The 59,389-nt window shown below is 53.2% G+C and overlaps 5 protein-coding genes across 5 annotated transcripts; 3 read left to right on the top strand and 2 right to left on the bottom strand.

Moving 5' to 3' along the window:
• Positions 1-1,143: 1,143 nt before the first annotated feature.
• Positions 1,144-2,087, top strand: IUM83_13201 (M96 mating-specific protein family; the record flags this gene model as incomplete). Its single annotated transcript, XM_067937862.1, has 3 exons — positions 1,144-1,167; positions 1,236-1,580; positions 1,656-2,087. 3 exons carry the CDS (start codon positions 1,144-1,146, stop codon positions 2,085-2,087), a joined length of 801 nt encoding a protein of 266 aa, XP_067786813.1.
• Positions 2,088-37,460: 35,373 nt separating this feature from the next.
• Positions 37,461-38,367, top strand: IUM83_13200 (Mannose-P-dolichol utilization defect 1 protein; the record flags this gene model as incomplete). The annotated part of the gene is made up of 2 exons (XM_067937861.1): positions 37,461-38,039; positions 38,128-38,367. 2 exons carry the CDS (start codon positions 37,461-37,463, stop codon positions 38,365-38,367), a joined length of 819 nt encoding a protein of 272 aa, XP_067786812.1.
• A 32-nt stretch (positions 38,368-38,399) lies between these two features.
• On the bottom strand, positions 38,400-39,442 carry IUM83_13199 (Vacuolar protein sorting-associated protein 72; the record flags this gene model as incomplete). Its single annotated transcript, XM_067937860.1, has 2 exons — positions 38,400-39,169; positions 39,244-39,442. 2 exons carry the CDS (start codon positions 39,440-39,442, stop codon positions 38,400-38,402), a joined length of 969 nt encoding a protein of 322 aa, XP_067787004.1.
• A 1,871-nt stretch (positions 39,443-41,313) lies between these two features.
• IUM83_13198 (TKL protein kinase) lies at positions 41,314-43,843 on the top strand (the record flags this gene model as incomplete). The annotated part of the gene is made up of 4 exons (XM_067937859.1): positions 41,314-41,732; positions 41,808-42,062; positions 42,130-42,195; positions 42,271-43,843. The coding sequence occupies 4 exons, from the start codon at positions 41,314-41,316 to the stop codon at positions 43,841-43,843; spliced, it is 2,313 nt and encodes a 770-aa protein (XP_067787003.1).
• Positions 43,844-44,173: 330 nt separating this feature from the next.
• On the bottom strand, positions 44,174-46,613 carry IUM83_13197 (TKL protein kinase; the record flags this gene model as incomplete). Its single annotated transcript, XM_067937858.1, has 5 exons — positions 44,174-45,488; positions 45,552-45,677; positions 45,756-45,896; positions 45,966-46,067; positions 46,141-46,613. The coding sequence occupies 5 exons, from the start codon at positions 46,611-46,613 to the stop codon at positions 44,174-44,176; spliced, it is 2,157 nt and encodes a 718-aa protein (XP_067787002.1).
• Positions 46,614-59,389: the final 12,776 nt, after the last annotated feature.

Here is a 59,389-nt window from a genome sequence, read left to right as displayed (position 1 = left end):
CTACAAGGACGATGTTCGTCAGCTTGGGGAGTTAGCATCAGGCAAGATAATGTTCTTTCGGTTCGGAACGTACCCTCATCAGGATCCTGCGCTGTACTGAAAGCGCTTCGGCAGCTGCATCGCGAAGGAAGCCTGAACGTTCTCATCGGAGACTATCGGAAGCGCCTTGCCATCGGAAGAGTTGTAGATCCTGCACCAGTACACCATCAAAACACACTCAAACAAGTCCCATAGTCCAACACAACAGCACAGTCAATGTTCCTCGTGTTAGTTGTTCTTGCTTCCGTTGATGCCGCTTGCGTGGAGGTCTGCATCGTTCATTCAATCATAGAAATTTTACCGATGGGTGGAATCGAACCGCCTTCATCCCTTTTGGGAGCTCTTCCATTGAGCTACATCGGTGGGGGTTAGACAACAATATCGCAGGGTACTTTACACTGGAGTGCTCGACGGGGAATTAATGACCACAGTTCTTCGTGGAAGCGACAACCCTCTTAGGTGCACCGATGCGCGGCACAACCCCCTCAATTCACCCTCCCGGGTGGTCAATCGAGCACTGAGTGCGCAGGGCAAACGGCGCAGTCAAACTTACGCGTGCACCACTCATTTGTTAGGTTATTTACGCGCGTAATTACCTGCTGTCATCCTATTTACGAAAACCTTCCCAAATTAGTTCGATATAAAGTTCTGTGATATGGTCGGATTCTGGTCGGAGTTGCATTCACGGTCGGAGACGTGATGATATGGACGGGAAACGCCTTGATGTTTGTTACGCTAGAAGTTGAAGTTGCAGACAGTCACCGCTCAATCGAAAAGGCAAGTGACATCGAAATGGCAATGGGGCACCCTGTGTTTCCAGAGTACTCCTGTGACCGACCCAGCTCCGTCAACTTGGAATTCGATGCTGGGTCATCGATGTGCCAGCAGTACGCGGTCTTGCCGTCGCGCGCGTAATCTATCACAATACCATCAACACGTTAGATTTTACATTAGGTCCTTTTAAGGCACAGCAGAATCGACGTACTAGTTCCAAGTACCAGTACGACAGACAGCAGCAATTGCGCTGTGATCACAGTGAATAAGACAGGAGTGTGGGAGAGAGGGGATCGCCACCAAAAGTTGGCGAGAGCTCTACGGAACTTGATGCAGAAGCGTGCAAGGCAACTTGTAAGAACTCGGAGGACTTATTGCAATGAGTGAGAAAATGTGCTAGCTAAACTGTGCGATGTGTGCAGGCAAACGAGTGCGCGTCTTTCGTGGATCTGGACTGCCTAAAGGACTACACGATCCGAGCGCTAGACTATCGCGAGGGCAATTGCGAATTCATACGGCTGTTCCAGCATCTTGATGCGACGTATCGAGAAATCGACACGGTCTTTGAGGCAAACGGACTGGCGCGTATGACGGTTGCGCCCAGCAACGTTCACATGCGTGAAGGCGCCAACGGCAAGTTCCTCGAGTTTTTCAGCTATAAAGATCTTCCATTCCGATTACGAGATACCTCTGAGGTCACGTGGGAGCACTTCAGAGGTGTGGAAAAATACCTCGGCTATGGTAACCTATACGAGAAGGCAGCAAAGGTACGTCTAGAAAACGACGCTGTAACAATCACGAGCCGCGACTTGACTAACTGAGCATGTCCATTGGTGCAACAGGACCTTGACCAGCCGTTTACAATCGTAGAAGACTTCACGAAGGAGTTGTACTCCGACACTTCTCGGGCAGACATTCGAGTGAAACAAGTTCTCCGCCGTTATCAAGAATCCGACCGAGACGTCATAGTCTTTACCTATCGCGCTGTACCTGCTCAAATCAAGCACAAGATTTTAAGTGGGTTGACGTACCACTTGCGAGGTTATGCTGTTACGAAGAAGTCCCCAGTCTCAACACCCGGGCAAGAGCAGACTTTGTTGCAGCTCTGCACGCTCGTTTCTCTTGACCCGGACGGAGTTCCGTTCCGGCTCGATGCATGCAGCTTTCGCGCACTCACTAACTTTCTGATTGTGCACACAGCTCAAAATATGCAGGCGCACCGCGAGCTGATTGAAAACGCTCTTATTGACCAGGTAACTCGTCGCTTGCAATGAGATTATGAGAAAGCAAGCTTCAGAAACTACTACGTAGTAATCTGAAAGCTACAGCAGTGTTTCTTGTGAGTTTTCGTTTTCAAATCAGAGCTGTGGGTATTTATTGCTTTATCGCTTCAGACTGAAGCAGTCGATTACGGTATTGTAATCTCAGCAATCCTACAGACAAAAATTGCTACCTGTGCTCGATTTCATGCCTCTACATTTTTACGAGTTTTTGCTTGGTACCACATACCTCCTAGTGGTAAGTATATTCCCACTTTAGTTTCAAGAACATGACACATGACACCTAGGAAGCAATGCCATCATTTATTCGCGTTCAGAAGGAACATGAAGCCTAAAAGCGTCCTAGGTAATAACTGTAGTCCCTTAAAGTCAAGTGGAACATCGGTAGTTCTTGTGAGGCTTCTGTTATCGTTATGAGATTGTCTGATTTAACGGTCAAAATGAGGCATCGGCATCTGAGCTTCGGGGGGTGGGGGGTGGGGGGGGTGGGGGGGGTGGAGGGCAAGCCGACAAACTTGGTGAGTTAATCCGCCGTGCGCGCAGCCTTCACAACATCGACCATTTCTGGACGTTTCGAAAGCAGTTTTTCCGCGTCGTCGTAGGAAACCTGCACAATATATGAGCAGGTCGATGAGCTACTCCATGCATATGCACAAATAAAAAAACTGTCCGCGCGTACCCAGATACGGTAGCGCATGCTCTCGGCCCACTGGTCATACACAGTCGTGGCGTGCATCTTGAAAGGATAGTAGATGTAACCATCTTCACCCTTCCAAAACTGAAATGGCTGCAACGGCGACTTAATGTTTCCTTTAACCTGCAGAACCCCAGGTTAATACTAAACAATCAAATGATAAAAGGGACTGCAATAGCAACGCACCCCTCCCTCTTCCATGAGCTCGCGCTTCGCAGCAGCACGAATGCTTTCGCCTTCGTCCCAGCCTCCCTTTGGTAGCAGCCAGTCTTGCTTCTTCGGGTTTGAGCTGGAAATGAGAAGAACATCACCACCACCTTCCTCGGCGGACCTCGAGGCCACGATGCACGACAACAGACGGCTGCCGTCCTCAGCGTAGCGTTGGTTCGCGCGACCCGTGTTGGATTCCAGCACAGGAGCATATTTCATTCCATCGACATGTTCCATTTGCCTGAACATTCCACCGGCAGCGCCCTTATTTATTTCAGCGATATCCGCCTTCCTCAGTCGCTCCACCTCCACGAGCTGTTGTAGCGTCTCCACGCTCAAGCCTTGCGGGTACTTTTGGGCGACAGCTTCCATTCTTGCAGCTAATTTGTTCGCCTGCGCTACTGCTCTGGCATTGGAAACCTCTGAAAAGCCCAGATGCGCGAAGTTCTCCGCCAAACCATAGAAATTCTCACTTGGACTAGCCCTCTCTTCGTCAGCAGCAGCCAAGTCGCCTTCACCATACCGACGCAGGGATCGCTTGGTTTGGTGCTCGACAGTCAGAGCACGAGGCAAGAAAGCGATATCCGAATCGGTGGTCTTCACCACGCTAGTCTTCTCCAAGATAGCTGCTTCACATCTTGAGACGAGAGCGATTGTAGCCAGTAGTGACAAGACACGCATAGTAAGTCGGTCGTGAAGTTTGTTGGTCGCTTGGGACGTCGTTGGCAAATTGCAAAGTGAGAGTCGAATCGGCTTCGTTGGAACTTTGGCTGGTTGGGGATGGCTGGCCCTAGTGTTTCCAGCTAAATGACACCCTTCGAGGTGAGTTTCGCAGGGTCGAGACCCAATGCAAGATTACTAGCTCCAGCATCAACAAGAAGTGAAGCGCTATCACGCTAACAGGCTCTAAAAACGCCTATCGAGGGCTAAGTCACTATACCCCGACGTATCGCAGCATATTCGGTGTACCATCTCAATAAAGTACATTTCGTATTGACGGGATGAAGCCTGAAGAATTAGAGGGGTGGCCTTGTGTTATTTTTGAGTTCGTCAAATGAGTTCGATGGCGATAATGTGATTTTGCCTTTTGCATTATATGGTAACGCGCTCCTGTGAACTGAGAAACATCCTTGAGGTTCGAGTCGAATTGATACGTTTGGATATCGCCGCCATCTACTACGACAGTTCCTAGCACTACTGAACACTACCTGTGGATTAATGCTTCGACGCAACTAGTAAAGTTGCAGAAATCAATCAATACTGTGCAACTACTGTACCACAAACCTATCCCAAGATATCTTGGGTCATTGTCGTTCCTATGTGTGTGTCTGTATTTTGTTTTTCTCTGTCTCTTTGGTGCACAGTTCACTCTGAGAATACCAATTATTAAGGCTCGCAAGCAATACCGTGCGTACCTACGGACGACTCGGCCTGCCGTGCCAAGCACGCATTGAATAAATAAATGAACGGTAAAAGGTGGCTATGCGCAGCATATTCCATGAGGACATGTTGCGATTGACGAATTAGAGTCTCGAGCAGCGCATTCGTCACCTAATTGGTAGTTTGACTGGGTGGAAGCAAGAGTCTGCGAACATGCTTGCGAATTTTGCCATAAATAAAGTGCTGCTTGCAGACGAGTTTGTCTTTTTTTGTTTCCATAGAGGTCGACCAGATAATTCCTAGTGCACTCCGCAGACATGTTAGTGAGTTTTACTCACGCTAACTATTTGTAAGCGCTATTTGCTCGGGTGTGTGTATGTTTGTACCTCCGACACCACTAATTCGTCAATCGAAATCAGTTCTTAAGGAGGACGCTGGAGGCAGTCATCGTAGCGAACTTGATGAAACATACCTTTTAATATACACTCAATCAACTCTCGTAGCCTAGAAAGAGCTCCAGGGTAGCTCCGTCTAACTCCACCAACACGTTAGTACTTTTGTGACACATTCACAAACAGTTTGCAAACGCTGGTGTTTGTAATACAGCTAGTGTTTGTGCGAACACTAATAATTCCATATTTTAAGTTTATACTCACGATAATTCATTATTTTATGGAGGTATGCGTTCAACGCGGCAGCGCCATACCTCACGATGCACTTGCTATATCAGTATACCTAATGAATTGTTTCGAAGTACCTAAGTTTTAGCAAATGAAAATCGGACTTGAACCCCACCAGCAAAATGACTGAAAGGCAACATATACATCGTAGATCCGTTACTAAAAGGCACGTTCCATGTAAACTTGTTTATTATTGCCAGAGTAAACATCCCCGCCATCTGGAGGGACAGGTTCGATGTATACTATACATCGTATAGCACTGTACTGCTGTTTTGATGAAGGGCAGAATGCATAAAAGTGTGCATCAAGGAAAGGTAAATTATAATCTGAATCCATCTCTAGCGCATAATTAAGCGACAACAATGAACCTCGGTTCAAAATCAAGATGTTTCCATTTCGACAGCACATGAGGGTATATTTGGACGTATTTAATCGTGCCGCGGTGCACCCTTTTCTGATACAAGTACACGATTTGGATGCATTTTGATACATGTATCACATCATGCTTCAGACAACAGCTTAGTTATTTTCAAAGTCTGCCTTATCTAAGATAGCGCTCTAGTTCTTCATGGTAAAAAAGTGAAAGGGACGTTTCACGCAGTGGAGTTGATTATTACTTGCAGAGTAAACGGCTCCGCCATCTGCGCTGGCGAAAAAAAAACTTGAGGACACTCATAGCGCTCCAGTGACTTCTCTTTACCGTTATGCTTGAGCTTATCATTCCCATACTTGTATTAATACTGTACCCCCCAATTGACAGCGTTGTTCAAGTACCAAAATGATAGTTCTGTAGCGGTTACCAATATTTGCGACGATAAGCATATTTTCGCTTATCTTATCTTCATCATTGTAATATTCGGAAATCCATATTTTACAGCATCGGCAGATGGCACAAGACCACTGCGCATCGCGTACCATCATCACGGTGATCACGGTACTATAAATCCATATTTTACAGCATCGGCAGATGGCACAAGACCACTGCGCATCGCGTACCGTCATCACGGTAATCACCATACAATAAATCCATATTTTACAGCATCGGCAGATGGCACAAGACCACTGCGAATCGCGTACCGTCATCAAGGTAATCACGGTACTATAATATAGTGACATGATCATGGTGTGACAGGACGTTGCTACAAAAGGGATGGACTGTTGCTAAGGGATGGGACTTCTGCGGTACTGTACAGCCCGTACTACAGGATACCGTATTTGTCGGATCGAGTGAGACATCAGCAACATACCGGTGACACGCCATCCGATGCGCATATAACATCTATAAAATAATGGATGCAGAACAAAATATATATTATGAAGTAACTCGGGAACCCCTCCGCCCGAGTTTTGATCGGCTCCCACAGCATCCTGCGGAGGAGCCAGCAAGTGCGTCTTGAATCTACCGTTCATGTAGCGATGGCTCACCGGAATATGGTTTGCCTTTCTGAAGCCGCTAATGATGGTGTCACTTCCCACCATTTCCCACGCCTTACCAATAATGTGAGACAGTAGCACACGTCGCTCGCTCGCGTAGCTAGAAATATCGTGATCCATGTGCCACTCACGATACGTACCTACGCACGTACAGTAGTTGCAACTGTATGTTGGTCGTGTTGTTATGCAGGAGGGGCGCCATTGGCGGGTAAATCGCCGCCGAACTAAAAAAAAAACAAGGTTTTATTTTTGACTTGGTTTCAAGCAATATTTTTTGACTCACTCGATACGACAAATGCGGTATCTTCGACTGCGATTGTTCTCCTTGAGAGCCTGCACTGCAGGCTTCGCTCGATCGCGCCTCATGTTGATGTTGGGACTAGTAATGTTGCATCGAGCTTGGAACTGCGAAACCCACCTCAAAGAGAACCGCAATGATCAGCCACAGTGTCGACGAGAACACTTTGTTGTTTGCCAACCTAACCACGCTTTCACGCTGCTTGAGACTGAGGACTAAATGTTGAGGCGGAGTCTCCACATGGGAAAGTGATAAAGGTGAATGGGGACCTTGTGAATACGAGGTGATCCTCTAATCTCGACTTCCATGTTGCCTACGACGTCCGTTTAGGTTCGTAGTACGAACCTAAACGGCCATTCCATTGATAATTGCAGGGGACATTGTTGTTCCCGCCACGAGCGCTACTTGGGGAACCAGCATGGCGGCATCAGAAAAGAAGAAGAGGTGCTCTTGGACCCAGGCAGAGGAGAACCAACTTCTTCAATACATTTTTTAGCGAGGTACTGCTTGTGGTAGCGGCAGCAGCTGTAGCGCGCCACCTTGACTTATCTGTAGCAAGGCAGCGATAGCCTGTATCAACCACAAGTCGTCGTTGTCGCTACCTCCTATGCGGTTTTGCAAAATACTACTCCCTGGGGGATTTATTATTATATTGTGCTTTCAGCTCTTTTGGCAAATCGGACTCTGTGAAGTGCCTCAGCTCACCATTTGCCGTGCATAGCGGTTTAACTTGCGTCTTACACGCAAGGTGCTGACAACGAGAGCTAGCAAGAGTGCTCCACGAGAGCGACGCGAGTATGCAGAGCGCCTTCTGCCATACTACAGTGGCCTCGATCAGTTGGTGTTTGTCGACGAAACTTCGAAGGATGCGCGGTATGTGTTCCTTTTGCTAGGTGTAATTAACTTTGTTGCTAATTTGAGTTGTAGTCCAGGTCTGTATTGCGCAAGTATGGCTGGTGCGCTCAAAATACGCCAGAAAACGCGACGCTTCCTTTCGGCCGTGCTCGCCACCATCTTGTTCTAGTAGCTGGTCTATTCGCCATCACCGCTGCAGCACCTGCTGCCCGCACGGGCGTGACTTTACGGCGGGAGCTTCAGTGGTGTGCCCGGTATCATCTTGCCCAGCTCCTGGTGCAGCTACTGCGCCCTGTAGGGTGCCGCCGTATCGTTGTGATGACCGATCTACTCGCCTTTGTCGCTGCAGCACCAGCGGCTCGCATAGGCTCGTGTCCGTCAGCAGAGATGCCAAGGCATACTGCTAGATATCGTCGTTGTTGCAACGCTCGGCCTCTCGGTCATCTGCAGACCACAGCACGCATGTAGTACCAGTGCACAGTAGCAAAAGAATACCCCCAAGTGCTCTAGCTGTCTTACCTGGTCTGCTCGTAGCCGCGTGGGCAGCGGCAGGAGAACCGGCGACAACGGCTCGTGAGATCCACCCCACGAGTAAGCCACTGCGCTCTGAGTGGCTGGCAGCAGGCTGCTGGCAGTGGGCTAGTTGCCCTATCCCCGAACGATTTTGTAGGATCGCGAAGTCAGATTAGAATACCCCAAGCGGGGCTTCAAGTCCGATGAAGAAGGTTAAACGGAGCGCAAATGACAGAAAAGCACAATACCTCTCCTTAATAAAACATGTTAGTATTTATGATGAGGTGACGGATTTGCGGCTGTCAGCATTCCTGATTCTGTATTTCCATTCTACCAATCCGTTCAACATAGCTGCACTTGAAGCCGAACACGCCCTTAATAATGAAGGCGAAAACGTATCACCATTAAGTTATGGGTGGTGACAGTAACTTTTCGTCGTCGTTCGCCGGGTTGAAAAAGTGGTAGAATGTGCGTACACGAGAGGAAGTGTTAGGAGTTGGCCCCCCTTGGGTTTCAACCTCTAGTTCTGTTCACTAAAACGTGCTGAGCCTCTAGGAAAGTACTTGTGGTTCGAGCGGTTCCACTTCAAAAGACCGCTCTTCTGATTGGTCGAGGCGCTTGACTGTACCCTTTCCACACCCTCAAATCTGGAATTTGTTCGAATGTAAGTCATAAAAAATTCCAGATCTCTCATTCCCGAGAGTTTGTGCAAACGCTCCATTTCTACATGTACAACATACCAATCTGGATAATATAAACCAATCATCACCCGGACGATGTCGCTATTTCGCACGTTGCTTGTGTGAACTTGAACGCGTTTGTACTGGGATGTCTACTGGGTTTGTCACAACTACGGAAGTCAAAAGACGGATGGCAAACAAACTACGAGTTGCAGTCGTGACATTTGTAATTGCCCACGTCTACGGACCATGTCGCTTACTTTATCGATAGTTTCAGCATCGTTCTCGGGGAATATTGCGGCCATTTTTACGTGTAACGGGGTTACACGCACAAGTGGCTACAAGCCACTTGTGATTTTAACAGGTAAGATATCTGTTAAAAGTTTTAGATACTTCCTCACCTTGGTGTAAGTCACACCAATGGATACATTGAAGTGGGCCACAACAATGAGTGGTCCACACCTACCCAAAGATCATATTGGTAGAAAGCAACATCTTTCTACCAATTAGAGACGTGCATATTAGCGGGGCTCTGACAGCCAGCCGCTACCGACCCCTTTCATAGATGATAAACAGATTTAGCAGATTTAGGAGGAAGATCAATTTACAAACAATACAGTTCTCATTTTACCTAAACAAAGTGACTTGGAGTCTTTATTTGATTTATATTATACTTGTGTGCTCAAGTATAAGGAAGCCCTCCAACGACTGTCAACAGTCATTGGAGAAGCGGCGATAGCTACGATGCTGCGTACGCTATCGCCGACGGAGCAGCATGGTGTTGCTCTGGACTTCATCATGAAGGACCAGCGTGACGCTGCTTCCTCAGTGACGGTGTCGTCAGGGACGACACCGCGTGCTCAACCATTAAAGTTGAGCGTAAGCAATTACGTGGGAAGAGAGGGCGAGCCTCTCGTCCGATGGCTTGTCGAGCTCGACACAGCCATAGCGGCTCGACGCATCGTCGACCCGCTGTCGAAGGTCGCGTTCGCCATGTCCTGCCTTGGCGGACGCGCAAGGAGTTGGGCGTATGGACGCCGACTCTCCGATCCTACGTGCTTCAGCACGTACGAAGTATTCAAAGAGGAGCTCAAACAAACGTTTGAGCCCCCGCAAAACGACTTCCGGTCGAGGGCGGAGTTCCTCGACCTTCAGCAGGGTAAGCATGACGTCCATGCTTACGCGCAGCGCGCACGATATTTGGTATCAAATATCGTGACTAACCCGATTGACGAGGCGACCAAGGTCGTCACGTTCATGAAAGGACTTAGAGATGGGCCCGTGAAGACCTATCTCTTCCGAGAGTACCCGAGTACTCTCGAAGCTGCAATCACTCTTGCCATGCAAAAAGAGTTTAGCCTGCGGCAGGCTAAACTCCATGTAAACGTGCCGAGGCCGCAACCGCGCCCGGTGGCGAGGACGGGAGGTCCAGAGCCAATGGACCTCTCGAACGCAACAACTGCTGGTTACCAGCAGCAGGGAGGTAACGTGCGATGCTTCCGTTGCGGAAGGATCGGTCACTTTGCACGGGGGTGCACAGCTCCCATGCCCCCTGGGGGTGGCCGTCGTGGCGATGCTAGGCATCGCCGCGGACCAACAAAAAACGCGAACATCCAGTAGGCGCGGGACGCCCTACTGGTAATGCAGTCGCGCGTGCCGACATTGGGCACGCGACACTGAGGACTGCAGCCCCCAGTGAGACTAGCTCTCGCTGCAAGAAGCAAGATGACAGGCCGAACCTAGTCATCTTGAAGGTTTACTCGAAGAGAGCGAGTGACTCTCTTCGAGCTTTGGTAGATTCAGGCGCGTCGAACGACTTTGTTCGACTACGGAGCCTGACGAGACTTGACTTCGAGGAGGTAAATGTACCTCGAAGTCTTCTGGAGGTACGACTGGCAACAGGTGCCATCGTGAAGACCGAGAAACGCGTCGTGAACGTGCGCTTCTCGTACAACCAACGAGTGTTTGTCGAACACTTTATCGTCCTGGACATGGACGATAAGTTCGACGTGGTAATGGGCATGCCTTGGCTTGCACGGCATGATGGTAATAGACTGGAAGAAGCGCACGCTCGTGCGCTTCGGACGCGACGGCGGAACAGAGAGCGATGGCCCTGTTACCGCAGCGCACGCACCAGCAGGTGCGCGCGGATCACCAGTCGAGACAGCGCTTAATGCTGCTGTCCCGGAGTGCCCAGGAAGTGCGCGAGGATGCGCACAAGTGAGATCCACGTCGGCAATGCTGCCGACGTCAGAAGAAAAGGATGTACTGGTCCCGGGAACCAACACCCACGTTCAAGCGTGTAAGGGACAGTCCCTGACCCGAAGCGGTCGGGTCGACAACGACGCGTCGACTCCGGGAGCCGACGCACCCTCGGTCATGAGGGGCTCCACCAATGAATGGTGTCGAGGTGACAAAGGCATGTCGACTCCGGGAGTTGGCGCTGCAAACAGTGCGGGTGGTTGCAAACGTACCGCACTGACGCAATTTGCATGCTGTCGTGCAGCCAGACTGCACGACGAAGCGCCATGCGATCAAGCCGGGCTTGATATCACGCGCCCGCAGACAGGGTCTGCCGGCGAAGGAACACATTACCGTGTAGCCGGGCTGCACGAAGAAACATGCGGTCAAGCCGGGCTCGATACCGCGCGCCCGCGGACAGGGTCCGCCGGCGAACAACTGTCCACGGCCGGGCCTGGACCAGAAGAACAACTGTGCGGAGCCCGGCTCCGCACAACGAGAAGACGGCGCATGCGGAGAACGCTGCGAAAGTCTCGGTCCGGGACCGAGTCGCCACGAGAACAGTCTGCTAAGAAGACTGAGGCGGTGACGCCCGACGTCGAGACGCTAAGCGTCTTGACACGCACCGATACTGGATTCCAGTATCGCGAGATGAAACTCGCTAGTCCTCCGACGACGGCGTCGGAGTTGACTTCGCTTCCAGTCATGAGCTGGAAGCGCTTCACGCGCGACTTGAACGATGGACGCATCGAGCAGGTCTGCGTTCTTTCGAACAGCGAAAGAACGGAGAGCGAGAGCGAAGACCTGAGACAGCTCTTCATGGGAAGTACCACTGAGAGTGAAGATACTCTCAGTGCGAAGACGAAGCGAGAGCGCTTCGAGGAACAAGGCTGGGACTCGCTGAAGTCGAGTCCCTATTACTAATTGTTGAGGGAGTACAAAGCCGTACTCCCGGAAGAGATTCCTGCGGAGCTTCCGCAGGATAAGGGCATTCAGCACGAGATTGATCTCGTACCGGGCACGAAGTACTGTGTCACGCGGCAGTGGCCACTGCCGCGAGAGCAAGTAAAAGCAATCGACGACTTCTTTGAAAGTCGTCGCAAAGCAGGACTAGTGCGGGAATCAAAGTCCCCGCACAGTGCTCCGACGTTCTGTGTCAAACGGCCACAGGGCGGATGGCGCATCGTTCATGCGTATAACAAGCTGAACGATGCGACGGTACCGGCGCAGACGCCGATACCGCGAAAAGATGTTATCATCGATTCGATGGCCGGGAGCACCGTTTACAGTGCTCTCGACTTGCGAGACGGATTTTATCAAATCCTAATGCGTGAGAGCGATATCCCTCTCACGGCAGTGAGCACGCCAAGCGACATGCTCTGGGAATGGCTAGTAATGCCACAGGGGCTTAAGAATGCCCCTGCGACTTTCAACAGGTGCGTGACGCACTTGTTGCGCTCGGTGCGCGACTTCGCGCCGAGCTACTTCGATGATGTGTTCATCCACAGCCGAGCTGTGGACGGGAAGGCCGACGTAGAGATGCACAGGGTGCATCTCCGGAAGCTACTTGAGCTTATGCGAAAATATAAGCTCTACGCGAACCTGAAGAAGTGCATCTTCGGGGCGAGCGAGATACCCGTCCTCGGGTGTCTCGTAGGGAAGAATGGTGTTCGCCCTGACCCGGAAAAGGTCAGAGTGACAAATGAATGGCCAACGCCTTCAAGTGTCAAGGAACTGAGACAGCTCATTGGCTTGGCCACGTACTTGCACAAGTACGTGGAGGATTACGCGGGCAAGATCCACCCGCGGTTACAACTTCTTAAGAAAGAAGCTGTGTGGAAGTGGACAACCGATTGCCAAAAGGCATTCGATGCAGTCAAACGGGGCTTGACTGAGGCGCCGAACTTGGCAGTGGTTGACCAAGATCGTCCATTTCACGTCGTATGTGACGCATCCGACTTCGCGATCGGATGCGCGTTGATGCAGCACGATCACGAGGGCCGTGATCGTGTCGTCTACTACCAATCGCGTCAGCTGAAGCCAGCTGAGCGCAACTATCTGGTGCATGACAAGGAACTCCTTGCCATGAAGTACGCACTCGCAAAGTTCCGAGTGTATTTGCTTGGAAGTAGACCATTTGTGGTCTACACCGACCATGCTTCACTGCGCACCGCAGTGAAGTCGCCACACATATCACAAAGAATGGCGAGATGGCTCTCATTCTTTGCAGAACATAACTTCCGGGTCAAATACAAACCCGGAAGATTGAATGTGGTGGCCGACGCGTTATCACGTCGGCCGGATTATGCAGAAGCTGCTGACGTCAATGCCATTGACGCCATGCGAACGAGCACACCCACGTCGTCTCTGTTGAACGACGTGAAGGCCGCGTACGCGCACGACGCGGACGCGAAACTCTTGCTGGCCTATGGCACAGCGCCTTCTGACAAGGCTCGTCAGAAGGTGCCCAAGCACCTTCGTGCCCGTGCACACCGCTTTCGAGTGCACGACGGAATACTGCTTTATAATGCAGTCGACGACAACGCGGATCGCGTTGTCGAGCCAAATGACCATGACCTGCGACTCAGGATCAGGTACGAATATCATGATGCCCCGACTGCGGGACATCTCGGACGTGAGAAGACATACGTCCTTCTCACGCGTGACTTCCACTGGCACCACCAGTACAAGTGGGTGCGCAAGTACAACCGTGCTTGCGAGGTATGCCAACGCGTAAAGCCTGCGCCATTCGCGCGGGCTCCTTTGCAATCACTACCGACTCCGTCGGAGTGTTGGAAGTCCATGTCTTTGGACTTCATCTTTGGTCTTCCCCGGGAACACCGGCGTTGTGGTCTTCATCGACCGCTTTAGCAAGATGGTACATCTTGCTGCGGTGCTGGCAGAGGTGACCGCGAAGCAGACGGCCCGTCTGTTCGTCGACATGGTTTTCAAACACCATGGCATGCCGACCGACATCGTGTCGGACAGAGACCCGCGCTTCACAGCGCATCTGTGGCAAGAAGTGTTTACACTTCTTGGGAGCCAGCTTTCCATGTCGACTGCGGATCATCCGCAGACGGACGTCCAAACCGAGCGCGTGAATCGCGTGCTCGTCGATATGTTGAAGAGCTACGCTCACTCGTTCCAATACTGGAGCGAGTGCTTATCGATGGCAGAGTTTGCCGTCAACAACTCAGTGCATGCCTCGACAGGGCATACACCGTTCTACGTGAATGCCATGCGGCTTCCACGTCTACCGTGTTTACTCGGAGTGATGACCCCCACTTTAAGCGGGGGAGGATCTACGACTGCAATACAGCAGCCGCAGAAAACCGCTGACACTTGCACAGTGTCAGCTGCAACAATGGACAAACTACATGCGTCTGTGCAGGGCGCAGACTCCTCCAACAACAAGGCCAACGACCACGGGTCTGCGCAGGGCGCAGACACCGCAAAGAACCACGCAGAGGCCGGGCCTCTAGCGGAGAGCGAGCAGAATAGCTTCAGCTCGGATGCAATCAGTTTCATCACCAAAAGACAAGCCGTAATTCGGTTTGTCCAAGACACAATAGCAGCTTCTGTTGATCTACAGAAGCTGAACGCAGACAATGTGGGCAGAGGCAACACAAATGAATTCAAAGTTAGTTCATTGGTTTTGTTAGCTACTCAAAACCTGCCTAAACATGCAGTTTCGGACTTCGGAGCAAGTAAACTTGCTCCGCGCTTCATCGGGCTGTTCACTGTGTTGGCGCGGCACGGCAACGCTTACACGCTAGACATACCGTCTAGCATGCGCCTCCACCCGACATTTTACGTCGGACGGCTGAAGCCGTACCTGCAGCACGAACCATCTAGCTCGGCTGACCCGAAGCCTCGGCAGAAGCGGAAGACTTGGCCTCGGCGACGAGCAGCCTCTCCTCCAGCGCGCGGACGCGCTGGAGCAACACCTTCATCTGGGTCCCCAGCTCGACCTGGATATTCGAGGCGGTCTGCGAGACCGCCGCGACTTGGGCCTTCTGGTTCGCCAGCTCCTGCTTCAGGGCGGCGAACTCAGCGTCCTGCAGACGCTCCACGGCGGTCACCCGGTCGTGGAGAGACGCATACTGATCAGCCCGGGGCGTGTTCCCACCCCCGCCACCGCCGATCCGTGACGCCCGCGGCTCAACCCGCTGGATTGTTGAGCAGATTGTTGACCATAGTATCCCGAAAACGAACCCTCAAGGTGCTCATTTTCGTATTCGTTGGAGAGGATTTCCTCCCCTTCAAGATACATGGGAGCCGCGGAACGTCTTGCTGGAGGACGTTCCGGAAATGGTGAGGGCGTACGAAGAGCAGTACGCGCTGGCGCAGCGGAAGTAGTGCGAGCGCTGCGGTCATCGCTAGCGCCCGAACCCTCACGTGCTAAGAACTTAGCACGGAGCTCTTTGAGACTCTCGTGCACACGGAATCGCGTGTGCCTGTTCAGGTCGTGGTCGCTCAAGCGGACCGCGCCTGGAAAGCACTTCGTGCACTGAAAGCCCTCGGGCACAGCGCACGGCACATTAGCCTCCTCCGCAGCAACGTGGAGTTGCTCCAACTTTCCACGCTTCGAGTACGTCTCGAAGCGATCACGCGCTTGCTTAATCCGATCACGGTAAGCACTCGGGTTCTTGTTGAAGTTCTCAACAATAGCATTCCAACTTTGACAAAGTGCCTGCCACTCGGGCACTTGCTGCGAGAAGACGTCTTCTTTCTTTGAAACCATCGGAGCTCATGGAAGAGTCAGATGTAATAATCGCGCCTTTGATGCGTCTCCGCATCAAAGTGCAGCTCGGCAGCCACGGCGTCATCTTTGATGGCGCATACGTACAGCGGCACCTCATTCGGAGGTACCGAGTTCCCGTACCGGTCCGAGGAATGTTCTTAGCGTGGGGTCGAGCGACTCGCTCGACACTGAGTCTCTGCGCTTTAAGGACGAGTCCTTCTCGTCCTCCATATCTTCATCGTCGTCGCCGAAGTCGACGACGTCGCCATACTTCGCGTTCTGGCGCTCGAAGTAGTCATCGATGGAGAGCTGACTCTCCACCGCCTTCGGGTTCCTCTTCTCTTGGGGCGCGCACATCGTTGAATAAGCGCGGGTTTCTTCTCCAAACGCGGAGAATTGACGAATGGTTAATTCGGAGATTGACGTGCGGGGACCCCGCGCGTCTAACCTTAAGGGGGGGATGGTGTAACGGGGTTACACGCACAAGTGGCTACAAGCCACTTGTGATTTTAACAGATGAGATATCTGTTAAAAGTTTTTAGATACTCCCTCACCTTGGTGTAAGACACACCAATGAATACATTGAAGTGGACCACCTCAGTGAGTGGTCCACACATACCCAAAAGATCCTATTGGTAGAAAGCAGCATCTTTCTACCAATTAGAGACATGCATTTTAGCGGGGCTCTGACAGCCAGCCGCTGTCAACCCCTTTTATAGATGATAAACAGTTTTAGCAGATTTAGGAGGAAGATCAATTTACAAACAATACAGTTCTCATTTTACCTAAACAAAGTCACTTGGAGTCTTTATTTGATTTATATTATACTTGTGTATTCAAATATAATTAACCTAAGTAATTACTAAGTACCTACGCTTCCTCATACACGTAGCGCTACGTGTAAGCTAAAGTAGTGTGTCAAGTTAGACCCACTACATTACGCCATTGGTATCTTGGCGAACAGCACACTTCCCGTTCTATTTCTCACATTAGTCGCGGCTCGGCGCGACGAGAACAACGCTCCGAGTGATTTGCTCAGCGCAACGTGGATTTTTGAGGCTGAGAATATCTTGTTGAACTATCTCTTTTACTCTCAACCAGCCTGCCTGCTGCACGGTGTCGGTCGCACCGTTCCGTTGAAAGTTGACGAGCTTGTCACCCATCTTTGCCATAGACAGTGGGTATATTCCACAGCTCAAAATCCAGACGAGATGTTCGCTTCGACGTTCATCATCTACGGGCAATCACCCACTGAACGATGCACTCCTCTGCTTCCGTCGGAAGTCGGTCCTCGGCGCTTGCTGTCGATGGGTTCGCCGCTCTCGACAGCCAACTTTAACCAGCGGTTCAGCGTTCGCACAGGAATTCCTCTTGCTTTCCCGACACCCTCATTCGTAACACCGTTGTGAACATCATCAACGGCTTCTCGCTTCTCGGCCACCGTGTAGGTCTTTCGTTCCTTGGTCATTCTGGCAATGAGATCTTACCGCCCTGCGGACAGCTTGAAGATGATAAGACCTCGAAGGTTTCCCTCCAAACCATATGAAAATCTATGGTAGCCAACAGAAGCGCTCTATTCTTATCCCGTGCTCATGATTGGAAGTATATGTGCGACCTTATACGTACGTACGTTGGCCTTAAACTTATGATTTACCATACCAAAAAAAATCCGACCGCCAACCTTTTGACTATTTGGTGTGACACACAAACACATGTACTAAAATTATTATGTCTATACAAATAATTAATAATCTCTGTAAATACACGTAAAAAGGTAATTACGTAAAACACATGACTGGTTTTCGGGGCGCGGTGTGGTTCTGCAGCTTGCACCCTGTCATTACCAAACGGACCGCCAAGAGATATCTTCATATGCCGAAGTGACCACCCGGGAGGGTGAATTGAGGGGTGTGTGCTGCGCATCGGCACGGGTAAGAGGAGCTGTCGCTCACACGAAGAACTGTGTCGAGTTAATCCCCCCTTCTGACACGCAGACGAGTATCCCTGTGTAACGGGGTTACACGTACAAGTGGCTACAAGCCACTTGTGATTTTAACAGATAAGATATCTGTTAAAAGTTTTTAGATACTTCTTCACCTTGGTGTAAGTCACACCAATGGATACATTGAAGTGGGCCACCACAATGAGTGGTCCACACCTACCCAAAGATCCTATTGGTAGAAAGCAGCATCTTTCTACCAATTAGAGACGTGCATATTAGCGGGGCTCTGACAGCCAGCCGCTACCGACCCCTTTCATAGATGATAAACAGATTTAGCAGATTTAGGAGGAAGATCAATTTACAGACAATACAGTTCTCATTTTACCTAATCTAAGTCAATTGGAGTCTTTATTTGATTTATATTATACTTGTGTATTCAAATATAATTAACCTAAGTAATTACTAAGTACCTACGCTTCCTCATACACGTAGCGCTACGTGTAAGCTAAAGTAGTGTGTCAAGTTAGACCCACCACACCTTGTATTGAGGTGTGCTAACCCCTACCAAAGCAGCTCAACGGAAGAGCTCCCAAAAGGGTGGATCTCTTTTGATATGAAACGATTGTGTTCTTCGCTTGTTTGCATGTTGGTTATCGTTTTAGCTGAGCAGGTACTTTGCTGTGCACGCACCTCGGGTACAGTTATCGGATGCGTATTTACTGACTAACTACTTCTAGTACGTCTTGCGTGTATCCGGGAGCAGGGTCGCGGATTGCAGCGGTATGAAGCAGACGCTGGTGGCGCTCAATCTTCGCGCTCAGGTCGCCTGAGCATTGGAGCGCACGTAGGTGTTTGAGGACAGCGCCGGATCCACGCGATGTTGCGCTCGGCGAGGAAACGCAGGACGGCTTCTTCCGCGCTCTTAAGTCCAGAACGCGGTCGCGGAAGTCCGGTGCGGTCGAGTCCAAGACGAATCCGTCCTCCAAAAAGAGCTTCATGAAGGCCACCAGTAGCTTCGCGTCGGGCTTCTGCTGCTTGGAGATCGGCGCCTGCCACATCCACGGCTCCTGCGCGTACCACGTGAACCACGTTGCGTGAAGGTGAGTTACTGATGAACGGCGCTGTTTCTTCTTTGGCTTGCTCACGTCTGCATCTGTGCTTTCGGGCTTGTTTCACTTGGTTGTAGCTTGGACAGGATCGCGGTTTAGCTTGGCCTCAAGCGCATCCATGCGTGCGTCTTGCCGTTGCGAGTGCTCGATAAAGTAATAAATGACAGCGGCTTGGTGTCGGATGATCTTCTGTGCTTCGGTCTCTTCGATTTGCTTGCTTGCTTGCGTGGTTGCTTGATTGTGCTGTCTTTCTTGTCACAGTTCGCGGGCGGCGTTGCCAAGTAAGTCGACCAGGCGAGGAGATCCGCGATAGATCTGCCGCTGTGAAGAACGTACTCGGCGGCGGGGGCGGGGGGGGGGGCTTGTCTGGTCCTCGGTAAATTGGTTTCTTTGTCGAGAGTAGCTCTTCCCGGCGACTTGTCTTTTTCTCGGCAGATTGATTTCTTGTTTGTTGTTACGTTTGACTAGCTATCTTCTATCACTTCGTTGACTTTTAATAAAGCTTTCAGTATGCTTGACTTGACTATGCTTCGATCTGTTGACGTCGACCATCTTCACGGCATCACTCATCACTTGATGACAGCGGTATCTGGGTAGATCGACCCTTCGCGGTCGAACTGGCCATCGGCATCCGACGTGCGGCTAATACAGTGTCAACGACTATGTCTTGGTCTCATTCAGGCTAGGGACAAACTCTATAGTAATATCGCGGGTAGCTTGTCCTGGATGGGTATCCACTTGTCTTCATCCAGGGTGGTCATCCGGGGATCGACTCGATTCAGTATGACACTTGGTGATTCAGTGTGTCACGATCCGGTATGCCACCATCCCGTCTGGTTAACCGTGAATCTTCATCAGTGAGGTGCTTGATGCACGGGGTCATGTTGTTGGGGGGATCATTTCGTCTTGCTTCAGTGTAGTGGGTCTAACTTGACACACTACTTTAGCTTACGCGTAGCGCTACGTGTATGAGGAAGCGTAGGTACTTAGTAATTACTTAGGTTAATTATATTTGAATACACAAGTATAATATAAATCAAATAAAGACTCTAAGTGACTTTGTTTAGGTAAAATGAGAACTGTATTGTTTGTAAATTGATCTTCCTCTAAAATCTGCTAAATCTGTTTATCATCTATAAAGGGGTTGACAGCGGCTGGCTGTCAGAGCCCCGCTAATATGCACGTCTCTAATTGGTAGAAAGATGCTGCTTTCTACCAATATGATCTTTGGGTAGGTGTGGACCACTCATTGTGGTGGCCCACTTCAATGTATCCATTGGTGTGACTTACACCAAGGTGAGGAAGTATCTAAAACCTTTTAACAGATATCTCATCTGTTAAAATTACAAGTGGCTTGTAGCCACTTGTGCGTGTAACCCCGTTACACCATCCCCCCCCTTAAGGTTAGACGCGCGGGGTCCCCGCACGTCAATCTCCGAATTAACCATTCGTCAATTCTCCGCGTTTGGAGAAGAAACCCGCGCTTATTCAACGATGTGCGCGCCCCAAGAGAAGAGGAACCCGAAGGCGGTGGAGAGTCAGCTCTCCATCGATGACTACTTCGAGCGCCAGAACGCGAAGTATGGCGACGTCGTCGACTTCGGCGACGACGATGAAGACATGGAGGGCGAGGAGGACTCGTCCTTAAAGCGCAGAGACTCAGTGTCGAGCGATTCGCTTGACCCCACGCTAAGAACATTCCTCGGACCGGTACGGGAACTCGGTACCTCCGAATGAGGTGCCGCTGTACGTATGCGCCATCAAAGATGACGCCGTGGCTGCCGAGCTGCACTTTGATGCGGAGACGCATCAAAGGCGCGATTATTACATCTGACTCTTCCATGAGCTCCGATGGTTTCAAAGAAAGAAGACGTCTTCTCGCAGCAAGTGCCCGAGTGGCAGGCACTTTGTCAAAGTTGGAATGCTATTGTTGAGAACTTCAACAAGAACCCGAGTGCTTACCGTGATCGGATTAAGCAAGCGCGTGATCGCTTCGAGACGTACTCGAAGCGTGGAAAGTTGGAGCAACTCCACGTTGCTGCGGAGGAGGCTAATGTGCCGTGCGCTGTGCCCGAGGGCTTTCAGTGCGCGAAGTGCTTTCCAGGCGCGGTCCGCTTGAGCGACCACGACCTGAACAGATACACGCCATTCCGTGTGCCCGAGAGTCTCAAAGAGCTCCGTGCTAAGTTCTTAGCACGTGAGGGTTCGGGCGCTAGCGATGACCGCAGCGCTCGCACTACTTCCGCTGCGCCAGCGCGTACTGCTCTTCGTACGCCCTCACCATTTCCGGAACGTCCTCCAGCAAGACGTTCCGCGGCTCCCATGTATCTTGATGGGGAGGAAATCCTCTCCAACGAATACGAAAATGAGCCCCTTGAGGGTTCGTTTTCGGGATACTATGGTCAACAATCTGCTCAACAATCCAGCGGGTTGAGCCGCGGGCGTCACGGATCGGCGGTGGCGGGGGTGGGAACACGCCCCGGGCTGATCAGTATGCGTCTCTCCACGACCGGGTGACCGCCGTGGAGCGTCTGCAGGACGCTGAGTTCGCCGCCCTGAAGCAGGAGCTGGCGAACCAGAAGGCCCAAGTCGCGGCGGTCTCGCAGACCGCCTCGAATATCCAGGTCGAGCTGGGGACCCAGATGAAGGTGTTGCTCCAGCGCGTCCGCGCGCTGGAGGAGAGGCTGCTCGTCGCCGAGGCCAAGTCTTCCGCTTCTGCCGAGGCTTCGGGTCAGCCGAGCTAGATGGTTCGTGCTGCAGGCACGGCTTCAGCCGTCCGACGTAAAATGTCGGGTGGAGGCGCATGCTAGACGGTATGTCTAGCGTGTAAGCGTTGCCGTGCCGTGCCAACACAGTGAACAGCCCGATGAAGCGCGGAGCAAGTTTACTTGCTCCGAAGTCCGAAACTGCATGTCTAAGCAGGTTTTGAGTAGCTAACAAGATTAATGAACCAACTTTAAATTCATTTGTGTTGCCTCTGCCCGCATTGTCTGCGTTCAGCTTCTGTAGATCAACAGAAGCTGCTATTGTGTCTTGGACAAACCGAATTACGGCTTGTCTTTTGGTGATGAAACTGATTGCATCCGAGCTGAAGCTATTCTGCTCGCTCTCCGCTAGAGGCCCGGCCTCTGCGTGGTTCTTTGCGGTGTCTGCGCCCTGCGCAGACCCGTGGTCGTTGGCCTTGTTGTTGGAGGAGTCTGCGCCCTGCACAGACGCATGTAGTTTGTCCATTGTTGCAGCTGACACTGTGCAAGTGTCAGCGGTTTTCTGCGGCTGCTGTATTGCAGTCGTAGATCCTCCCCCGCTTAAAGTGGGGGTCATCACTCCGAGTAAACACGGTAGACGTGGAAGCCGCATGGCATTCACGTAGAACGGTGTATGCCCTGTCGAGGCATGCACTGAGTTGTTGACGGCAAACTCTGCCATCGATAAGCACTCGCTCCAGTATTGGAACGAGTGAGCGTAGCTCTTCAACATATCGACGAGCACGCGATTCACGCGCTCGGTTTGGACGTCCGTCTGCGGATGATCCGCAGTCGACATGGAAAGCTGGCTCCCAAGAAGTGTAAACACTTCTTGCCACAGATGCGCTGTGAAGCGCGGGTCTCTGTCCGACACGATGTCGGTCGGCATGCCATGGTGTTTGAAAACCATGTCGACGAACAGACGGGCCGTCTGCTTCGCGGTCACCTCTGCCAGCACCGCAGCAAGATGTACCATCTTGTTGAAGCGGTCGACGAAGACCACAACGCCGGTGTTCCCTCCGCTGTCCGGGGGAAGACCAAAGATGAAGTCCAAAGACATGGACTTCCAACACTCCGACGGAGTCGGTAGTGATTGCAAAGGAGCCTGCGCGAATGGCGCAGGCTTTACGCGTTGGCATACCTCGCAAGCACGGTTGTACTTGCGCACCCACTTGTACTGGTGGTGCCAGTGGAAGTCACGCGTGAGAAGGACGTATGTCTTCTCACGTCCGAGATGTCCCGCAGTCGGGGCATCATGATATTCGTACCTGATCCTGAGTCGCAGGTCATGGTCATTCGGCTCGACAACGCGATCCGCGTTGTCGTCGACTGCATTATAAAGCAGTATTCCGTCGTGCACTCGAAAGCGGTGTGCACGGGCACGAAGGTGCTTGGGCACCTTCTGACGAGCCTTGTCAGAAGGCGCTGTGCCATAGGCCAGCAAGAGTTTCGCGTCCGCGTCGTGCGCGTACGCGGCCTTCACGTCGTTCAACAGAGACGACGTGGGTGTGCTCGTTCGCATGGCGTCAATGGCATTGACGTCAGCAGCTTCTGCATAATCCGGCCGACGTGATAACGCGTCGGCCACTATTCAATCTTCCGGGTTTGTATTTGACCCGGAAGTTATGTTCTGCAAAGAATGAGAGCCATCTCGCCATTCTTTGTGATATGTGGCGACTTCTGCGGTACGCAGTGAAGCATGGTCGGTGTAGACCACAAATGGTCTACTTCCAAGCAAATACACTCGGAACTTTGCGAGTGCGTACTTCATGGCAAGGAGTTCCTTGTCATGCACCAGATAGTTGCGCTCAGCTGGCTTCAGCTGACGCGATTGGTAGACGACACGATCACGGCCCTCGTGATCGTGCTGCATCAACGCGCATCCGATCGCGAAGTCGGATGCGTCACATACGACGTGAAATGGACGATCTTGGTCAACCACTGCCAAGTTCGGCGCCTCAGTCAAGCCCCGTTTGACTGCATCGAATGCCTTTTGGCAATCGGTTGTCCACTTCCACAGCTTCTTTCTTAAGAGTTGTAACCGCGGGTGGATCTTGCCCGCGTAATCCTCCACGTACTTGCACAAGTACGTGGCCGTCAATGAGCTGTCTCAGTTCCTTGACACTTGAAGGCGTTGGCCATTCATTGATCACTCTGACCTTTTCCGGGTCAGGGCGAACACCATTCTTCCCTACGAGACACCCGAGGACGGGTATCTCGCTCGCCCCGAAGATGCACTTCTTCAGGTTCGCGTAGAGCTTATATTTTCGCATAAGCTCAAGTAGCTTCCGGAGATGCACCCTGTGCATCTCTACGTCGGTCTTCCCGTCCACAGCTCGGCTGTGGATGAACACATCATCGAAGTAGCTCGGCGCGAAGTCGCGCACCGAGCGCAACAAGTGCGTCACGCACCTGTTGAAAGTCGCAGGGGCATTCTTAAGCCCCTGTGGCATTACTAGCCATTCCCAGAGCATGTCGCTTGGCGTGCTCACTGCCGTGAGAGGGATATCGCTCTCACGCGTTAGAATCTGATAGAATTCGTCTCGTAAGTCGAGAGCACCGTAAACGGTGCTCCCGGCCATCGAATCGATGATAACATCTTTTCGCGGTATCGGCGTCTGCGCCGGTACCGTCGCATCGTTCAGCTTGTTATACGCATGAACGATGCGCCATCCGCCCTGTGGCCGTTTGACACAGAACGTCGGAGCACTGTGCGGGGACTTTGATTCCCGCACTAGTCCTGCTTTGCGACGACTTTCAAAGAAGTCACCGATTGCTTTTACTTGCTCTCGCGGCAGTGGCCACTGCCGCGTGACTCAGTACTTCGTGCCCGGTACGAGATCAATCTCGTGCTGAATGCCTATCTGCGGAAGCTCCGCAGGAATCTCTCCGGGTACGGCTTTGTACTCCCTCAACAATTAGTAATAGGGACTCGACTTCAGCGAGTCCCAGCCTTATTCCTCGAAGCGCTCTCGCTTCGTCTTCGCACTGAGTATCTTCACTCTCAGTGGTACTTCCATGAAGAGCTGTCTCAGCTCTTCGCTCTCGCTCTCCGTTCTTTCGCTGTTCGAAAGAACGCAGACCTGCTCGATGCGTCCATCGTGCAAGTCGCGCGTGAAGCGCTTCCAGCCATGAGCTGGAAGCGAAGTCAACTCCGACGCCGTCGTCGGAGGATTAGCGAGTCCCATTTCACGATACTGGAATCCAGTATCGGTGCACGTCAAGACGCTTAGCGTCTCGACGTCCGGCGTCACCGCCTCAGTCTTCTCAGCAGACTGTTCTCGTGGCGACTCGGTCCCGGACCGAGACTTTCGCAGCGTTCTCCGCATGCGCCGTCTTCTCGTTGTGCGGAGCCGGGCTCCGCACAGTTGTTCTTCTGGTCCAGGCCCGGCCGTGGACAGTTGTTCGCCGGCGGACCCTGTCCGCGGGCGCGCGGTATCGAGCCCGGCTTGACCGCATGTTTCTTCGTGCAGCCCGGCTACACGGTAATGTGTTCCTTCGCCGGCAGACCCTGTCTGCGGGCGCGTGATATCAAGCCCGGCTTGATCGCATGGCGCTTCGTCGTGCAGTCTGGCTGCACGACAGCGTAAATTGCGTCAGTGCGGTACGTTTGCAACCACCCGCACTGTTTGCAGCGCCAACTCCCGGAGTCGACATGCCTTCGTCACCTCGACGCCATTCATTGGCGGAGCCCCTCATGACCGAGGGTGCGTCGGCTCCCGGAGTCGACGCGTCGTTGTCGACCCGACCGCTTCGGGTCAGGGACTGTCCCTTACACGCTTGAACGTGGGTGTTGGTTCCCGGGACCAGTACATCCTTTTCTTCTGACGTCGGCAGCATTGCCGACGTGGATCTCACTTGTGCGCATCCTCGCGCACTTCCTGGGCACTCCGGGACAGCAGCATTAAGCGCTGTCTCGACTGGTGATCCGCGCGCACCTGCTGGTGCGTGCGCTGCGGTAACAGGGCCATCGCTCTCTGTTCCGCCGTCGCGTCCGAAGCGCACGAGCGTGCGCTTCTTCCAGTCTATTACCATCATGCCGTGCAAGCCAAGGCATGCCCATTACCACGTCGAACTTATCGTCCATGTCCAGGACGATAAAGTGTTCGACAAACACTCGTTGGTTGTACGAGAAGCGCACGTTCACGACGCGTTTCTCGGTCTTCACGATGGCACCTGTTGCCAGTCGTACCTCCAGAAGACTTCGAGGTACATTTACCTCCTCGAAGTCAAGTCTCGTCAGGCTCCGTAGTCGAACAAAGTCGTTCGACGCGCCTGAATCTACCAAAGCTCGAAGAGAGTCACTCGCTCTCTTCGAGTAAACCTTCAAGATGACTAGGTTCGGCCTGTCATCTTGCTTCTTGCAGCGAGAGCTAGTCTCACTGGGGGCTGCAGTCCTCAGTGTCGCGTGCCCAATGTCGGCACGCGCGACTGCATTACCAGTAGGGCGTCCCGCGCCTACTGGATGTTCGCGTTTTTTGTTGGTCCGCGGCGATGCCTAGCATCGCCACGACGGCCACCCCCAGGGGGATGGGAGCTGTGCACCCCCGTGCAAAGTGACCGATCCTTCCGCAACGGAAGCATCGCACGTTACCTCCCTGCTGCTGGTAACCAGCAGTTGTTGCGTTCGAGAGGTCCATTGGCTCTGGACCTCCCGTCCTCGCCACCGGGCGCGGTTGCGGCCTCGGCACGTTTACATGGAGTTTAGCCTGCCGCAGGCTAAACTCTTTTTGCATGGCAAGAGTGATTGCAGCTTCGAGAGTACTCGGGTACTCTCGGAAGAGATAGGTCTTCACGGGCCCATCTCTAAGTCCTTTCATGAACGTGACGACCTTGGTCGCCTCGTCAATCGGGTTAGTCACGATATTTGATACCAAATATCGTGCGCGCTGCGCGTAAGCATGGACGTCATGCTTACCCTGCTGAAGGTCGAGGAACTCCGCCCTCGACCGGAACTCGTTTTGCGGGGGCTCAAACGTTTGTTTGAGCTCCTCTTTGAATACTTCGTACGTGCTGAAGCATGTAGGATCGGAGAGTCGGCGTCCATACGCCCAACTCCTTGCGCGTCCGCCAAGGCAGGACATGGCGAACGCGACCTTCGACAGCGTGTCGACGATGCGTCGAGCCGCTATGGCTGTGTCGAGCTCGACAAGCCATCGGACGAGAGGCTCGCCCTCTCTTCCCACGTAATTGCTTACGCTCAACTTTAATGGTTGAGCACGCGGTGTCGTCCCTGACGACACCGTCACTGAGGAAGCAGCGTCACGCTGCACCTTCATGATGAACCCCAGAGCAACACCATGTTGCTCCGTCGGCGATAGCGTACGCAGCATCGTAGCTATCGCCGCTTCTCCAATGACTGTTGACAGTCGTTGGAGGGCCTCCCACTCTGGGTCAGACAGGAGGGGGCAGTCAGCGCGTGCAACATGCGTTGCAGGCGTGTTGGAGCTCTCCATGGGCGCCTCCGTGCTCATGTGGTTCTCGGCTCCGCGTTCGTACACCGCGTACGAACGTCAAGCAGTCGGTCGTTGGACGGACTACAAAGTGCTACCAGGTGTAGAGGGTCTAACTTGACTCACTACTTTAGCTTACACGTTGCGCAACGTGTATGAGGAATCGTAAGTACTTAGTAATTACTTCGGTTAATTATATTGTGAAAACCGGTGATTTTGTCACTCCGTGTAGCTCTGTAAATCAGGGCTGTGAGCAAAAACGATACGTGGTAATTTGTACTGAGTAGGAGGTTAGTGTGGGTACCTATCTGAGTAAGTCGGCTTAAATAGGAGTTGGGAACTGGGCTCTAAAGCCATCTTGTCAGAACAGCGTGGTAAGGGAGAGACACAGCGGAGACTTGGCTTAGCGTAGAAATTAGTATCAGGGCGCAACGTTCTAATATCGAAAGCAGCTAGCGCGCTACGATGCGCTCTTCCGCTCTCGCGTAGAGGTCATCAAAGCTGCCCTCAGGGTCAAAGCGAAACTCCGCGTCCTCGACATGGACGCTGGTTCTGCTCGTCCTGTTGATTCCTCCTATTTTGACTGATATCTTGGCTTGCTTTTGCATAGCCGCTTGCTCGGTGGATTTATTTGTGCGGACTTCCTCGGAATGCCGAGGTTGGAGCTGACATTTCAGCCTATTTAGAGACCAAATCGATTCCGACTCTAAAATAGCTTTGACGCGATGCTGCATAAGACCGACTATAATTAGGGGTACCCAATTCTAAACAAGGGAAGGGTCGAAATAGATAAGGGTTCCCGTCTCTAAATAAGGCACTAAATCAGCCGATTTACTGTCCGATTAGACATTCTGAGTGCTTTTCACAATATTTGAATACACAAATATAAGTTAAGTAAGATATGATTCCAAGTGACTTAGATTAGGTAAAATGAGAACTGTATTGTTTGTAAATTGATCTTCCTCTAAAATCTGCTAAAAGGTGTTTATCATCTATGAAAGGGTTGGCAGCGTCTGGCTGTCAGAGCCCCGCTAATATGCATGTCTCTGATTGGTAGAAAGATGCTGCTTTCTACCAATAGGATCTTTTTGGGTATGTGTGGACCACTCACTGAGGTGGTCCACTTCAATGTATTCATTGGTGTGTCTTACACCAAGGTGAGGAAGTATCCAAAACTTTTAACAGGTAACTTATCTGTTAAATTCACCAGTGGCTTGCAGCCACTTGTGCGTAGAAAGCAGCATCTTTCTACCAATCAGAGTCATGCATATTAGCGGGCCTCTGCCAGCCAGCCGCTGCCAACCCCTTTCATAGATGATAAACAGTTTTAACAGATTTTAGAGGAAGATCAATTTACACACAATACAGTTCTCATTTTACCTAATCTAAGTCACTTGGAATCCTATCTTACTTAACTTATATTTGTGTATTCAAATATAATTAACCTAAGTAATTACTAAGTACTTACGATTCCTCATATACGTTGCGCAACGTGTAAGCTAAAGTAGTGAGTCAAGTTAGACCCACTACACCTGGTAGCACTTTGTAGTCCGTCCAACGACCGACTGCTTGACGTTCGTACGCGGTGTACGAACGCGGAGCCGAGAACCACATGAGCACGGAGGCGCCCATGGAGAGCTCCAACACGCCTGCAACGCATGTTGCACGCGCTGACTGCCCCCTCCTGTCTGACCCAGAGTGGGAGGCCCTCCAACGACTGTCAACAGTCATTGGAGAAGCGGCGATAGCTACGATGCTGCGTACGCTATCGCCGACGGAGCAACATGGTGTTGCTCTGGGGTTCATCATGAAGGTGCAGCGTGACGCTGCTTCCTCAGTGACGGTGTCGTCAGGGACGACACCGCGTGCTCAACCATTAAAGTTGAGCGTAAGCAATTACGTGGGAAGAGAGGGCGAGCCTCTCGTCCGATGGCTTGTCGAGCTCGACACAGCCATAGCGGCTCGACGCATCGTCGACACGCTGTCGAAGGTCGCGTTCGCCATGTCCTGCCTTGGCGGACGCGCAAGGAGTTGGGCGTATGGACGCCGACTCTCCGATCCTACATGCTTCAGCACGTACGAAGTATTCAAAGAGGAGCTCAAACAAACGTTTGAGCCCCCGCAAAACGAGTTCCGGTCGAGGGCGGAGTTCCTCGACCTTCAGCAGGGTAAGCATGACGTCCATGCTTACGCGCAGCGCGCACGATATTTGGTATCAAATATCGTGACTAACCCGATTGACGAGGCGACCAAGGTCGTCACGTTCATGAAAGGACTTAGAGATGGGCCCGTGAAGACCTATCTCTTCCGAGAGTACCCGAGTACTCTCGAAGCTGCAATCACTCTTGCCATGCAAAAAGAGTTTAGCCTGCGGCAGGCTAAACTCCATGTAAACGTGCCGAGGCCGCAACCGCGCCCGGTGGCGAGGACGGGAGGTCCAGAGCCAATGGACCTCTCGAACGCAACAACTGCTGGTTACCAGCAGCAGGGAGGTAACGTGCGATGCTTCCGTTGCGGAAGGATCGGTCACTTTGCACGGGGTGCACAGCTCCCATGCCCCTGGGGGTGGCCGTCGTGGCGATGCTAGGCATCGCCGCGGACCAACAAAAACGCGAACATCCAGTAGGCGCGGGACGCCCTACTGGTAATGCAGTCGCGCGTGCCGACATTGGGCACGCGACACTGAGGACTGCAGCCCCAGTGAGACTAGCTCTCGCTGCAGAAGCAAGATGACAGGCCGAACCTAGTCATCTTGAGGGTTTACTCGAAGAGAGCGAGTGACTCTCTTCGAGCTTTGGTAGATTCAGGCGCGTCGAACGACTTTGTTCGACTACGGAGCCTGACGAGACTTGACTTCGAGGAGGTAAATGTACCTCGAAGTCTTCTGGAGGTACGACTGGCAACAGGTGCCATCGTGAAGACCGAGAAACGCGTCGTGAACGTGCGCTTCTCGTACAACCAACGAGTGTTTGTCGAACACTTTATCGTCCTGGACATGGACGATAAGTTCGACGTGGTAATGGGCATGCCTTGGCTTGCACGGCATGATGGTAATAGACTGGAAGAAGCGCACGCTCGTGCGCTTCGGACGCGACGGCGGAACAGAGAGCGATGGCCCTGTTACCGCAGCGCACGCACCAGCAGGTGCGCGCGGATCACCAGTCGAGACAGCGCTTAATGCTGCTGTCCCGGAGTGCCCAGGAAGTGCGCGAGGATGCGCACAAGTGAGATCCACGTCGGCAATGCTGCCGACGTCAGAAGAAAAGGATGTACTGGTCCCGGGAACCAACACCCACGTTCAAGCGTGTAAGGGACAGTCCCTGACCCGAAGCGGTCGGGTCGACAACGACGCGTCGACTCCGGGAGCCGACGCACCCTCGGTCATGAGGGGCTCCGCCAATGAATGGCGTCGAGGTGACGAAGGCATGTCGACTCCGGGAGTTGGCGCTGCAAACAGTGCGGGTGGTTGCAAACGTACCGCACTGACGCAATTTGCATGCTGTCGTGCAGCCAGACTGCACGACGAAGCGCCATGCGATCAAGCCGGGCTTGATATCACGCGCCCGCAGACAGGGTCTGCCGGCGAAGGAACACATTACCGTGTAGCCGGGCTGCACGAAGAAACATGCGGTCAAGCCGGGCTCGATACCGCGCGCCCGCGGACAGGGTCCGCCGGCGAACAACTGTCCACGGCCGGGCCTGGACCAGAAGAACAACTGTGCGGAGCCCGGCTCCGCACAACGAGAAGACGGCGCATGCGGAGAACGCTGCGAAAGTCTCGGTCCGGGACCGAGTCGCCACGAGAACAGTCTGCTGAGAAGACTGAGGCGGTGACGCCGGACGTCGAGACGCTAAGCGTCTTGACGTGCACCGATACTGGATTCCAGTATCGTGAAATGGGACTCGCTAATCCTCCGACGACGGCGTCGGAGTTGACTTCGCTTCCAGCTCATGGCTGGAAGCGCTTCACGCGCGACTTGCACGATGGACGCATCGAGCAGGTCTGCGTTCTTTCGAACAGCGAAAGAACGGAGAGCGAGAGCGAAGACCTGAGACAGCTCTTCATGGGAAGTACCACTGAGAGTGAAGACACTCTCAGTGCGAAGACGAAGCGAGAGCGCTTCGAGGAACAAGGCTGGGACTCGCTGAAGTCGAGTCCCTATTACTAATTGTTGAGGGAGTACAAAGCCGTACTCCCGGAAGAGATTCCTGCGGAGCTTCCGCAGGATAAGGGCATTCAGCACGAGATTGATCTCGTACCGGGCACGAAGTACTGAGTCACGCGGCAGTGGCCACTGCCGCGAGAGCAAGTAAAAGCAATCGACGACTTCTTTGAAAGTCGTCGCAAAGCAGGACTAGTGCGGGAATCAAAGTCCCCGCACAGTGCTCCGACGTTCTGTGTCAAACGGCCACAGGGCGGATGGCGCATCGTTCATGCGTATAACAAGCTGAACGATGCGACGGTACCGGCGCAGACGCCGATACCGCGAAAAGATGTTATCATCGATTCGATGGCCGGGAGCACCGTTTACAGTGCTCTCGACTTGCGAGATGGATTCTATCAGATCCTAATGCGCGAGAGCGATATCCCTCTCACGGCAGTGAGCACGCCAAGCGACATGCTCTGGGAATGGCTAGTAATGCCACAGGGGCTTAAGAATGCCCCTGCGACTTTCAACAGGTGCGTGACGCACTTGTTGCGCTCGGTGCGCGACTTCGCGCCGAGCTACTTCGATGATGTGTTCATCCACAGCCGAGCTGTGGACGGGAAGACCGACGTAGAGATGCACAGGGTGCATCTCCGGAAGCTACTTGAGCTTATGCGAAAATATAAGCTCTACGCGAACCTGAAGAAGTGCATCTTCGGGGCGAGCGAGATACCCGTCCTCGGGTGTCTCGTAGGGAAGAATGGTGTTCGCCCTGACCCGGAAAAGGTCAGAGTGATCAATGAATGGCCAACGCCTTCAAGTGTCAAGGAACTGAGACAGCTCATTGGCTTGGCCACGTACTTGTGCAAGTACGTGGAGGATTACGCGGGCAAGATCCACCCGCGGTTACAACTTCTTAAGAAAGAAGCTGTGTGGAAGTGGACAACCGATTGCCAAAAGGCATTCGATGCAGTCAAACGGGGCTTGACTGAGGCGCCGAACTTGGCAGTGGTTGACCAAGATCGTCCATTTCACGTCGTATGTGACGCATCCGACTTCGCGATCGGATGCGCGTTGATGCAGCACGATCACGAGGGCCGTGATCGTGTCGTCTACTACCAATCGCGTCAGCTGAAGCCAGCTGAGCGCAACTATCTGGTGCATGACAAGGAACTCCTTGCCATGAAGTACGCACTCGCAAAGTTCCGAGTGTATTTGCTTGGAAGTAGACCATTTGTGGTCTACACCGACCATGCTTCACTGCGTACCGCAGTGAAGTCGCCACACATATCACAAAGAATGGCGAGATGGCTCTCATTCTTTGCAGAACATAACTTCCGGGTCAAATACAAACCCGGAAGATTGAATGTGGTGGCCGACGCGTTATCACGTCGGCCGGATTATGCAGAAGCTGCTGACGTCAATGCCATTGACGCCATGCGAACGAGCACACCCACGTCGTCTCTGTTGAACGACGTGAAGGCCGCGTACGCGCACGACGCGGACGCGAAACTCTTGCTGGCCTATGGCACAGCGCCTTCTGACAAGGCTCGTCAGAAGGTGCCCAAGCACCTTCGTGCCCGTGCACACCGCTTTCGAGTGCACGACGGAATACTGCTTTATAATGCAGTCGACGACAACGCGGATCGCGTTGTCGAGCCAAATGACCATGACCTGCGACTCAGGATCAGGTACGAATATCATGATGCCCCGACTGCGGGACATCTCGGACGTGAGAAGACATACGTCCTTCTCACGCGTGACTTCCACTGGCACCACCAGTACAAGTGGGTGCGCAAGTACAACCGTGCTTGCGAGGTATGCCAACGCGTAAAGCCTGCGCCATTCGCGCAGGCTCCTTTGCAATCACTACCGACTCCGTCGGAGTGTTGGAAGTCCATGTCTTTGGACTTCATCTTTGGTCTTCCCCCGGACAGCGGAGGGAACACCGGCGTTGTGGTCTTCGTCGACCGCTTCAACAAGATGGTACATCTTGCTGCGGTGCTGGCAGAGGTGACCGCGAAGCAGACGGCCCGTCTGTTCGTCGACATGGTTTTCATACACCATGGCATGCCGACCGACATCGTGTCGGACAGAGACCCGCGCTTCACAGCGCATCTGTGGCAAGAAGTGTTTACACTTCTTGGGAGCCAGCTTTCCATGTCGACTGCGGATCATCCGCAGACGGACGTCCAAACCGAGCGCGTGAATCGCGTGCTCGTCGATATGTTGAAGAGCTACGCTCACTCGTTCCAATACTGGAGCGAGTGCTTATCGATGGCAGAGTTTGCCGTCAACAACTCAGTGCATGCCTCGACCGGGCATACACCGTTCTACGTGAATGCCATGCGGCTTCCACGTCTACCGTGTTTACTCGGAGTGATGACCCCCCACTTTAAGCGGGGGGAGGATCTACGACTGCAATACAGCAGCCGCAGAAAACCGCTGACACTTGCACAGTGTCAGCTGCAACAATGGACAAACTACATGCGTCTGTGCAGGGCGCAGACTCCTCCAACAACAAGGCCAACGACCACGGGTCTGCGCAGGGCGCAGACACCGCAAAGAACCACGCAGAGGCCGGGCCTCTAGCGGAGAGCGAGCAGAATAGCTTCAGCTCGGATGCAATCAGTTTCATCACCAAAAGACAAGCCGTAATTCGGTTTGTCCAAGACACAATAGCAGCTTCTGTTGATCTACAGAAGCTGAACGCAGACAATGCGGGCAGAGGCAACACAAATGAATTTAAAGTTGGTTCATTAATCTTGTTAGCTACTCAAAACCTGCTTAGACATGCAGTATCGGACTTCGGAGCAAGTAAACTTGCTCCGCGCTTCATCGGGCTGTTCACTGTGTTGGCACGGCACGGCAACGCTTACACGCTAGACATACCGTCTAGCATGCGCCTCCACCCGACATTTTACGTCGGACGGCTGAAGCCGTACCTGCAGCACGAACCATCTAGCTCGGCTGACCCGAAGCCTCGGCAGAAGCGGAAGACTTGGCCTCGGCGACGAGCAGCCTCTCCTCCAGCGCGCGGACGCGCTGGAGCAACACCTTCATCTGGGTCCCCAGCTCGACCTGGATATTCGAGGCGGTCTGCGAGACCGCCGCGACTTGGGCCTTCTGGTTCGCCAGCTCCTGCTTCAGGGCGGCGAACTCAGCGTCCTGCAGACGCTCCACGGCGGTCACCCGGTCGTGGAGAGACGCATACTGATCAGCCCGGGGCGTGTTCCCACCCCCGCCACCGCCGATCCGTGACGCCCGCGGCTCAACCCGCTGGATTGTTGAGCAGATTGTTGACCATAGTATCCCGAAAACGAACCCTCAAGGTGCTCATTTTCATATTCGTTGGAGAGGATTTCCTCCCCATCAAGATACATGGGAGCCGCGGAACGTCTTCCTGGAGGACGTTCCGGAAATGGTGAGGGCGTACGAGGAGCAGTACGCGCTGGCGCAGCGGAAGTAGTGCGAGCGCTGCGGTCATCGCTAGCGCCCGAACCCTCACGTTCTAAGAACTTAGCACGGAGCTCTTTGAGACTCTCGGGCACACGGAACGATGTGTACCCGTTCAGGTCGTGGTCGCTCAAGCGGACCGCGCCTGGAAAGCACTTCGTGCACTGAAAGCCCTCGGGCACAGCGCACGGCACATTTGCCTCCTCAGCAGCAACATGAAGTTGCTCCAGATTTCCACGCTTCGAGTATGTCTCGAAGCGATCACGCGCTTGCTTAATCCGATCACGGTAAGCACTCGGCTTCTTGTTGAAGTTCTCAACAAAAACGTTCCAACTTTGACAAAGTGCCTGCCACTCGGGCACTTTGCTGCGAGAAGATGTCTTCTCGCTTTGAAACCATCGGAGCTCATGAAAGAGTCCGATGTAGTAATCGCGCCTTTGATGCGTTTCCGCATCAAAGTGCAGCTCGGCAGCCACAGCGTCATCCTTGATGGCGCTGCATACGTACAGCGGCACCTCATTCGGAGGTACCGAGTTCCCCTACCGGTCCGCGATCTCGGACGCGGACGGCATCCACGGATCGCGCGCTGCAGGCGCAGCGCGCGGAGAGCCTTGAGCTTTGACATCACGCGCTGCAGCAGCAGCGCGCGGAGTACTGATAGCCCCAGCGGAAGCGAGTGGGGTATCGCTCTCAGTACGCGAACGCTTCGAACTCGAAGCGTCCGATTCGTCCCCTTCACGCGGACGAACGTTCTTGGCGTGAGGGTCGAGCGATTCGCTCGACACTGAGTCTTTACGCTTTGAGGGAGAGTCCTCCTCGCCCTCCATATCTTCATCGTCGTCGTCGAAGTCGACGACGTCGCCGTACTTCGCCTTCTGGCGTTCGAAGTAGTCGTCGATGGAGAGATGACTCCCCACCGACTTTGTGGACTTCTTCTGAGGCGCGCTCATCGTTGAATGAGCGCGGATTTCTTCTCCAAACGCGGAGAATTGACGAATGGTCAATTCCAAAAGATTGACGTGCGGGGACCCCGCGCGTCTAACCTTAAGGGGGGGATGGTGTAACGGGGTTACACGCACAAGTGGCTGCAAGCCACTTGTGAATTTAACAGATAGGTTATCTGTTAAAAGTTTTGGATACTTCCTCACATTGGTGTAAGACACACCAATGAATACATTGAAGTGGACCACCTCAGTGAGTGGTCCACACATACCCAAAAGATCCTATTGGTAGAAAGCAGCATCTTTCTACCAATTAGAGACATGCATATTAGCGGGGCTCTGACAGCCAGCCGCTGCCAACCCTTTCATAAATGATAAACAGTTTTAGCAGATTTAGGAGGAAGATCAATTTACAGACAATACAGTTCTCATTTTACCTAATCTAAGTCACTTGGAGTCTTTATTTGATTTATATTATACTTGTGTGCTCAAGTATAATCAACTCAAGTTATTACTAAGTACTTACGCTTCCTCATACACGTTGCGCAACGTGTAAGCAAAAGTAGTGAGTCAAGTTAGACCCACTACAACACAGCTCGTCACTGGATTCCAATTCAGTGCGACCAATCAAAACTCCATCGCATCCATTCAGTTCGGCAGTCAGATGTGGCCACGGGAACAATTCCCGAGACGCATCGTGTCAGTTGTGTCCAGGCCGGCGGCCTTCGGTGCGGCAAGTCCAAACGTCGTTGTTGGATGGTCTAGCATCTCCAAGATCGGTACGTCAGGAGACAGTTCGATGGCGACCTGGCTTGGCTGTTGAGGGAAGTTGTCGATGACGTCAGGCGATGGTGCAGCCTGCATGAGGAGCGCCAGGGTCATGGCCAGCAACAGGCGCGTGCTGAAATCCGGGTCGGGAAACAGCGAGAGGCCCAGCTCTTTGGACGTCTTCATGCGTATGAAACGAACGAAGAGCACGTCACCAGTGTCTATCGACACATTCGGTTTGCGGAGAAGCGGATTAAGGCAGCGTCTTGGGAGTCACTTGAACAACTTGCATTAACATACAAATACACAAGCATTCTTTTCAGATCTCTCTTTGAGCATGGTGGTGCCTTAGTGATAAAACCACCACCATCTCCCTTCATGCAAAAGTTGTCAAGGGTTTTCCCCACTTTAAGCAACCGTGCCTCAATTTTAGCACGGTGCTGGGGGAACTGTTCGAGTAGCCATAGTTTAGCTTGCCGGTAGTATTGCATCGAAGTGTTTCGAGCCAACGGTTTGCCTTTTTGCCCTCGGTAAATGCAAGATGCATACCAAACTTATCCATTACGGGTATAAAACATTTTCCAGTATCATCACGTTCGATTCAAGTACGCGCATACGCATCGTTTGCACTCTCAGACTCCAGAAACTTCTGAAATGTTGCGACAGCCGTCGCCTTGGCGCGCTTAGTGTTGCCGGGCTCGAGTTCTTCTAACCCCATGCTGTACGTCGGATAAACTCAGGATATGCGAGTGATACGTAGTTGACTTAACATTTGAATGCCAATACACATATTTTCCAAGGTGCTCCTACCTGATACGTCGGAATGGCTGGCTTACATGATTTACCTAACCCTATTGATTTCTATTGGCTATTTGGGGTGATGCCTCTAAAATGATTGGACAATTATTATCACAGTGGAAATGATTAGCTGTTTATATGCATACAAACTTTGAGTGTAGTGCCATATTCAACCATACATTAATGTAGTCGAACAAGTTGATGTGACCATTGTGTAAACAATACGTTTCCCACACCAATCCAATCCGCTAATTGAACTGTTCGCGTTTGTGGCACAAGATGATGGCAAGAATGACCCACGTTTGCGCGGCGCTGGCGCTGGCCGCGGCAATGCTGGCGGGCCCCTCCATGGCGGAGAAGAAGGCGGACGACGAGCTGGTGCTGGGTCTGTTCACGCCGACTTGCTTCGAGGCCTTCGCGACGCACCACGACTTCGCTAACGTCGAGTGCATTAAGGCCGTGGTCAGCAAGGCGCTGAGTTACGCCATCATCACGGGCAGCCTGATCCTCAAGCTGCCGCAGATCCTCAAGATCCTGGGCGCCAAGGATGTCACGGGGCTCACGCCCAGCGCCTTCTACATGGAGGTGGTGCTCTACCTGTCCAGCACCATCTACAACCTGCTGCGCGGCTACCCGCTGAGCACGTGGGGCGAGAACCTCGTCATCCTGGCGCAGAACGTCGTGCTGGTGCTGCTGCTCTGGGCCTTCTACACGCCCAAGATCGCGGTCTCCACGCGGCTCGGGCTCGTGCTGGTGTTCGCCGCCATGGCGGCGGGCATGCTGTCCGTCCCGGACGAGTACCAGTGGCTGCTGGCCTCCGCCGGCATCCCCGTGAGCATCGTGGCTCGCACGCCGCAGGTAAGGAGCAGGGTGGTAATTGCTGTAGTGAGCTGTTGTGTGTGGGGTACACTGATGGTTCTGGGTGTTGCTGGTGATGTGGCGTTAGATCCTGTCGAACTTCAAGCAGGGCCACACGGGCCAGCTGGCGCTCATTACGCTGGTGCTCAACCTGGCCGGCTCCATCGCGCGGTTGTTCACGACGCTGCAGGAGACGGGCGACCCGGTGCAGGTGGCGGGCTTCGGCGTGACTATCCTGCTCAACGGCACGCTGGTACTACAGGTGCTGTTGTTCTGGGGAGCGACCAACAAGGCCCTCGCCGAGGCGTCCAAGAAGAAGGCCCAGTAAGGGCAAACGAAGAGGGCGAGAGGTGGTAGAACTCACGCCGCCGCCTTGGCGGCTGTCGGAGTGTTATTCTGTAACAAGCCGTGTTGCTGGCTGTCTTTCTCCTCGTACTCGTCATCCTGCACGCTGTCGTTGTCCTCGTCATCCTCTTCCGCCTCCTCCGCCTCCAGCTTCATCCTGTTGATCTTCTGCTGCTGCGAGCTGATCCTCTTCTTGGGCTTCGGCTGGTTGAAAATCGGCGGGAAGTCGAGCGTGTTCAGGAACGTGATCGTCTTGGGCGCCCCAATCCTGCTGTAGTACCTCACCATGCTACCCGTGAACGGCGCCTTGGGCGCGACACTCTCCGCCTTCTTCTCCTCCTCGAGCTGCTCGAGTCTCTGCAGCGACTGCGTGTTCTCCACCTCCGTCCTCACGGCCTCCGCCAGGAGCTGCGCCTGCGTCAGCCGGTTTCCCGTCTTCTCGACCGCGGGCTTCTTGTGCTTGGCGGCCAACTTGGCCGCCTCGTGCGACGCCCGTCGCCTCATCTCGGAAGACTCGGACGACTTCCTGGCCGTCGAGGACCGCACCGTCGGCGCCACATACTCGAACACTGGGGTCGTGGGTGGAACTGCAGCTGCTGTGGGTTTATTAACGGCTGCAACAGCCTTCCGCTTCGCCGGTCGAGGCTGGATCGGCTCCTTGTAGCGGCCGGAGCTCGTCGCCGAGCGCTTGCGCCTCGTGGGCTGCTCGTCCTCCTCTGCGTCGTGGACTTCGTCGTCTGGAGCCTCTTCGTCGTCGAAGTCCGAGTCCACGATGTCCTCCTCCTCTGTAGATTAATAAAACCCAATGAATTTAGCAATAAAACCCATTGATAGAATAATGAAAAAGGCGGAGAGATACCTGCTTCGGTGGAGTAGTCTTCGTCTTCACCGTCCTCCTGCCACGCCTCTTGGCCCCAGAACGACGCGTCGGCCTCGGCTTCTTCGCCGATGAGCTTGTGAATGCGCGTGCCGCGAGAACTGCGCGCTGGGAGCAGCTTGCGGGCCTCCGTGTCGGCTGGAGGACTGGGACTGCGGCGGCGAGAGCGGCGCGATGGCATCGTGGATGGATAATGGAAAATGTGTGGTGTTACATAATTATTGTGGGTTTTATGACAGTATAAGGTGGGTTTTAGTCGAAATTGAAGTAAATGGGTTTTGTTGAGGCTGGGTGTGTGTTTTGGGGCTGCGTGCACTCTTGCAGCGCAAGCTCACCTTCGGGACCACAACTGAAGGATCTCTATGTGGTGATTTCCTCCATTGTTACCCAGGGCGGAAATGACCCCGTCGCTCTCTAGAGCTGATAACGCGCAATATCCCAGTCAACTCGACTGTGAGCTCTTGACGGAACGCGCGCATGATCCTTGCCACGAGTTCCGAGCGCACGAAGGTGGTCGCCAATGGTGTTGCACGCGCCGGGCGTGACGCAACGCTAGCGGTGTAGCTCTATAACAAGTTTTCGCGTGGTGAAGTATCTTTCCATTACCGATAGAGTGCTTGATCTCCACTGTTGGCGTACTGTAGGCGCCGAAGCCGGAGTCGTCCGGCAAGGCAACGCGACGACTCGGATGGAAATGAGGGGTAATTCGAGGTCTCGGTCCTTCCGTGCATGACACACGTCCGTGCATCTCCCACCGGCCAAAGTTGAAGTGAATCTACAAGCACGTCGACCAGAGGGAGCGGCTTTCCCAGAGTGTAGCAGCTCCGGGGCTGATACTCCGGACCGGGACACAGGAGCCCACCACTCAAACCCCATCACGAACCCCATTACCGGTTTCGCTGCTTGATGGACCCACATCACTTCTGGACCGAACAAGTCGGTGCCGGGCGCCGTTGTGAACATGTATTTTCTAACATTGGGATTCCCCACCGCGAAATCCTCATTCCCGTCTGCCTGCTGGCGCACGTTCCTGCGCTGCGGGTCACCACAACAGCGCGCGGCGACCGTCGCCACCGAGGCCCCAAGTGGACATCCCAGTGACTGCTTCTCCCCTCCACGACCTCGCCCACCCGCCTCCGGACTGAAAAAAGGGGCTCGGCACAGCCGACACATCGGAGCCTGCAGAGGCGCGGCCAAGTGGCCGCGAGCCTCCGGCCACTTCTTGCCGCAACCAGGAGCGGCACCGACCCGACCGCAAAACGGGACTCGCCAAGCAGCATTCAGAGGCAACCAGCACGACTAGCCAGTCGCGCAACAACAATGCGAGGTGTGTCCGCCTTGTTTCTCCCCATAAATGAGCCCCAACTCGATTTTTGCATCCGCAGGTACCACTTTCAACCGATCGCAGCAAACCTCTACACACAAGTACCTGCAGAAATACATGTGCGACAATAATAATCCCACTTGTTATAATACAGTTTTATAGAAGTTGTTAACACGATATACGCCCGTTTATTTCGACTCAACAACATTTTCACCCAGTGGCGCTATCGCTATAGACAAACGTAGCTCTTCGTTGATCCCATGCCCGTCAACTTCATGCGGACGACCAGCGGGATGCCGTTCATGGCTGTCCAGGACGCACGGGCACGCCATCGCGCCGACCTCAGCGCGTCTCCACCAAGAGCGCTCTCCCTCGTTCGCTTCAGTCTCCAAAACGCCCACTGCACTCTCTGCATTGCAGTCCTTCACTCCAGCACTCCGCGGACTGATTTCGTTCCACTCGACCAGCTGCACCAGCGACCGAGCGGCCCGCAGCGAGTCGAGTCGCGTCGAACGTGGCGGTGGGTGCAGCGGCGTTAGTGCCCCGCGCGAAGTTGGAAGAAAAAGGCAGCGCCGTCACCTGCCAGGGCCTCAGACTAAGAGGCAGGGAACCAATTGAGATTTTCCAGAGCGAGGCACGCTCCCTCGGTCTCAATTGGGGATTCCGTCATGGATCGAAGTCGCAGGACGCGCAGGAGGCAGGACGATAGGCCACGCAAATCTTCCACCATGAAGGCGAGCGTGGCAGCGGCGCTGCTGCTGCTGGTTCAGGACGCGGGGGTGAAATCCGTAGCGGGACAGTCGTGCGCACTCTCGGCCTCGACGCTGTCCACGAGCTGCGACGATGCGTGCTCGCAGTACGAGCCGTGCTTGGCCTACAGCGCATCGAGCTGCCCCGCAGGCGCGACCTGCGTGACAGCAGACCAGTGCGCGATTCAGTGCTTCTCGAAACCGTTGGACGATACGGATACCTTCACGTTCTTGGTGGAGTTCGGGTCGTACAAGAGCAGTAAGGAGCAGGAGAAGGCAGGCAGCTCCGGATCTTCGGCTGGGGGACAGGTTGATGAGACGGATACCTACGTGGTGGCAAGCAACGACGCCGTCTCAAATATTAGCACCATCGAGCTACAGCCGACCGTGACATCGTTGTGAGTTGTTTTGGATACGACCTGGTTGGACTGTGGCTAACTAACTGTGGTGCGTTGATGGTCGGCATGCAATAGTGTGTTAGCAGGAGGCACGAATACCAATTCATCGGTGAAGGGCAAGGTGGCCAGGGTAACCTTCGGCTCCGACGTCATCTCGACCCAATCCAACGTCTCGAACGTCGTACTACGCAACCTGGACTTGTCGACGGATACTACACTTCAGCAGCTCCCAATCGTGCTGCCGACGGCGCTCCAGAAACTGAGTCTCGCCAACACGCTTTTATCGGCGTTTCCGACTCTTGTCGCAAACTTCACCGGTCTTCAGACCCTGTAAGTTTCCATTTGCTGGTTCGATGAGCCCATCCATCGGCTAACAGTTGATCCTTAAATCTCACAGGGACGTGGCTAAGAACTATATCACGGAAATCGCGGCGACGGCAGCACTCAACTCGCTTGTTAACCTGTACGTTTCATCGCCTACGATCGTTCGCATTGGCACGGGAGCTTCGACTGACATCGAGAGTTCATCTTTCCGCAGGAACTTTCTTAAGAATGAGCTCAGTATTTTTCGAGCAGTTTTTCCGAACCTCGAGACGCTGGACTTGAGGAACAACAACTTCACAGATATCCCGCAAAGCATTTACATTCACGACAGCTTGAAAGAGCTGCGGATGAAGGGCAACCCCCTCGCGTCGCCTTGGTTCACAAAGGCGGAAGCAGATTTTCTGGTCCAACTCACGACTCTCGACCTGGAGAACTCCGACTTCACCAAGCCCATTGACACCTGCTATACGGCCAATCGCCTAACGGTGCATTCGGTGATTGTGTGCATTTCCGATAACGGGAACGATGACGGCACAGACAGCAGCGATGAGGTCAACAACACCAGTTCATCTTCTTCGACCTCGAACGTGTTCATTATCGTCGGCTCTATCGTAGGAGGTCTGCTGGTTCTTGGTGGTGTGATCTTTGCTGGTATTTGGGCTTACCGGAGGCGAGTAAGGAGGCCACAAAGCCGACGCTCAAAGACTATTCGCGAGTCTTACTTTGGCGGTGTGTCGCCACCGTTGGCTCGATCGTCTGCTGATAAGGGGTACCGCGGTGGCCGGCGTACTCCTGTGAGTGGAGGGCCACGATTTTGCTCGAGCAGCTACGAAGAAGAAGAAGACAGCTACTCTTCGCCTAGAATTTCTACTAGAAGTACCCACAGTAACAATAGCTCGATGGCGTACTCTCTGTGGAACGATGAAGAATTGCTGTCACTGCAGGTCAAGTTTGAAGAGATTGAGGATATTGGCACGATTGGAAGCGGAGCTTTCGGAATAATCTGGCTTGTCAAGTACCGAGGAAACCAGCTACTGGCTTCGAAGCGTCTTCGATCCGATCAGGTGACCAAACAACGAACGCAAGCGTTCATCGAAGAGATCAAGATGGTTGCGCCGTTTGATCACCCGAACATTGTGCATCTCGTTGGGTGCGCATGGACGATTGAGACTGATCTGCAGGCCCTGTTCGAGTACATGGAGAATGGCGACCTGCGCGATTACTTGGTCGACCCGAATTCACCTCGTCACTGGAGTCAAGAACTGCTGCAACTGGCTGTCGATATTATCGAGGCGCTAGTGTACGTGCACTCTTTCACGCCACCTCTGGTGCACCGCGACCTGAAGTCGCGCAACGTGCTGCTTTCGGGGGACATGAAAGCCAAAGTGACAGATTTCGGCGCTTCACGCTACAAGTCAGTGGACGAGACCATGACTGCAGCTGTGGGCACTGGTCGTTGGCTAGCGCCTGAGGTCATTTCGGGCAGCAGCAAGTATGACCAGTCCGTGGACGTGTTCTCGTTCGGAGTCGTGCTGTCCGAGATGGACACGCACGAGATCCCCTATGACGACGTGCGTGGTGCGAATGGCAATCGACTGAACGATATCGCCATCCTGCAGCTCGTGGCTACCGACCAACTGCGCCCTCGATTTGGCGCAGGTTGTCCGCCGGAGCTTCGAATGCTGGCGGAGCGTTGTCTCGCACAAGATCCTGAAGAGCGCCCTCCGGCTCATGTCGTGGCGTATGAGTTGCGGGTTATTCAGCGCTCACACTACACGCTGCTCTGAGGGTGATAATGAGACGGTCATCTCGGCGATGCAGTTGAGTTCAGGCTATGGTGTTAGTTTAGTATTACTAGAAGAAGACCCTGGAGGTATCCAAGGTAGACATTAATCTTAAGTATAAGTATCAAACAGCCGCGAAGATGAGCATGTTCATTTGGGGAAAAGCATACCCAGACCAGAGGGAAGAATAAGCGGATCTCCATTGCACGAGATGGCTTACAGGAATCACAGGCGATAACTTCTGTACTTAAGTACTTGGCAGACCAGAATGAAGCTATTCTGCGAGACAGTCGCCATGTGGAGAGATTTTCTTGGCATTACCAGGTAACGAAGCTAAAAGAGCGCACCAGATTTCTGGAGCGTACGCAGCGCGAATGCTACTTCAACGGCTGTTGGGCGAGCTTGAGGGTCGAAAGCCATGCAGCGTTTGGCCAGTTCTTGAAGCTCTGGAGGGCACTGCGGTCCGAACGTTGGTAACAACCGCCCCGAAGCCACAAGCTGAAGGATTGCAACGTCAGCGAGTGGATTGCCTCCAGCCCCACGGGCGTCTTCATACGGGAGCATGTGCGTATCCAATTCAGACAGCACGACACCCAGCGCGAAAATGTCGCTGGTCTGGTCGTAGTCCCTGTTGCCCGCAATGACCTCAGGGGCTAACCAGCGACCAGTGCCCACACCACTTGTCATCGTGTTGTTCACCGACCGAACACGAGCAACACCAAAATCACTCAAATGACTCCGCATATCCTCGGACAGCAGAACGTTGCGTGACTTGAGGTCTCGGTGAACGATCGGGGGGGTGAACGAGTGCACGTAAACCAACGCTTCCGTGATGTCGGCGGCTAGCTGCAATTTCTCAGCGTTCCAGTTCTTTGCCGTCGATTTAGTCTTCTCAAGGTATGTTCGCAGGTCTCCGTTTGCCATGTACTCAAACATGGCTTGCAGGTCGCTCTCAATCGTCCAGGCGACACCAAGCAGCTGGACTACACGAGGATGATCCAGCGTGGAGCACAGCTTGATCTCGGCGATGAAGTTCTGAGTATTTTCGTACGTGGCCTCGCCTTTTTTGAGTCGTTTGCAAGCCACGAGCTTGTTCTTGCGATACTTGGCGAGATACACGACACCGAAGGCTCCAGCCCCAAGCTTGCGCACGTCTTCGATGTCATCGGGATTTACTTGCAGGGACAGTAATTCCTGATCATTCCAGAGCGACAATCCAGCGCGAGCAGATCCTAGCGAAGGATCAGAAAAACCTGTAGCGGTGCCGAATCCTTTTCCACGGGCCTTACGGCGGCGGTAGAAGAAGAACGCGATGCCCACCAAAATGAAAACCACAAGAGCGCCTACGACGCCACCAACGATGGCCCCAACGTTGCTACTGCTGCTTCCCGAGCTGGACGAGCTCCCAGCACTTCCAGTGCTAGTGCAAACGGCCACACCACTGATCTTCACCTGTGCTGACTCCGAACACGCTGAAACATCACCGAACGTGTCGATGGTGAACGTCTCCAAGCTCTGCAGGAACGTGACTTGGTCTGTCGTCAGTGCCACACCGGTGAAGGAATTATCACTGAGGTTGAGAGATTTCAACTTAGGCATGTCAAAGATGTTTGACGGGATATTGGTCAACGTGTTGCCGGACAAGTCACTGCGCAAAATCACATAAAAAGTCAGTAAATATAAGCTCAATGCACCCACAAGCAGTCCGTACAGGTTCGTCATGTTGGGGAAGTTGCCACTGCAGGCAGTCAAGGCATTCGTGGACAGGTTCAGCGTCTCCATCGTAGCATGCGAAAACTTGACGGGGTAGTCCTTGAAGTAATTCTCCGAGAAATCCCTATTTCACACCGGCAAACCAACACAACTCATCAATCCCTACGTCAAAGCTTACCACGAAACAGTATCCTCCACTCACACGTGCACGACGGACGTCATGAACTCCAAATCCGCTGGATACGTGCTCAACAAGCAGTTGGACATCTTAAAGCTCACGACATTCGTCGTCGGAAACGTCGACTGCGGCGGATCCGAGTAGAACCCAAGGTTCACCATCGAACTGTTACGTCCACATTAAACAATCAGCGTTCCACCCAGAAAGCACACATCAGCCACCAACACCACCTACATATTCTGCAGCTGCGTGTTGCTCGACAGGAACTCGGCGCTCAGCTTCACTTGAGAAACTTTCCCCCTCACGCCCCACTCACTCGTTCCCCCCACGAACATCCTACAGCATCACAAAAAAAATCAACTTCTTCTCCCCAAATAATAATAAAAATAAAATATCCACTTCCACGTACGCCGACGTGGTGTCCGACTCAAACGTCAACGGTTCGATGTCTTCGAACACCAAATTGGACTCGCTCGGGTAGAACTGGGTCTCGTCCACCTCGCCAGCCAATTGGGAGTCCACGGTGCTGGCCCGCGAGCTGGTCCAGTTGGCCTCATACTTGCTCTGGTCGCTGCCGTACGGGATGAAGAAGACGTAGTCGGTGAACTGCACGGCCCCATTGGCCGCGAAGTCGTCGGGCCCGTTGGTGAAGCACTCGAAGGTGCACGAGTCACTGGCGTTGCTAGAGCCGCTGGAGCTTGAATTGCCGCCCGAGACGCACGTGCCGAAGGTGGTGGCGTTGCAGGCCGTGCCCGCCGCGAAGGCGATGCAGGGGCGGCCCTCGTAGCACTTCGAGCTGCAGTCCGAGGTCAGCGCCGTCGTGTCGCGGCTGCAGGCCGCATCCGCCGTCGCCACCAGCAGCGGCAGCAATAGCAGACGCATTGGGGGCAGGAGTCGTGGAGCTGCTGGAGATAGAATGAGCTTTTTTTCTGTCTGACTGACGAGGGGAGGGGCCAGTTGAACCCAGTGAAGTGGCCGGCGGTTCGATAGGTTGATACAGATGAGCTGAGATGCGACCGATGGCAGAGCAGAGGGAGAGTGGGGCAGCGTCTGATGCAGATGGTGGGGGTGGAGGAAGGAAGGGGCGAATGCGGGAATGCTGTTGGCTCGGGGTGTTGGCAGGCCGATATGAAGGAAGAGAAGAGCTTCCAGCAACTTGTCGTGGGAGCTGATACTCTCGCGAGTTGATACCCAACGCGACGAGCGGGAGACAATATCCACGACTGGGTATCAATGCAACGCTGGATTCATGATCTGGTTGACGCGCTACCTGGAGTTTATAGGTGGAGTTCGCGCCGCTCACCACCGGTCAGCCGTTCACAACAATGGCAAGTCTTCTATGTCGTTGAACTCGCGGCCAGAAGAAAGTGCAATCATATTATAGTAGTATAGCAAGCGGGTTGCTTTGGGGGCAACGTGAAACCCATTTTTTTAAGAAGTAAAATGAGGTACGGACGCCGGCCCCCATAACCTGGGAATGCCAGTAAGCCAATGTTATGCCAGTGGGTGCCTACCATATATACATTAAACGCCTGTCATATCTGCAGCAGATATGACAGGTTTTAAAAAGATATATGTTGACATAGCTCCACCGCAATTACCTTACATGTGTCACTTGTGTCCGCTTGATATCGCCCTGAAGCATGCAACTGCAATAGCTGTTTGATGACTCTGAAAATGTACCCGTCACTTCACACCGGACACCTCCAACGCCGCACCCCTTCCAGATTTCATCACTTTCGGATTTGGCGCGCCTCGGGCACACGTGTCAAGGCGATGGCTGCAGAGGACGTCGATGCGCTGGTGGTGCTGACTGCTGCCTTTCTCAGGCAGGATGAAGCGCTGCATGAGGTGCGCAGGGAGGTGTACAACAAGTTGGTGGAGGAGGCGTGGAAAATTACCATGCGAAGCCGACACTACCTGACTACCCCGTGCCTGGACACGCCAAACGACTCCGCGTGGAAGATGCTGTACACGTACGGCAGTGACATCAATTTCCTGAACGCGACGAGCTTAACCAGGTATGATGTTATCTTAGTGTCGCTAATGTTCTGCGCTACATCTTATACGTGCATGTTGTCAGGTCTGCTTTCGACCAGCTACTGCGGCGGTTTCGCCGCTTCTACTACATTCCACGCAGCAGGTCACGTGCCCCCCCCCAAGCTACACCACTATCACCAGATCCTGGTCCTGGTCCTGTGCTTCTACGTTGGATCGATGGAGCAGAGCTCCCTGTGTATGATGTTCGGTGCTCCGCCGAGCACCATATCGAGCACACTACGCCATGCGGAGAAGGTACTAGCAGGTGCGCTGGACGGCTACGCCCCGGCAAGGATCTCGTGGCCGTCCCACTCTCGCCAAGCCGAATTGGCACAGCTCGTGGAAGCCCGCGAGCCACTTCTCAAGCACACGTTCGGCTTCATTGATGGGAAGAACTTCAAGGTTCGTTTGACTTTGCAAAACTGTTATTTGCTTAAAAAGAAATACAACGTACTAATAACTAATGCTTTAGGTCCAACAGCCTTCAAATCCAGACTTGCAAAATGCCATGTATAACGGGTGGTCGCACACGGTATTCGTGACTGGTACGATCTGCTTTGCAGCCGATGGCTGCATCATTTGGTGCAAGCATAATTGCCCCGGGTCATGGAACGACTCGGACACCTCGTTCGGCTTCAGAACTAAGTTACTCGACCCCACGTACTGCCCCGACGCACGTATGAACGTGGTATCAGACTTCGCATTTCCATGTTCGACCGCCATGGTCGGTCGCATCCTGACACCGCTCAAAGACGGAGATCTCGAGAGAATTCTGCCGTCGCTGAGAAGCTCTGCGCGGACGCTTCACAACGCCATCACTTCGGTACGGCAGGCGGCGGAGTGGGGGATGGGGAGCATGCAGAAGGTATACAGCCGCCTTAATCTCCCACTGCCGTACGACCCCGTTCTTCGCGGCCGCAGAATCAACAACGTCTTCAAAATGGCTGACTACCGTGTCCGCACGGTCGGCATCTCGCAGATACGCACGACGTTTTCAGACGACATGGAGCTGTCGCTATCAAACGAGTAGAGGCCAAGCTAGCATTGTTTGTAATGAACCAGCAATATATTTCTCTTTGTAGTTGATTTGAGCGGTATCGTCGACTACAACAGCAACTTGATGTTAACGTTTTACATGAGGGTAGATGCAATATGATGAACGCGCTAGTGGATCATGAAGTTATAGCGAGCATGCTAGAATGTCATGAAGATTATTATGCAAACGGTAGAAGATCATGAACAACACGTTTGGTTTGGGAGGTTTAGTGGTAAGTGACAAATACAAAGGAACTACAAAGTAAATAGTTAGCCTCGCTTTGATGATCACGCATGACATCTGAACTGGTCAACCTCCACTCACTCCTTCTTGGTCAGCGCACCAATCAATAGGAGCAGATCTTGAGTACGGGCACGCGCTTGTTCGCGATCACGGCGTGCACGGTCTTCTCTTCCCAGTTTTTCCTCACGGCGGCGCTCCTCGGCTTCTGCCTTCGCTTCCAGAAGCCGAGCCTCGTTTGCCGCTTTTTCATCACGGCGACGCCGTTCCTCGTCCTCACGACGAGCCTCCGCCTTTCGATCACTCTCCTCGCGCAGCAGCAAAAGCGTCTCGAGGATGCTTCCTCGCATGCTGTTGGCACTACTCTCTAAACCATCCAGCTTTGTCTAGAGAGAGGTGGTTGCCTTCATCGCGCGAATGCGCTTGGCTTTGGCGTAGCTGGCCTCGACCGTGTCCCTGTCGACTTCGCGAGTGCGCTTTGCACCTACAGTGTCGCGGAAACTAGACAAATCCCCACCCCCAAGGAGATTCGAGGCCTTTTGGAGCTTTGGGTACTTGGCCGCTTCGAGGTCGTCGCGGTTGACGGTGCCGACACCTTGCACCAATGGCAGCTGCGACGGTAACGAAGGTTCGCCACCGGTAGGGTTGGCATCCCCCTTGCGGGGTTGTGGTAAGCCTCCACAGCCAAAGCGTTGTGTAGCAGGCATTGCTCGGGCAGGAGCAGGACGTGCGGGAATCGTCACCCTAAGCTTCCGCGCACATCGACGGAGTGAGCAGGTCTTGGAACTCGCCACGGTTCAATGAACGGCTGGAAGCCGTCGACTCCTCCACGACCGACCCGTCGGAGCCCCGTGACCAGTCGACTTCCGAGTGCTGTGCAGCACCTTGAACTTGCGTCGCAAGCTCTCGAAGTCTCTCTCAGGCGAACCTCTTGGGCGGTTGGCGTTGTACGACATTGCCAAGCGTTCCCACTCGTCCCTGCCGAGAGGTAGCGGCTTCTCAATGAGCATCAGGAGGCGGTCGATATCGGCCTTCGTGTAGTTAGTGATTCCAGTGTGCTTCAGCATCTACAAACACTCACATCAATACAATATCAACCACGTTGCAAATGTGCATGGACGGCCGTCTTGAGTCAGTGTACCGGGTGTTCAGGTTGGAGGCGAATGGTGGAGACGCGCGTGAAGGGGCGAAGTGCTTGGAGCGTAGTAAAAAGGAAAAGTGGGAGCCGACGACAGCTTCGCCCCGCCAGCGCTTTGACTGGAGTGCTGTCTTCTCCACCACCCATGCACGTAGAGGCTTGAGATATATGCTAGCTTCACTGAGGTGCGCGCGAAATCTGCGCGCGCAAATAACAAGTCATCATGCGTGAAATCTTCGAAGCTTCGATGGGCCCATCAACACGTTGTTGGCGCGAAGGTTGGCGCGAAAATTGTCGCGACAGTACTTTGCTCTTCCCAGCTCGTTGTTGATACGAAACTACATTGCACCATTCTGACAATGCATTGCAATTACCATCAACCAACAGACCGCGAACCGTTAACCACAAAGCAATTGTTCATTTGTTCACAATACACGCACCTACGCAAAACCAACATCGCCGCCTTGTTCGCTCTTTCACCTTGCTCTCTTCTTCATCACTCTCGCTACTCCATCTTGTTTGCTGCTCACGCCTTCGCCTTCGCATGGATCTTGCGCATCTTGAATGTCCCGGTGGCGGCATCCACTCAGCCCGCACCGACATACAAACCACAAGTCATCGCCATAGTCGACAATCACCTCCTCGCCACGGTGAATATCTTGCATCGTTGCCACGACGACGGTGGCACGGCGGCCGTTGGCTACTTCGACGAACTTCGCCACTGGTTGGCAAGAGTGGTTCACAAATCTCATGAGCCCTCCCATGTTCTCGGCGTTGATCACCACGCATACTGGAGACGTGGGCCGCTCTGGACGCTGCCTCATCACCAGGCGGTAGCGGCTATTACGAGGTCTGCCGGCACGTGAAACACTAACGTGCTCCATTTCGCCGAGGTATTGCCCCAGCACTTCGCCAGCTTCGATGTTTTCGGCTGCGACAACGCCCAGCATTCTAGTGCGCACGTCCCACCTTCAAATAGACCTTGTGTGATTCGGTCAGCGCATTGCCGCAAAGGCCCTCGTACGGGCAACAGTTGATGTTGCAGTACAAGTGCAGAAGCGAGTTGCGGCAGGAGCCCACGCGGCAAGCTGACGGACAATCACACCACCCATAGTGAGGCACCGTCGGGTAGACCGTCGCGAGCGGGTTGAATTGCTCACGCAGGTGGATCACGTGGTGCTGCCACTGGGCTGGCACAAACTGGTCACGTGGTTGCGGCGCTTGCAGTCGAGCCCGAGCTGCCACCTCCATATTGACCCGCATTACCCCGGGTGGGTTGATGGCCGGACGGTCATCACGATGGGGCACCGATCGTCGGCGAGAGTAAGGCGCGGCAGCGTCCCGACATGTGCGCCGACCTTCTTGGCGGGGATGAAGCGCTTTGCGCGTTCTCGGGCGCGCAGAAGAATTCGGCGGCCTCTCCACCAGCACCGGCGACGACGTGGTGGGGCTGGAGCATGGGCGAGTTGTCGTCTCCGGACTTGGTGACGGGTTGGTCGCTGCCTTGGACAGGGGGCGGCTTCTCTCAGGTGTCTGCCACGGAGGGGTTGTCGTGCTAGTAGCACCGGCGGAGTCGCTGACTCCATCGTCACGGCGCTTGCTGCCGTGGTCGTACTGTTGATAAGACTGGGTGTTCGGAGGCGTGTTTTCGTCCTCGCTGGGCGTGTCGTTGATGCACCGAAGCCTCCAGTGAACTGCAGAGTGCGTCTGGCGCACCAGTGTTACTGCATACAAACAGCTGGCGGGTCCCCTCAAAGAGCAGCACATTCAGTTCTTCAGCCGCACACACCTTCTTGAAGTGGAGTGTTCGCACCGTCGGATGTAGGTTCGAAAATGAGCGTTGCTTTGCTCTGGCGGAAGATATATGCACGGCGATATGCACGCAGAGTGAAAGATGCAAACGTAGGAGTGATGATCAGCATAAAGTATACAAACACCAAGACAAAACCTTTATGATGGCTACACGCATACAACTAGGGGTAGGGCAGTTTATCGAGACGATATCTGCGTCTCACGAGATTTATGCGCGGATATGCCGCTGCATATCTGCTGCAGGTATGACAGGCCTTTAATGCATATATGATAGGCGTCCAGTGCGTCGAACTTGGCTACCGTCTTACCCCCATATCAGGTGCCCCCATCAGAAGAGAAAGATCTGACGTGCAAACGATAATACACTAGCCAGGAGGTTCATTCATATGATTCACAAGTCATAACTAGCGTTAGACCCTGGTCCAAGTGAAGAACGTGTGCCAATGAAACGAGGGTTAGGTGAATAGCTGAGATTCTTGGTCACGACTGGCACATGTGCTGTGGCTGGTCCAAGTGTGCACCGCCAACCACCACGGCCACCGCCCATCGTGCCGCCCTGAGTTAAGTACATCATCGTCAAGGCGACACCCTAGATTAGCTTGTGCTTGGCGTTGGGGGCGGGATGGCGAGTGGTTACACTGTAGATTGCTCTGTAGATGAAAGACATGAAGCCTTGTCACACCACAGCTTCTTGTACGAGTGTGAATGTTTGGCATGCAAAGCTTGCTCGAAGGTCGTCGAGCTAAATTTTGAGGTGTGGTTTTTAAATCCCACGAAGGCTGCGCTGGTCCGCAACCGAGATGGTAGCAGCAGCGGCACAGGCAATAACAAAGGCACATCTTGCAGCAGTTTCACTATCCATATTGCTAGCACAAAATTATCTGGCTGGCACACGTCGTGTTGGCGTTCCAGGAAGTAGGGCTTTCTCTGCCTGAAACAACACTCGAATAGTGGCCTCTACTGGGCAGCATCTTGTTATTTGTATGTAAAATGACCTAACCCTATAGATTGATTTTCGCGCGCCCTCGGTCGTTGATTCCGTACGAGGAAGCAACGTCCAGGTCACTTGGTTTCAGTATAGGGTTAGATCGGAAGCAACTTCCTCTTGCTTGAAACAACGTTTGGTGTTATTTGGTGTTATTTGGCCAATGAAAATCAATCATTCTAAGTACGAAATAATAATCATCTACAATTTTTCCAGAAAAATAAAAACCACTCTAAAATTCATTCCGACATTTGGATGATCTAGTTCATACAGAAATGTACGAGTCATACTGAAATCTACGAGTCATATTAAAATGTACGACCTATTCTGCTTAGGTGTGACTTCAGTGAGCCTGTGCGCCACGTGTTCACTCTAGCATTTCTGTCTCAAGAGCGATGGAAGTCCAAGAGCTAGCAAAAGAAGGCCAGAAAACGGCGAAGGAAGTGATCAAGAAGGCGACGCAAACCGTCTACGAGTCAAATTTCAATAAGTTTGCCGAGTTCTGCATTGCCAATGGATATCCAGACCCACATAAGGAGCGCCATCACGAGTTGCCAGTTGTGTTAGTGGCGTACCTGCAAAATATTTCCGCGTCTTCTTCGGTATCGTTGCAAACAGCGGAGAAATCAAGATCTGCGGTCGCTAGCTATTTTTCGTCTTACGAGAACAGCGATGGCACGGACGTGAATAAATGGAGTGTGCGTGAAGACGGGCAAGGCTGTAAGCATGGATACGGTAATCCAGCTCGGGATCCGTTCGTACGTCAGTTCATGCGTGGTCTCAAGAAGAGAAAGGCAGATGAGTATGTGCAAGCAAAAGCAGTCCCGATCTCTTTGCAGATGATTGATGTGCTAAATTCTTTCCTGGAATCTCCGCGTTTTTCGGAAAGCTTCAGTGATGACTGCACGATTTGATTCAAAGCTGTATTGTCGTTTGCCTTTTATGGTATGTGCCGAATTAACGAGGTGCTAACGCTGAAGTGGAGGGATGTCACGCTGTACCAGTGTCGACCAAGTGTCAGCTCCCCTGGTGATACGATAGCGTTCCGGACGTACACATTGTTCATCGAAAAACTGAGGTTGCAGAAGGCCGGTCGTACAACTTGCACAACCTTCCCTTCGAAGAAGATCCAATTAATTCGTACGTACACCTTTGTAATTGGGTGGACTACGCAACCAAAAAGCGAGGGCACAAATGGAGCGGTGATGACTACGTTTTTCCTGCCTTAACTGGTTTGAGCAAAAAGGCTCTCAAAACAGATGATGACGCTTCGGGCTGTGAAAACGTCGCGATTGGGTGGGGCAAAAACAAATGTCGGAGCAGAGCTTTGTAACAGGTACGGTGTGCCTCGCACTGTAGATGACGAGACGAGTAAAAGGACGGACGAGTACTTCGTCGAGGGAGGCAATCATCTTGATGTACATGTACAACAACATGCACAACAAGAGGTTGATGAAGTAGGCGAAGACGATGCACGAGGGCCGCACAATCGTGATTCTGGCGCTACCGGTCTCCTAGATTGTCATGAGGAGCCGCGATCCTGGAAGCCAAACGGCGCCGAGCACAGCGATTGGCAGGAGGCACCAGGCAGCAGCGAGCGAGCAGCGGCCGAGAGCACTTAAGAATTTGCCGCGGCGTGAGCACTTCCGAATTTGCCACGGGGCGAGCACTTCCGAATTTGCCACGGGGTTGCGACTTGCCGTGAGCACGAGCTGACCTGCAGTAAACAGCGGGTTAGTGACGACGGAGCTGAACGAGTGTGGGGTGAGGTGGTAAGCGGCGTTGTGTCGTGGACTGCCAACAGACGAGTTTGAACGAGTGTGAGGTGCGGTGGGAGACGGCTTGTCCGTGGACTGCCAACAGCCCGGTTGACGAGCGAGCGCGACTGGGTACTGACCAGAGTCGAAGTTACCCAACAGTCCGGTTGTACGAGTGCGGGTGAGTTGGTGACGTCCAGTGTGTCGTAGCCATCCAACAGTCCTGTAACGCACGACTGCAGCAGGTGAGGCTGACGACGACGTGAGGCGGACTCAGGCAGACGAACGAGTTGACGAATTGAACGTAGTTGATTGAGTCACGAACGAGTGTAAATAAAAAGTAGGGACGGACGCGTTCCGGCACAGGACTCAAGTTGAGCTCCTGTTGGCCAGCGAGTATTGAAGTTGAACTGTCAAGATCGTCACATCCCCGAACCTTGGCACAGACACAGCAATCAGCACTACAAGCGACGACCCGCTGGCAAGCTAGCGTTATAAGACTTGTTACATAGTGGTCATTTGCAGGGGCTGTGAGTGGATTACGAATTACGACTACCCAAATTACGACTACGACTACCATGGCACCAGCGGAGAGACGATCGACGTCGGGCAAGGCGAAGATGACGAGAAGACCCAGAACGAGAAGCGCAACGACAGCGCACGATGACGGGGAATCCACGAGCGAGAGTGAGCTTTCTGGCCGGCGAGTAGTGCTTTTACCGCCTCCAGTGAACCAGCGTGGTGATGACGAAGCTGAGGCGACAACTCTGTCAGCGTCGAGACCAATACCACCGTCAACACGAGCAAATCCTGCAACGCGAGATTCACGAACGAGTCCAACTTCAGTGGAATCACGTAGCGTATCGGATGCTTCAACAGCACCAGCAACGCAAGACGCAAGGCGATGACGGTCATGATGACGGTGCTGCAGCAACTCGCCACGATGGTGGCGAACTTACAATCAGTCACGAGCAACACACGAAGTAGTGGCGGTGGCCAGCCACGCGACGAGAATGAAGCAGCAATGCGACAGAACACTAGCACGGGGACAGCACAAACAGGCAGATATCGCCGCGACACACAAGCACGACGACAAACGGCACCTCCTCCTGATCCAAAAACAGCAGTGAGTCAAGCAGCTCCGACAACTCCAGCACGAGTGCACGAAGTGCACATCGACGACGAATCGATCGTGACGATGGTGGTGATGACCCCAGCAGCGAGAGCTCCGGCGACGAGAGTTCAAGCAGCAGGGATGGCGAGAGCGCACGGGGTCGACGACCATCACACCGAGATGAAGAACGTCGACGACATCACCGACGAGATCGCAGAGCAAGGAAGAAGAGCGTAAAAGATTTGGAACTGCCGGCTTTCACCCCATCGCCTACGATCTCTGTTTCCACATGGATTGACCGGGTCGACCTGGCTTTGAAAGGTACACAGGAGTCTGGACGAGGCAAGTGGACTGATAATTCGCTCTATTTCATCTTAGGAAATAAGTTGATGGAAAATGCAGCCAAGTGGTGGGTCGATATGGACCGCCGCTTGCCTGATCACAAACGGACCTGGACGAATCTAAAGAAGGCTCTCCTCAGGCGCTACGGTGAAAAATTAGATAAGTTTACGGCGGAGTGGAGGATCAGTATGAGGAGAATGATGCCAGGCGAAACTTATGCTGATTTCGCAGCTGGATTACGAGATGTCGTTGGCCGAAACCGTGTACGAGAACGTGTACTCTTTGCTCAATTTTACCGCCGTTTGGATAAGACTACGCGAAAACTTGTGAAGCAGGCGCCCAAGCCTACGACCCTGGAAGAGGCAGTCGATAACGCAATGGAAATTGATGATCCTATGGACAACGTAGCGCAGGGGATGATGAATATCGGACAGGCATGGGCCACAGCACCAAGTCGATACATCATACCGATGGACGGCACCATGGGGCAAACCAATGTGATTCCTGGTATAACTAGCGGTACGGGGGTAGCTACATTACTCTCGGGTGGCGTAGAAACAGCTGCAGCAGCGCAAGGTGACATGCAGGCTGTTGCTCTCTTCACAAACCCGCAGGGCATCTATAATAAGTACTCCGGTACGTGGGAATCACCACCTGGGCATACATGGAATGGCAATTATCGGTATGAGCCTCGCAAGTCTGAGCGGAAACGTGCAATCGTACCTGATCCGACCGGTGGTAAAGCTACCAGCAAAATACCAGTAGCGAAAACCAAGAGACCTCGTGACGTGAGAGCTTCGAGTGATGAGGAGCCAGATAAGGCACCACGGTCGAAGAAGACGAAGGCGGCAGTGAGACAGACGAAAGCGGTCGAGAGTAAGAAGACTAGCAGACGATCCGGACTCGTCGACGTTGTTGGTGGCGCGAGCCAGCAAACCATCAACGACGACACATGCCATAAATGCGGGCGATCAGGTCATTGGGCAGTGGCGTGCACCGTGAAGGCCAAATGTTATGCGTGTGGGCAACTTGGTCATCTGACACGAGACTGTACAGACGCTGATGCCAAGGCTCGTAATGATGAGTACCTGAGGACGCGGTTGCCTAAACCACACACAGCGGAAAACTAAGCACGGACGTGGTAGGGGGAGTACGGCGTCCGGGTAGCGGTAGAGGTCCCCAGCGAAACAGATATGACAGGTGGAGAGAATCAGATGTGAGCAAAGACGAGAACAAGGTGGCGGTAACGATGGAGAACGACGGACAGATCCCGGAGAATGTGGGTCAGTCGGAGACTGAGGTCACGAAGAAGTCGGAGGTGGGAACGTTGATGCAGCAAAAGCGAACGGATGCGGCGCAGCGAGACGATATGAAAGCAGCGATCTCTGTGGCGACGGTGCATCCAGCAATGGCAGCAGCACTGTATGTCCATGCCAAGGACGTGGCCGAGTCATCGTGTGAGATGGTGACGCAACGACGAGAAGTACGAGCAACTGGGGAAGGCGCGGGGACGACTGCGGGTGACGAGCAGATCGCACTAATACGACTAGCACGACGGAAGGCACGGAAGCAGGCGAAGCGGGAGCAAGTGAGACGATCCCTCGCGAAACGAAGCGGACGTGCGCAAGCTGAAAAATCGGAACGACAGTGTTGCGTCGCGATGGAGCTAGAAGAGCGGCAGCGGAAAGCTGATCAAGCCCTGCAAGAGATGGAAGAACGGCGAAAGCTGCGGCGTAGTGATCCGGAGCGGGCCTGCAATGAGAAGATGCGAGTGAGCCTGGTTCAGCGGCGCCATGACTGTGGTGATGAAGCCTCGGCTATTGGTAGTGATGTGGTGGAATGCGTGGAAGCCGATGATGGTTTACCTACTGCCACTGTTCTGGTGTCTAACGAGCGGAAGTGCATCAAGTTGGATAGTTGTGCCAGATACACAGTAGCGGGTACTGAGTGGTTGGGATATGGCGACAGAGTCAGTCGTAGAGCACCCGTGGAGTTTGTGGAGGGCATCGGAGGATTTCAACTTGACGTGATCGGTGTTTGGCACTTTACGTTCCGTAGTGTCTTTAATGAACTTATTGAGATAGACGCATGCATTGTGTCTGGCTGTACGAGTGATTTTCTGGTGGGCGTGGATTTCATGAAGACGCATGGGGCCATCATGGATTTTCACAAAAGTGAAGTGCGCTACAGAGACGGTAACCGATCTGTTGTAATACCGTTCGTCACTTGCAACAGCGAGAGTAGTGTACGAATGGCTGCAGTAAGAATGATTCACAAAACGGAGCTTGAAGGTCGTACAGTGACGCCAATAGCAGTGGCGGTCCCCGCACCAGACGGCGAGAGAGGAGTGTTTGTGCCAACTAAATACACGGGAGCAATTATGATGGCGACCACCGTGACTACTGTGAAAGATGGAAGCGCGTGGGTCCCTGTTGTCAATGCATATGATAAACCAATGAAGCTACCGAGTAAAAAGGAGTTGGGCACGTGGATTCCTATTGATAATGCAACAACCGTTTTAAGAGTGAGTGATGACTTGGATTCTAATCGTTTACATGAGTGGCTCGATTACTTGGGTGACGCCAAGACGCCGCTAGATCACAAAAACGAGTTGCACGTAGGAGAGCCAAGCGCACGCGCTATGATCATCAAACTACTGCGAGTGTATCGCAAACTGACTGCCACCGGTGACTGCCCTCCAGCAACTGCTTTAGATGTGCAGCACCATATTGATACTGGCAACACGGCGCCGGTAATGATGAAGCGACGACGCCACGCTCAGACAGAGGATAAGATCATTGACGCGAACGTTGAGAAGATGTTGAAGGCAGGAGTTATCGAAGAGGGAGACGGGGCCTGGGGTTTCCCCGTGGTTCTGGTCAGGAAGAAAGATGGCGAAGTTCGTTTCTGTGTAGACTATCGTGCGCTGAACAATGTCACCAAAAAGGACGTGTATCCGCTGCCCAGAATCGATGAAACATTGGATGCGTTGGGTGGAGCACTGTGGTTCACTACACTAGATTTGCGTGCAGGATATTGGCAGATTACGGTTGCGCCAGGCGATCGGGATAAAACTGCGTTCACTACGAAGTGTGGTCTATATCGTTTTACTCGCATGCCTTTCGGCCTTACAAATGCACCATCGACTTTTCAGCGCCTTATGAATTCTGTATTACGTGGCCTAACTTGGAAAA

The sequence above is a fragment of the Phytophthora cinnamomi genome, assembly GCF_018691715.1.
Source record: "Phytophthora cinnamomi strain GKB4 chromosome Unknown Contig63, whole genome shotgun sequence".
Lineage (NCBI taxonomy): Eukaryota > Oomycota > Peronosporomycetes > Peronosporales > Peronosporaceae > Phytophthora > Phytophthora cinnamomi.
The sequence above is the reverse complement of the archived record's forward strand: the minus strand, read 5'-3'. Positions and strand labels throughout refer to the sequence as shown.